At 40.3% G+C, this 58,175-nt stretch overlaps 4 protein-coding genes across 10 annotated transcripts; 2 read left to right on the top strand and 2 right to left on the bottom strand.

The window, feature by feature from the left end:
* Positions 1 to 5,992: 5,992 nt before the first annotated feature.
* Positions 5,993 to 12,841, bottom strand: twnk (twinkle mtDNA helicase). 2 transcript variants are annotated; one of them, XM_088323519.1, is made up of 6 exons: positions 12,769 to 12,841; positions 11,800 to 12,381; positions 9,010 to 9,709; positions 8,334 to 8,682; positions 8,129 to 8,270; positions 5,993 to 6,411 (listed from the first exon to the last, which is right to left on the bottom strand). In XM_088323519.1, the coding sequence occupies exons 2-6, from the start codon at positions 12,364 to 12,366 to the stop codon at positions 6,082 to 6,084; spliced, it is 2,088 nt and encodes a 695-aa protein (XP_088179645.1). In that variant the 5' UTR covers positions 12,367 to 12,381; positions 12,769 to 12,841; the 3' UTR covers positions 5,993 to 6,081. The 2 variants fall into 2 exon arrangements, with proteins under 2 accessions (XP_088179645.1, XP_088179646.1); XM_088323520.1 differs by having other exon boundaries at positions 12,640 to 12,780.
* Positions 12,842 to 13,256: 415 nt separating this feature from the next.
* On the top strand, positions 13,257 to 15,851 carry mrpl43 (mitochondrial ribosomal protein L43). Its single transcript, XM_088323164.1, has 3 exons — positions 13,257 to 13,539; positions 13,606 to 13,712; positions 15,613 to 15,851. Exons 1-3 carry the CDS (start codon positions 13,409 to 13,411, stop codon positions 15,810 to 15,812), a joined length of 438 nt encoding a protein of 145 aa, XP_088179290.1. The 5' UTR covers positions 13,257 to 13,408; the 3' UTR covers positions 15,813 to 15,851.
* Positions 15,852 to 19,190: 3,339 nt separating this feature from the next.
* On the bottom strand, positions 19,191 to 46,757 carry sema4gb (sema domain, immunoglobulin domain (Ig), transmembrane domain (TM) and short cytoplasmic domain, (semaphorin) 4Gb). Of its 3 annotated transcripts, XM_088323159.1 has the most exons (16): positions 46,292 to 46,757; positions 45,086 to 45,228; positions 30,219 to 30,367; positions 29,865 to 29,927; positions 29,691 to 29,789; positions 29,528 to 29,621; positions 28,028 to 28,141; positions 27,808 to 27,962; positions 25,267 to 25,442; positions 24,266 to 24,404; positions 23,969 to 24,191; positions 23,762 to 23,877; positions 22,856 to 23,010; positions 20,859 to 20,920; positions 20,260 to 20,504; positions 19,899 to 20,174 (listed from the first exon to the last, which is right to left on the bottom strand). In XM_088323159.1, the coding sequence occupies exons 2-16, from the start codon at positions 45,201 to 45,203 to the stop codon at positions 20,040 to 20,042; spliced, it is 2,043 nt and encodes a 680-aa protein (XP_088179285.1). In that variant the 5' UTR covers positions 45,204 to 45,228; positions 46,292 to 46,757; the 3' UTR covers positions 19,899 to 20,039. The 3 variants fall into 3 exon arrangements, with proteins under 3 accessions (XP_088179284.1, XP_088179283.1, XP_088179285.1); XM_088323158.1 differs by having other exon boundaries at positions 19,191 to 20,504; positions 45,086 to 45,225; XM_088323157.1 differs by having other exon boundaries at positions 19,191 to 20,504.
* Positions 35,095 to 57,756, top strand: slc68a1a (solute carrier family 68 member 1a). 4 transcript variants are annotated; one of them, XM_088323162.1, is made up of 10 exons: positions 35,095 to 35,257; positions 46,756 to 46,809; positions 50,236 to 50,468; positions 50,527 to 50,606; positions 51,789 to 52,238; positions 52,308 to 52,428; positions 52,507 to 52,603; positions 54,263 to 54,434; positions 54,507 to 54,700; positions 57,142 to 57,756. In XM_088323162.1, the coding sequence occupies exons 1-10, from the start codon at positions 35,215 to 35,217 to the stop codon at positions 57,384 to 57,386; spliced, it is 1,689 nt and encodes a 562-aa protein (XP_088179288.1). In that variant the 5' UTR covers positions 35,095 to 35,214; the 3' UTR covers positions 57,387 to 57,756. The 4 variants fall into 4 exon arrangements, with proteins under 4 accessions (XP_088179288.1, XP_088179286.1, XP_088179287.1 ...); XM_088323160.1 differs by having other exon boundaries at positions 51,789 to 52,428; XM_088323161.1 differs by lacking the exons at positions 35,095 to 35,257; positions 46,756 to 46,809 and adding exons at positions 47,636 to 47,832; positions 49,650 to 49,731 and having other exon boundaries at positions 51,789 to 52,428.
* The last annotated feature ends 419 nt before the right edge of the window (positions 57,757 to 58,175 follow it).

Here is a 58,175-nt window from a genome sequence, read left to right on the forward strand (position 1 = left end):
TACTTTTTACATTATTTATAAATTACATATGTTTAATTTCAAAAAGCTTTAAATAATTTTGTTTGATGATGACACAAACATGTAATGTTGTGTGTTAATCTGACTCCATTAACCAAACACAATCTACATTAAATGACTCAATTTTGTGCAGGCTTGGGGAGTAACGGAACACATGGAACGGCAAAAATGATGTTGGCAAGCTGTTTGGATTTATTTTCATTTTGTTTCTGTCGCATTTTATGTTAGTTAGAGATCAAAGCCAGGAGAGAAAGCTTACCACGTGTTGTGAGTCATAATTTTATTCATATTTAGTTTCTTTTGTCTTTTATTAGCATATTTGGTATTGGAGTCATCCAAAAGTAATTGAAAGTAATCAAGTTAAAGTAACCCTACCCAACCCTATTAATAACACGCAACCAATAACAAATATTGACTCAAACAGTTATGCTAATTACTTATAACACATACAAAAAGTTATACTGACTTTACTGACACAAGATTCCATTATATGAATCCAGACCAGGTCAAAAGCCTGTTACTGGCTATGTTATGATACTGAGTGTACTTTATCACGGTTAATCCAGACCAAACATACACGAAATGTGATTGTTGAACGCAGAAAATGGCAGCATCTTTATCAAGGTTAAACTCAGACCAATGGCAACGTCTTATCACTCTAATGTTACATCTTCGCTGAGCACAACACAGAGAGCAGAAAATTGACCATGAGGCTTTCAAAGATTCCTTGATATCTCACTGCTCCCACGACAAGACTACCAAAATGGAAGTTCTAAATTGGGCTCTCAGCTGAAGTCCGAAAGACACATTTTCTAGCAACTATGTTCAAGACTTTTGGTCAAAGTTCAGACCAGTGTGTCTAATGGTACTGGAAAACGTAGAAGGCTTTTATCTGCTGCCCTTTTGTCTCATTGAAGGAATTTGTTATGGGATTTTTATGTGGAGTTTGTGGATACAGCAGAGGAAAATGCCTGATCAACTGATCAGGGATCAGACTGGCGCAACTGAGGTTCTACTTTAATGCCGTAGAGCCATCTTGGCCAACAGACCACTCTCAAAAACGGCCTGCGCAAGCTGAAAGCTGACCTCTACAACAAGTTCAACGACAAGTTCCAGGTCCTCAACGTCAAAATAGGAAAATCCTAAGTGTCTGACTCGTTATTTTTTTTTCATTTCACTTAAAGTGACAGACTCTCACCGTAATACACCAGAGCCTCCACAGACTCCGCCGCTATGCCGCAAGTGACCCCAGCTGTGTAAAAGAGGAGCGAGGGGGCGAGAGAGTTGATAGGAATCAAATGGACTGCACTATTTCAAGGCAGCGTAGTATTCAACTTGTCACGTGTTTTTTTTTAATCAAGCGTCTTTCATCATATTTAAGTGTATCCTGGCCTTTCTTAAGAAATAGAGTTTTAAAAATGTGTTAACTTTTGAAGGTGCTTGGGTTGAATTTGGGGGTGCACCCCCAAAAACAGGCTGATTATGCCCATGATTTGTATTAAACATTCTATTATTATATATCAGTGGTGGGCAATCAGGGTTTACAAGGTCTTCTCTGCTGGCCTAAAAAATATGTGAATTATCTATCCATCCATTATCTGCACAGCTTATCATCAGTAGGGTCGCGGGGCGGCTGGAGCCCATCCCAGGTCTCCTTGGGCAGTGAGGAAGGGACACTCTGAACTGGTTGCAAGCCAGTTGCAGGGCACACAGAGACAGACAACTCACTCGCTCATTCACACCTAAGGCCAATTTAACCAACCAATTAAGCTGACATGCATGATTTTGAAATGTGGGAGGAAACGGGAGGACACCAACGCAGAAACGAGGAAAACATGCAAACTCCACACGGGGAGGCCTCGGTAGCTGGAATTGAACCCTGAACCTCCACAGCTGCCATGCCGCCCCATAAAATTACAATAGCTTTTTTTCGCTCTCCAGTGAGATTTTAACTTATTTAAACTTCAAACTTTTTGAGATTAAGCAAGTCGGAATCGTTTAAAAACACAAAACAAAATGTTAATCAAAATTATTGACTTTGCAGTGCAACAACAAATAAACTATGAAATACAATGATAACCTAAACATTTGTCATGTACAACCTATTATCCTTGAAAAACCCATAAAACATAAATCAAAATGTTTAGAGATGTAAAAAAGTAACAATGAAACACAAAACAATATGAACCTTTTTTTTATATTCAACAAATCTAAAGTCAACTACATAGAATGCCTGAAAGAAAATGCATATTGACCAATCACAAGAGAAAAAAAGCGTCTTAAAGGGAACCGACTCTTGAATAGTGGGGAGCCATCTATTGTCGTTCATTTACGAGAGCCAGCGCATACAGCCGGTTCGATTGCGAACGGGACATCACTCAAGGCTGTCACTGAAAGCCTTGGTGTGAAATGCACAGCCTACCACTTTTATATATTGTACACCTGTCAGAACGGGCAGCACGGCGGCGCAGTGGTTAGCGCGTGTGCGGCACAGTTCTTAGGTCTTGGGAACCTCCTGTGTGGGCTTAAATCCAGCTACCGGACTTACTGTGCGGAGTTTGTATGTTCTCCCCGTGCGGGCACTCCGGTTACCTCCCACATTCCAAAGACATGCATTTCAGGTGGATTGGCCGGTCCAAATTGTCCCTAGGTGTGAATGAGCGAGCGAGTTGTCTGTCCCTGTGTGCCCTGCGATTGTCTGGCAACCAGTTCAGGGTGCCCCCTGCCCACTGCCCAATGATTACTGGGATGGGCTCCAGCACCCCCGCAACCCTATTGAGGATAAGCGGTGCAGCTAATGAGATGAGATGAGACATGTCAGAACCCAAACAGACGGTGGACCCAAACGCGTACCGGATACTGGATACATGAGCAGGATACCAGACATACGGGATCGGTACCGGATGCAAGATATACAGGCAGGATACCAGACAGGACGGGACAGACGGGATCAATACCGGGTACTGGATACACGAACAGGATACCAGACAGGACGGGACTGACTGGATCGATACCGGATACAGGATGCACGAGCAAGATACCGGACAGGACGGGACAGACGGGATCGATACCAGATACTGGATACAAGAGCAGGATACCGGACAGGACGGGACGGGACGGACGGGATCAATACCGGATATACAAGCAAGATACTGGACGGAGTCAAAATGCTTGTCTTGCAAGTGCAGAGGTTGGCTGACAAGGAGTGAATGAGAGTTTAAAAAGAAGGGGAGCCAATCAGGCAACGAGCAGCAGCTGGCGCCAAACAAGCGGGCACAGGTGAGGGCAATGGGCAATCGTGGCACCATGATATATTCATTACATAGTTATTTTGAGTCCGCACGAGGGGGCGGAGCCCCATAACACATCAGCCATTTTGGATGGCATAAAACAAGTGAAATCGATTTATTCCATGCTCTTTAAACACCAAATTATTATTTGAAAAATCTTAGTCGAGTTTCAATTACATTCATTTAAAAAGTAACACTACTGTTCAACAGTTACCGGTAAATATTGTATAGAATTTTCGTTATTGTCATTGATTACAGAATATAGGACGTATTTTGCAACCAGATGTAGTTGTGGAATTCCTAGATAAACATGTAATAAAGACTTAAAAGATAAAAATTATATTTAAAAAGAATGTTAGGGTAGGTAATATAATATTAGAGCTAATATCACAATTTAAAAAAATATATTTTATTCCCAATGTTAATGTCATCTGGATCTCTTGTTTTGAATGCCTATTGCGTACATTTCTCATGAGAAGAGCTTCGGACTTTTTCCGGCACAAACCCGTTTGGGTTTTTTTTCCATCCACTTTCTAATTATGCTGAAAGGAGGTCACGCCTCATGGACCTCCTCCACACGGACAACAAAGAGAATGTTGTTATTCTCACTCTAACCTTAAATTCCATATAAAAAAAACAATGTTCCTTGCAACCTATTTTTTCCCATACCTGACTTGACCTTCATCTTGGTGCTCCATCTGACAGAAAGATTATTTCCCAGGCCTTGCTGGATAATCTAAGAGCGTGTTTGCCTAATTTTTGACCAAAACGACCTTATCTAATCAACTTGCATGGAGATCTTATCTTTTCCTGTGGAGGAAGTGCGAATGGGAAACACTTTCTCAAATCGGTCCAGCCCAGTTTTTTTTTTGAAGCATCGGCTGATAGGGGCAAAAATCCACCAATATTATTATCCTTTGCAGACTTGCAAGGACGAAAAAATAATTTAGAGAAGGAATGACGAATCCAGGGGTGCCAAATATACAGCCCTCGGGCCCATTGTGGCCTGTTGGATGATAGTTTGAGGTTCCCGTCTAAAAATGCTCTTTTATCAGTCAAGTCATGTTTATTTGTATATTCCTTAATCACAAGAGGCCGCAAAGGGGTGCCCAAACCTCAGACTAAAGACTATAATTACACCATTCCCTGTCCTAAAACCAATTTCACCTAAAGAAAAAAAGAGAAAACTTTAGATGGGTATGCAATTTCCTGATCTTTGTTTGAAAAAAATCCCCAAATGAGAAAAACTATTATTGTTTAACTGAAAAAAATAAGTACAAATATTTTAATAGGTAGAAAATAAAAAGAAAACAATAAGCAAAATAATGAAACAAGGACAAAATATAAAAGGTTAAATCCTATTTTACAATATTTTGAATATATAGAAAAATAGATTAAAGTAAAATAATAAAAAGACATTTAACAATAAAAAAATATACAAATGGAAAGGATAAATTATTAACATCAATAAGACATTAAAAATATAAATTAAAAAAGGAAGTACAGTATACTGTACAAACACCAAAAATAACAATTTAAAATATTTTAATGTATTTGTCCTGTAAAATAACGATAAACATTTTACGATTTTATTTTCCAGTAAAATAAGTAAACTGTTTTACTTTACAATATATTTCAACTTTTTCTTTCAATAAATTAAGAAATATCGTTTTACGATATTTAACTTTATTCTCCAGTACAATAAAAAAGTATTGTAAATTATTTTCGAGTCAAAAAAAACTCTAAAAAGATGAAACTACATTTTATAATATGTTTAATGTATTTCTCCAGCAAAGTGATAATTTAAAAATACATATATATTTTATCAAAGTAATATTTTTGAATTTTAAATTCAGTTTTGTACCCAAAATACAAAAACTATTTCAAGAGTCTGGGTGTCATCCTCGATAGCACACTCTCCTTTAACTATCATATTAATAACATCACCCAGTCAGCCTACTTCCGCCTGCGCTCCATCAACTGTCTCCGCCCCTCCATCACCCCAAACACAACAGCCATTCTCGTCCATAGCCTTGTCACCTCACGCCTCCATTATTGCAACTCCCTCCTCTACGGCTTACCTCAAAAGTCCCTCCATAAACTTCAGCTGGTCCATAACTCTGCTGCACGCATCATCACCAAAACCCCCTCTCGCCATCACATCACCCCTGTCCTTCAGCAAATCTACTGGCTCCCAATCTACCAAAGAATCATCGAAAAAAATCCTGCTCTACACCTACATGGCCATTCATAACCTTGCCCCTTCCTACCTCTTTTAATTGCCACGCCATCCCGCTCCCTCCGATCAGCTTCCTCCATCTCACTATACCCCCTTCCTGCCTCAGCTCCATGGGGAGCAGAGCTTTCAGCCGCTCTACCCCCCAGGTCTAGAACTCATTGCCGCCTGACCTCCGAAATTCTGCGACCCTGTCCACCTTCAAATCCGGACTTAAAACTCACCTCTTCAGACTTGCCTATTATTGCCTGACACACCGCCCCTTTTAACTATAATGTGTTTTATTGGCTATTCATTACTTCCTTGTTTTAGTCTTCGTTTATTGTTGTGTCCTACTCATATGTACAGCGACCTTGGGTGTCCTGAAAGGCACTTCAAAATACAATGTATTATTATTATAATTATCATAAATTGTTGTGCAATAAAAAACATGCATGAACCATAATTTAACACATTTTATTCAAAATATGCACAAGTGTTTCAGTGTATAAATTGTAATATTATTAGTAGTCTCAAGATTATGAGGGATCTAAAAAGTCATCCACTTCCGGTCGCTGGATTTTTAGCGTCCCGTTTTGCTTTTGACGTCTTGCTCTGCTGTTTTTCCGCCTTCTCTTGTTTGACGGTTTCGCTCTTGGGGGGCGCTTTGTCGCCCTCGTCCTTCTCGTGTTTGGCAGCCACCTTCCTCAGTTTGTGTTTGCCCTTCAGCGGAGTGGAGAAGGTCAGCGAGGCCTTGATGAAATCCAGCGGGAAGACGCCCACGTCGCCGTCGAAGCGGTTCTTGGTCACCTGTAGCGAGCGGCGGCCCGGGCAAGTTACAAGCTTCTTCTCCTGCAGGATCAGCACGTTGTCTGCTTCCTGGCTGGCCTGGGGGGTTGCACAAAAGGGGAGAAAATGCTTTAAACCAAAGCAGTGGTGTCAGAATCAGTTTGGCTCAAGAGACAGATGCAGCCTTTCTGTTCTCAGGTGAGCCAGATCAGTTAAAGAACAAAAACAGCAAATATTTAGCGCTGTTCAGCCTACATTTGTAGAATATCCTACAAATTAAAATCACAGATGAAAAGGGATCATTTCTCAAAACAACACATTTATTCACAAACAATGGAAAAGTGATTCTAAAATTTGGCATTAAATGCGTTAACAAACTGTTGATATTAACGGTTCAATAAATGCAGCTTTAAATCTTAACCAACTCACCACAAACATCACATACATAAACAAATTCAAGTGGGAGCTATGAAAAGAAATGCCTCCCTCAATTATCATAATGCTTTGAAATAACAAGAAATACAAAATAAGAGTTTTAACAGTGAAAGAGCAATAACATAAGATCAATTTACTAGACTGAGTCAAGTGAAGCTGAGAAAATACTGCACAATATTGTCTTTAACATGGAACGGACTGGACATCAGTTCTTGTACACCTGTAGTGGCAGCATTTTTTAAAATTTATTTATAACTTTTGATATAAATGTCCCCTGTGGCAAAACAAGCAAGTCATTTAAATATTCATAATTTTTATTTATCTTCCTTTAAAATTCATGATATCTTAGCATTGTAAAAAAATCTTGCTTCATTGACAGATAATTTTGCGCATTTTACTCATCTTAGGAAAAATGAAGTATCAGTTTTCTTATCATAGTAAACAATAAATCTAAACTACGTTTTATCCATCCAAAAACAATCTAAAATACTTTATATATATCCCGATTTGTGTGCGAGTGTTTGTATGCGACTTATAAGCCCCGAAACGGCTGACCTGATTTTTTAGAAAACGTATAAAGTTGTACTTTAGGCCTCAGCAAGTGTCTCTTAGCTTAGTTTAATGTCAATGCACCCCCAATAAACACAAACAAAATCAATAAACACCTGCTTTCTTGTGGGATGCTTTCATGGGATCTCTAACAACCTTTGGCACCACCGGCGATTTTGCTTGCATATGTAAAATTTTAACTAAAGCCCCTTTTCCACTACAGGGTTCTGGCCTTCTTCGCCTCTTCTCCAGGTATCTTTGCTGTGTCTTGACGTCATTTCAGCGTCATATTTGGCGCGAATCTTCAGCTCAAATCAGAAGAACACTCAGACAGGCGACAACGAATGAATGGGCAGCAGAGCTTTTAATGTACTTGGTAGTGTGTGTGGCTATTTTTTTGTAAGGCGACATGAGAGGCGTATTAATCTGGAAATGCACCAATCAGTGGTCAGCAGAGCACCAACATAGCACACCAATTAGCGGTCGTCAGTAAACCACATGACGTTTTAAGTCCTGGTCTGGGGTATAGAACCTCAACAGAGAGGGTACCTAAGGCCTGGCTCCCGGGGACTAAGAACCAGTTACTTTTTAATAAATGGAAAACCAAAAAAATGCCTGGCGAGAAAGGCCAGAACCATGTAGTGGAAAAAGGGGTATAATATCTCCACTAAAATAAGAGAACAAGATAAAGAGTAAAACGTACAATGTTTTTTCACTTATTTCGCAAATTAAATTAAAAAAAACATCCTAATATCAGAAAAGAAATTCCGCCAAGAGATCAATATTTGTTTTCTTGTTTTGTTGCCTGACGGCAATATTCCATTTTTTTCACCTTTGCCGAGCCAAATATGGAGGCTGTCTGCAGCTCGCGGTCATCGTCCTCCTTCCTGGGGTGAATGATGAGCGTCACGTGGCAGCTAGAGATGGTGGCGAATTTCCTGAAGGCGCCGATGATGTGGTCCTGGACGGCAAACCTGGTGAAAAGAGAAGCTCAGTCTCAAAGCCACACGCTGCGTCACCCCATCCCTTGGACTTACTTATCTAGCGATAGGTTCTCCTGCCCCATCATGAACTGCAGGTTGTCAATGACCACGTGGTTGATGTCGTAGAGGTAGACGGCGTGCTGCATGGTGTCCAGCACAGACTTGATGTTCTGCTGGCCGTGGAAAGTCATGAAGTAGAGCGGCAGCTCTTCGAACTTGTCGGCCCAGAAGTCGTACTGTTCCAGGTTGTCCTCCAGCCTCTGCATGGCGAACTGCGTCAACATGATCTTGGCCAGACGCACGTTGTTGATCTCGAAGCTGCCCCACAGCGTGTTGACACCCTGCGTGCACAGGTCCAGGGCCAGCTCGCTAATGAAGGTGGTCTTCCCGCTTCCGGTGGGGCCTGCGCCAGGCAAGTTGAGAAGAAAATCTTTGATAACTGAATCTAGCTATACATTAATTGAAAAACAATGTCCCCCTCCGAAATACAATGATTGATCTTAAAGGCTGATTTTTGTTATTATTTTTAATTTATTGTACTTGCACTAAAGGGAGAATTTCCCGCCCCCATTTCGTTATAATGACAATTAATGCCATTCATTCATTCAACACAGTAACAAAGTAGTCATAACATGACAAAATGTTATTTTAGAAGTATATCAAACTGGTAGCTCTTGCGCTAATCAGTAACAGCATCAAAAAGTTGGTGACCCGTTTAAGACCAATTAACCTGTAAAAACGGTGAGCTCTCCCATGCGGTGTCCCTTCAGGATTCTGTTGAGCTCAGGAAAGCGTGTCCACTTGACGCCAGCCACCTGATCGGTGTTGGCTATCTCTCCGTACACGTCCTCGCGGAGCTGCTTGAAGGACACAATTGACTTGTGAGCAGCGGGGATGGCGGTGGCCACGATGCGGCTCAAGTTCTTCCCCTGGGCCAAGGCCTCCCCAGGGAAGAGCCGGAACTCCCCAGGCCGCACCAGCCAGCAGCGGCGCAGGCCCAATTTGCGTGAGAAGATCTTGGAGGCCTCCCAGGAACGCACGTCGCCACCCAACCACAGCGTCACACGCTTGAACTGCTCCAGGTATGGCAACAGGGCCGGTGGCAGGCATCCCACGCCCCTGGGGAGGGCCACGCTTGCGAGACCCGTGGCCTGGCTAACGGCCAGTGTGTCCAGCTCGCTTCCAGTCAGAACCACCTCGGTGTCCTTGCGGGTGAGGAGGGGGAGGCCGAACAAGTTATTGTAGTAGACGCATTTGGGGATGGTGGCCTCGTTGTAATGGACGCCATCGGCCGTGCTTTGCGCCGAGAGGAGCTTCAGCCCTTTTAGGGAGGAACCGGGACTGGAAAACCAGGGAAAAACCAGACTCTTGGTGGGTTTGAACAGCCGGACCCCAAATTTCTTCAGCGTTGCGTTGGAAATCTTTGTTATCTAAAACAAAAATATTATTATTTGGGGTTGCCTTAACATTACTAACATCTCCATATAATACAGTAATCCCTTGCTGTTTCGAGGTGTTCGCGAATTTGCTAGGCCGCGGATTTTCATTAAATTCGCCCAGCCTCTTTACTGCTTGTTTTTGCATGTGTGTCAATGACGTTGCGATCCGAGTTGTACACATACCAGTACCTAAAGACGCTTGACAAACCGACATTATGTATGCGCAAATCTTTTTCAACTTCAAGTTTCCCTAAAAGCCACCATTTCAACAAAACGCTCTGGACCAACGAAAGAACTAAAAGGCAGAGGAAGATTTTTTTTTTTGTCACCAGTAAATGTGGACCTCTTGACCCGCTAAACTTGCTCTGGAGCCACATGAGGCATACTGGCTTTCTAGTGTTATTTCAAAAATGTTTGATAATGGAAGAAATATATGGTTTCTGGAAAAGGACTAACAGGACACATTCTTTATGTTTTTTTAATGAGTATAGATACTGTATGTGTTTCCTCCCTTAAAAGGCTCATATAAGGCTTTTTACATTTTTTTGCGGCTCCTGATATAATTTTATTGTTTTTATTTGGGTCCAAAATGGCTCTTTACACTTTTGGGTTACAAACCGGAAAGAAAACGCAGTTTTCCATAATGTCCACATGATGGCTACAAAGTGTCATGAGGAAAAAAATGGATTGTGTCCTTTATACAGTTGTGCAAAAAGTGGCAAGAATATTATTGATATTGTAAATTGACAGTACAGATGTTATTTGTAAAAAACTAAATAAAGTTTATAAAAAACTGTATTTTATTCGTTCAACAAATACTAGAGCCTGTAAATTGGGGTTTTTCTCTGGATTTAAAATAAAGTAAGTGTATTTAATAAATAATTGAAGGTTTCTACTTTCTCACAGGACTTTTTGGGAATGCAACCCCCACAAAAAACAAGGGTTTACTGTAGTCGGATATTGATGGAATGGCTGTAACCAAAGAAACAAAACATTTTTTAAAAATGTTTACTGAACTAAATGATATATAACATATTGTCACTGGCATGTGAAAAAGGCATACGCATTATTTTTCTCATCTCATTAGCTTCACCGCTTATCCTCAGTAGGGTCGCAGGGGTGCTGGAGCCCATCCCACCCAATCATCGGGCAGTGGGCAGAGGACACCCTGAACTGGTCGCCAGCCAATCGCAGGGCACACGGGGACAGACAACTCACTCGCTCAGTCACACCTAGGGACAATTTGGACCGGCCAATTCACCTGAAATGCATGTTTTTGGAATGTGGGAGGAAACCGGAGTGCCCGGAGGAAACCCACGCAAGCACGGGGAGAACATACAAACTCCGCACAGGAAGTCTGGAGCCGGATTTGAACCCACGCAGGAGGTTCCCAAGACATGAACTGTGCCGCACATGCGCTAACCATTGTTGTTATTGAACTGTAAAATTAGACCCAACAAAGCCACGTTTCTGAACATTTTAAGAGTGTCAAATAATGTAAATAATTCGTGAAACACGTTTTATTCTTATTTTGAACATTTACCTTTTTAGATTTTTTTTCCCCAAAAATAAAAATTGTAAAATAGAAAATAAAGATGTAAATTTAACAAATGTAATGAATAATTTTGCCAAAATATTTTTAAATACATACTTTAAAAAGTAACTAATTTAAAACAATTATTTTCTCAAAAATTAAAATGACAAATTGATGAAACATAATATATATATTAGGATAAGAAAAATAATACTACAAAATAATCTAATGAGGCTGATGGAACCGAACTTTTCTCATTTTAGGTATTCCGGTTTTTCTTTTGACAGTTAAAAATATAAAATAGTTTTGTTAAAAAAACATAATGACCAAAATTATACAAAATGAAAAAATGACAAAAAAGTGGTTTTACATTTTAGATCTATTTTTTTAATGCATTTATTAGGGTGTTATGTTTGAGTGTATTTTTTGGAGTTTTAAATTTGAGTAGTTCAGTATTTGTATGTTTGGATGCAATGTTATACAAAAAAAGGAGAAAAAAAGACTCCAGTGTTGGTTTTAATTGTCTGGTCGTGCTAAGCACCCCTACCTGGAACATGGTCTTAATAAGCGTGGCCTCATCCTCATCCAGATCCGAGAAGGCCACCGAAGCTGACCATATGCTCCTGAACTCCCTGGCGTCCCTCTCGCTCTGCTCCTGCTCTTCAGCGCTCTCCGGATATCCAAGCAGAACTTGTGGGCTGAGAAAATCCCGCTCCTCTGTCTGCAACACCTCCAAACAATCCTGCAGGTCCTCCCAGCTGCCCTCCACCTGCGTGTCCATGCACATAAACTGCCCAGTGGTTTTATCCACAAACAGGGACAGGCGCTCAGCTCTGGAGGTGGCGCCCACGAAGATGCTTGGTGCTTGGAGACAGCTGTGGCCATCTTGGAAGTGAACGTCCTTAGAGCGGAGGTACTGTTTGATATCGGCCAGTGTGACGCTGCTAGTCGGGAAGTCGATTGTTATTTTGGCATCTTTTCTATATGCACTGGATAGCGTCAAAGTCCCGGGACTTATACTATGAGACAGCAGATGAGAGGTTAAGTGTCCTGGGATGAGAATTTTTGGGGTCCCTACTGTGGAGAGACCCCTCAACAGCACTCTCCTCCACATTGGACAAGGCGAATTCTGCAAATAATAGAAAGAATGTTACAACCCATCCAATGCAATTAAATGTCATGCTCAATATATTAATTGCATTTTTTTCCTCAATTAGCATTATATGCAATTGATAAGTCCCGTTTTATTTGTTTTTGAATGCACTACTGTATTGATATGGAAAGTATGGAATATGAATATGACACTTGTGAAGATAATTCCCCGAGACGGTTTTAAATGTGTGAAAATGTGATGTTGTCAAATGTAGTCTAAAAACAGATTGTTTACGTTTATTTATAAAGGCATGCTTGTCAATTCAAAAGGGAAGAACAATACGACTGCAAAAAAAATATTCAATTTCCACGCAGTCGAAAAGTGGCAATACAACAATAAACAATTAAAGCAAAATCAGTTTACGCGTTTAAGTCCTCATCTTGTCCTCCATGTGTATGGTGCATGCCCTAAACCCGGGCTTTTCGGTGCCGGTCTAAACACATCCGTGCGGAACATGAACAAAATAAGAATTTCCCAACCACATCTCCTGTTCGCTTAATACTGTATTATTTGAATAAAATATTGAAAAATAATTTTAAATAGCAAAAATTGCGTGGAAAAATGTATAATGTGTTTTTTCAAATGCATCTAGAACAGAGGGAATGGTGTTTACCCTATAAGAAATGTTTTTTTCCGGAATGATAATATTGAAGAACTGTGCACTCACCGAAACAAGTCACTAAAACATACACCATTATGGAACCTGTGACATTTTAAAGTGTTTTATTTTATTTGATTTATTTCAATACCCAATAGGTTGATGTGAATGCATAGAAACAGGAATAATATTTAAAATAGGTTGTAGTATGACTGTTCACTTGCGTGCTGTTAAATTATGATAACATTTACCTCCCACACTCTAGTCACCCGGAGATATATGATTGATGCACAGTCTATGGCGACCTCTGTCAACGTTGATGCAAGTCCCCGTAAATAATTCCTCTGATCAAAACGCTGTGCATTGTGTTTTGCAAGGTTTTTAAGTTGGAATATAAACCTAAAAATGACATCAAGGGGAACTCCGAGTCGCTTTTTGAAAAGTGTCCTTCAAAACGGCGTGGGTCGTTACGTTTGCCAGCTGAAGCGTGTATCGATCGTTTTCTCTAAAATGGATCCCGGTTCCTTGGGTGTCAGGTGAGAGATACAACTACACACGAAATATTTGATCCAAACAACAGCATTGTGGTAATTTTTAAACAGGGATTTTATCGAAGACGGAGTGGTGGATTACGCCAAAAACAACCCTGGAGTCGTCGTGTACGTGGACCCGCAAGTGTGTCGGAAACCCAAACTAGTTGCCGAATACTGTGAGTTTATTTTATTTAACATTGATTTATATTTACAATTATATTGATATTAGATTTCTAGATAATACAGTAGCGCCCTGGGATACGATTTTGAGATGGAGGTTGCAATGTGAAATAGTCGTATAGCGGCCGATAGAAACCTGACGTCATTAGCTAATGTGTTCAAAAAACCCGGTACGCCAGATAAAACGGTAAATATCCAAATCGTATGTAGTAACTACTACTTATATTTAATATTTGTGCAACTTTATATGTAAACATTCATGTAAAGAAAAATATATTTTATTTACCTGTTGTAACGTGGCTTGAGCTGGCAGGGTGGAGTTGAGGGTGGATGCAGAAAGCGGATGGAATTTGAAACGGAATTTAAAACTTACATTTGGAAGATTTTTGTGCCATTCTAAGATTTCATTGCATGAAACGCCTCCATATTTTATAGTAATGGTCACAATCGTCAATTGGTTAAGGCCATGTAACTTGGCGAGAATTTCATTTGTGTACCTTTTTGTGTTTCCTGATTGTCACAAGCTTTATTCCCACGATTGTAATGTGTTTGCTTCTCCCTTTAGAATTACTGCAGGTCATTGGACCCATAGCTAATAGATAAAGTACAAACACAGTATTGTAACGACGACACTTAATGTCTTTACGGTGCGCATGGTATTTCGAACCGATTTAAGATAAATGCATTGTGGGAAGTAGTTTGGCTAATAGCATATTCACATTTGCATGATGCAGATACAAAAACAAACAGTAGACGAGTATTTCATATGTCGACCAATAACCGACACGCATCTTACAGATATAACCCGTCACACACCATCACTGCAAAGTTTTATTTAAGGTTTTGGGCCCCTGAAATAATGTGTTGCTGAGTTTATGTAGTGGGGAAAAGTAGTAAAGAAGGGACAAAGACACTTATAACACATTGTAAAGTAAAAACGTTGTAAAGAGGGGTCCCCTGGGTGTACTGCAGGGGTCTCCAACGTGGTGCGGGCGAATACCATTGTGTCCCCCTAAATACGGCCGAGGTGTCCGCGGACCTGTCCTGAAAATAGCACATCGATGCTGGATCATTGTAATTTTCTAGGAAAATTATTTTTCTGTGGTTTACTAAGTCTGTTTTACCCTACTGGCAATAACGTAGTAACAACATAGAAATGCCTAGTTATTTTAGAATCAGAACTGGGTGCCAATTATTAACTATAAGTAGCTCTCAGCCTGAAAATGATTGGAGACCCCTGGTGTGTACTGTATCTAGTCAGAAATGTGTAAAGGGTCTTGTTGTTAATCTATCCTCAAGGGGGCGCCAGTGCACCTTTCAGCAATTATTCATTAAAAAAAAACATTGATAGTTTTTTCAATGGGAAAAAAATAAATATCAAAACAGTTACATTTAATTAAAATTCGATGCAATAAAATAAATGCAACGTTTATATACAGTAAATAAGCGGATACCTGGGATGCACAACTTGTCATATCCGGAAAGACTACAAAGACTGAACTTGGACTTTTTGGAGCTCCGTAGAATTCGATTTGGTTTAATTTTTGTGTTCACGTGGTCACAGATATAAGTTACGGGTGCCTAGACCTACCAGCAACTTGCATGGAATCTTTATTTCTTTCAGGATACCAAAAATTTGGAATTTTTTGCCTGACCGGGTTGTTAGTGCAAAATATGGTGCAAACCTTTAAGCAAAGGTTGGCAGAAACAGATCTGTCAAATTTCCTTAGGGGAGGGGGCGTAAGGTGACCATATTTGGCCATGCTCACTCTCAGCATTATTTTTTTTCTTTGTGTCATGTTTTGATTAATGTATCCAACAATACCTTCAATAAAACATTTCATTTCATAATGACCTTTAGTCTTCTTGAACCAATTATTAATTCCATCCCTGCAGTAAACGGCAACGTGAAGGAAGAGATGGTGGCGTGCAAAACATCCTCGCAGGTGTCGGCGGCTCTCAGCCTGCTAACCAACCAGTCGGGTCTGGACGTGATCCGGCTCCGGAAACCCTTCCACACGGACAATCCCAGCATCCAGGGACAGTGGCATCCTTTCACAAACCGCCCCTTAACCCCTCGGAATGACACATCTTGACAGAATAGCTTATTTAAAATAAAGTTTTTGTGTACAGTATTCCCTTCCTGTGCTCTTCTGTGTCACATATTTGTTTGTGGTGAAAATATTTGTTGTGCAAACACTGGCAAGTATTTGAACAGCTTGTCCAAACCTTTGAAAATATCTTCAGGGCCCCAGCAGTTTTTATTTATTTTGTGCTCGACTTTCCAATTCTTCCTCCATTTCTCAATTCACATAACGTGATCTGGCCTTTATTGCACAGCTTGAGCCACGCCGGTGGACATATGGCGTGCCTCAAAATAAAGATACTGTTGCTATGTTACGCTGTCACTCACGCTCGGCAGGGCCTCGTGGGGCCCGTATTCCGCTGTTGAATTGTTTTTTTCCCCCAAGCTCTTTTTAAAAAGCCACGTTGAGTGGATAAACAGTTGAGTTTGGAGCATTGAGCTACCTGAAGTTTTTATAGGACGTGGTAAAAATAATGTTTTTCTGGTTTTCAGTATTTGATTTGTGATTCATACAACATAGATAAACATAAGTAAAAGTATCGGGATGCAACAACTAATCGATTAAAATAGATAATTAAAAGAATCGGCAACTAAATAGATCATTGATTCGTTGTATCAAGTGATTTCTGAGCCACCAAGTACGTTAAATCAATGCAAACAAAAGTGCTTACCATTCTGTGGTGACGCTGGAATTTGTAGTACCGCTTTAACCCGGGAGAAAACGCCAAGACCGTTATTATAAAAAAAGTTACATTTTTAAAAATCCTATATATTGAACATTGCATCATTTAAAAACAAAATTGACATAAAAGTTTCAACTTTGTAGTGTTTGACTGTTTCATGGCGAAACAAAGGTATCAGTTTTTAAGGGAACACACAGTGCTGCAGAGAAAAAAAACAATCAGAAAACAAGTACATAAAAGAAAGTAAAAAGAATAATAATGACATATTTAACTCTACCCATGGGACAAATTCTTGAGCATATATCATATTCATATTGGGATTGTTTATTTAAAAATGGAACCCCCAAAAAGAATTTTTTTGACCACATTTTGAAAAGTAGGTTTGTTAACATTTTTGTGGCTAAAAAATGCCCAATCTATCTGCCCAAAAATTCAACATTTGAATTAAGAGGAAGAAATTAGAAATGACTTCAAGAAATCCGATTCATCGGTAAAATAATCGCCTGATTCATCGATTATGAAATTAATCCTTAGTTTCAGCCCTATGTTTATGATAACTTAAATACATAATGATCACGAATGAAAGAAAATCCATACATTTAGTAATTCTGTACACAGGTTCAGTCTTTGTATTTAAAAAAAATTAAAAATAAGAGAACAAATTTAAAAAAACAAAGTTAATAAGTTTAAGCTTTAACAGTTAAACCTATAAACCTGCTTCAAAGCCTGGCTTTTCAAACCAGTTAAACACAGGGGTTATGGGTCATAGAAGCGTTCACTTTTGAGTTGACTAAACTTTGTAAAAAAAGAACAAAAAAAGAAATAAAACTGTCAGGACTGGAACGGAAACAGGACTCAATCGCGTTTCGTTTCTCACAAGTGTTATTCAAGGAAAGAGGAAGGGCTGCGCCCACGATCCGGTGTTCGCTGGAAGCGGGAAGCCAGTCGCTCTCGCAATCGGATTGTGATCCGAATACGGAAGAGAAACTTTCGTAGCGAGCGCTGGCGGTGCCAGGGACGGAAAAACAGGTCGATAGCTGGGACAGGAGAGCAAAAACGTGGTCGGGGTCAGAAATGGGTCGTAAGCTGGGACGGGAGAGCAGACGTGGTCGGGATCAAAAACGGTTCGTAAGCCGGGACGGGAGAGCAGACGTGGTCGGGATCAAAACGGGTCATAGCCGGAGACAAACGGGAGCAAAAACGGGACAGGTGGGAGTCAAAAAAGGTCTTGCCTAGTATACACTGAGGTTCGCAGATGGACTGACAACAGGGGACTGTCAGGACAGGGTTCAAATAGTGACAGGGAGCCGATCAGAATCCGCAGCGGTTGGCGCCAAATGGGCGGGCACAGGTGATTCCAATCGGTAATCATGACAAAAAAAACCTCTAAAAAATACCCTAATATGTTAACGCTTTAACTCACCGGTAAAACATTTAAATCTGCTTCAAAGCTTGAACTGCCATTTTAAACCCGCTTTACCGCATTTATGGATGGTTTACTTTAAAACCTGCCTCAAACCTGCTTCAACCCATTTCAAAGGCTTTAAAGATATTCACATTTGAGTTAAAGCTTTTAAATCTTAAGTTAAGGGTAAAGATGTAAAGAGGCACTCACTTTTTACTTAACAGTTCAAGCATTAATGCTGATTTAACTATGGAGTTATAATAAAATCAGAGTCATGATTTGAATTATTTTTTCCCCTCCAGGAAGGGGATGACCTCATGTGCAGTCCCTTCTCAAGGGCCTCATGTTGAGGTTTTTGAGTTTTTCCTTGCCCTCATGTAGGTTTTAGATCAGAAATGAAATGAAATGATCTGCATTTATATAGCGCTTTTCAAGTCAATGACTTCCCAAAGCGCTTTACATTGTGCTTCACATTTCCCAATAGCGGCCATGATCTGTGCAGCCATGTAAGGCGCTAACCTGCTTATTGGGGGTACTGGGGATTCAGTGTCTTACCCAAGGACACTTCGGCATGTAACACGGACAAGCCGGGATTCGAACTGGGATCCCTTAATCCTAAAACGATCGCTCTACCTCCTGAGCTACTGCCGCCCCAAATCATAATAGTCCGGAGTTTACAATAATCTGTGGTCTGTGCAGCCCTTTGAGACTGTCCCTTCTCAAGGTTTCTTCATTTTCCTCATGTTGAGCTTTTTGAGTTTTTCCTTGCCCTTGTGTAAGTTTTAGATCAGGCGATGGTGTTATAATAGTCTGTGGTTTGCAATAATCTGTAGTCTGTGCAGCCCTTTGAGACTCTTTGTGATTAAGAGCCAAACAAATAAACATGACTTGACATGTTATATTTCACCCAATTTGGATTATTTTCCACATCTCCAGTAGATAGATAGATAGATAGGTAGATAGATGGATGCATAGATAGATACATAGATAGATACATAGATATATAGATACCTTATTCATCCCATAGGGAAATTCACATTCACATTTTTGTGCTCTGTACAGCCCTTTCAGACTTTTTGTGATAAAGGGCTATACAAATAAATATGACTTGACTTAACCCTCAATTAAACTACCGTATTACCTTACAGTATTAGATAAAAAGTGTGAGAAAACCAGATTGAGAAAAAAAAAACAATTAAGACAGAAAAATTAAGTTAAAACACAAAAGTTGCATTGTAAAAAGTTCGATACTTACTTCAAGGTTTTGGGTTTCTTAATCAAAGATATTGGGGAAAACAAATTTTGCTCTTGTTAAAACATTTATTAAAACACCAAATTGAATAGATAAACATCAACTCATCACAACAGAATAAAATGAGCTGTGAAACTGCCCAGCTAATGTCTGAGACGAATAATTCATTCCTTGAGTTTTCAGTTTGTAAGAGCAAAAATGTTCACTTTTGCAAAAGTATAGCGAGTCTTTGGCAACGAGATGCTGTCGTTTGTAAACTTTCTTCACTTAAACTCAGTTTTTGGTGCCTGTATGGAAAAGAAAATCTGGAAAAATATAATTTGACCTCTAAACTGTCGCTGGCAGCTACACACATCAAAGATCCTTTAACCGTTCCATGCCATTGATGTCTGCACACGTCAATGGAGTGAAATATCAGCATCTACCAGATAGTTCTTAGTTTAAATCTGGATGTCCTCTGAGTTCAGATGGAGCTTTCATGCGGCTGGAGGTCCAACTGGTTGTGTTTCCTCTGTTCCAAGATGCGGTTGAGCTCCTCTGTGAAGGAATGGTAAAGCGGTGAGGCGCTGCCCTGGTCCACCTGCCGCAGCAGGACGTAGCTATTCCCGTTCATCTTGCGCAGAACGCTCGGCAGGGTGGCCGACATGTAGTCGGCGTCAGGGAGCGGTGGTGGGAGCGGGGGGGCTGCTGGCGGGGTCCCGGCAGGCGAAGAAGATCCCTCACCAATCTGAAGGAAGTCAGCGAACGTAGGCACAGAGATGGACCGGCGTGCCTGCTGTCCATTGGAGATGGTTTGGAGCTCCAGGTGGGAGCTGGTCTTCCTCTCTGAGGACCCCAGGACATGGAGGCCTCGCTCAGAGAACCTGCGGCTGCGGGAGGACCGCCGGGTGCAGAAGCTTACGTACAGCAAGACCACGGATAAAACGAGGCAAAGCCCACCCAGGACGGCCACCAGGCCAATGTACACGGCCTCCATGTGTCGATAGCGAAGGCGAGGCCCTGCGGGTGAGGCAGTAGGACCGACTGCGAACTCTTCAATCGCCGCCGTCGTCGTCGTCACGGGTATTTCTGTTATATCCGCTTCCGCTGGGAAATAGGAATCCGTATGCACTCTTACCGTGTATAAGTAAACCAGGATGGAGACGGCGTTCTCCACGGCAAAGCAGCGGTACGAGCCGCTCTGCCTGCCCCGAGCCCCGATGATAAGGAGGCCGTCAGTGCCCACACGGAATCCCCGGTCCACGCCGTAACCTCGCAGCTCCTTCCCATTCACCGTCCAATGGGGTGTGGCCAGGTTGGAGCGCAGCTCGCACTGGAGGAGGACGTCGTCGCCCGCCATTACGGAGCGTCGCCGGTGGACGACTGCAGGGACGGTCAAATAGTCCAGGGGTCACCAACCTTTTGTACTGATTAGTGTGAAGGACAACCAGTTTGATGCATTTCTAAAATGACTTATGTTCTTACAGTGTTACCACTACTTCATTACCAGGTTTCAATTACTTAAAGTAAGTTAGAATAGGCTCAATCAACCACTCAAACATGCCAGATAGAAATAAATTCCCTAGAAAATTACACAGGTTATCTATTTGGAGAAGCGGTCCGCAAGCTACTCATGTATTCTTAGGGAGCTACCTTGTGCACGCCGGCCCCACGTTGGTGATCCCAGATAGAGTCTTTCTCTCTATTTGAACAGTTAACAGAAACTCCAGTACGTACCGTTACCAGAATTCTCCTTACATCCCCTGGTACCTCTCTGGATGTCCTGGGTCAGGTTTGATCTGAAATGAGATGATAACATTTCAATTAAGGATGTTTGTAGCCACTCATAGCCAAGTAAAATTACCAATTAAGGGGATTTCCGGCAGGTTTAATATGTGGTATGCTGGGTGCATGGCAGCAGACAGGATAACCTTACGGAGAGTTATCAACACTGCCCAGAAAATCATGGAGGACGTTGCCAGCTTGCAGGACTTTTGTCATGATTACCGATGTGAATCACCTGTGCCTGCTCGTTTGTCTCCGGCTACGACCTGTTTTGATCCCGACCACGTCTGCTCCCCCGTCCCGGCTTACGACCCATTTTTGATCCCGACTACGTCTACTCTCCCGTCCTGGTTTACGACTCGTGTCCAACCTCGACCACGTCTTTGCTCTCCCTGTCCCGGCTACCGACCTGTTTTTCCGTCCCTGACACTGCCATCGCTCGCTACGAAAGTTTCTCTTCCGTATTCGGATCACAATCCGAGTGCGAGAGCGACTTGCTTCCCACGTCCACCGAACACCGGACTATGGGCGCAACCCTTCCTCTTTCTTTCAATAAAACTGGTGGTAAACGTTACGCAATTGGGTCTTGATTCCGTCCTGGTCGTGACAACTTTTTAGTACTTTTTCCATACTTTTCACTATTTCTCAGTATTTTTGGGGGTAATTTTCACAGTTTTGACTGCTTTTTACTACTTTTAACTAATTTCCACTGAAGTTTTTTACTGTTTTTTACTCTTTTGAATACTCATCCCTACATTTCACTATCTCTCAGTACTTTTTAATGCCTTTCTATACCTTACTATTTTTCATTACATTTCCGTATTTTTTCCATTCGTTCCTTATTTACACTACTTTTTAGTACTTTTCCATACTTCTCTGTATTTATCACTACATCAAAGTACTTTACCATAATTTTCAGTTGTCATTGATACATTGTCAAGACCAGAACGGAATCGGGAACCGAATGCGTAGCGTTAACCACAAGTTTATTGAATAGGAAGAGGAAGGGCAGCGCCCGCGATCCGGTGATCGCTGGACGCAGGAAGCAACTCGATCCGAATACGGAAGTGGATCTTCCTTAGCGGAAGATGGCGTTGTCAGGGATGGAAAAAACAGGTCGATAGCCAGGACAGGAGAGCAAAAACGTGGTCGGGATCAGAAACGGGTCGTAAGCTGGGACGGGAGAGCAGACATGGTCGGGATCGAAAACGGGTCGTAAGCCAGGGGGATAGCAGACATGGTCGGGATCGGAAACAGGTCGTAGCTGGAGACAAACGGGGAGATCTGGAATGGACAGGTGGAAAAATGGGTGCAAAAACGGGATAGGCGGGAGTCAGGGTCAAAATGCTTGCCTTGTAACAACAGAGGTTCGCTGACGGACTGGCAACAGGCGAGTGAAAGGACTGGGTTTAAAAAGGGACAGGGAAGCAATCAGATAGCCCGCAGTGATTTGCGCCAAATGAGTGGGCACAGGTGATCCAAATCCGTAATCATGACATACATTTCACAATTTTTCACTTCTTTTCAGTACTTTTCCATACGCTTTACTATCTTTCACTTCTTTTTAGTTCTCTTCTTCAGTACTTCTTACATACTTCTCAAAATGTTTCATTACTATTGAGTACCTAAGTGTACATTTCAGCAATATTTTATACTTTTCCGTACTTTATCCTATTCATTCACCCGTTTCCAATACTTTAACCAAATGTTTCCAGCCTTTTCGCCCTTCAAACGCAATGTGCCCCAAAAACACAACAAGATAACTTATTGTCTTATTGTGGTTTTTTTGACATGTCTTGTAACATGTTTATGATACATCTTATCTCGTTATGAAAAATGTACATTATGTTGTAACTGGTAACAATTAAAACTGTTGCATTCTGTTTTTTTTCTTCTCAAATGTAAAAGTTCAAAACAGGAGATAAGCATCATAGATAATCTGAGCTCACCTGTTCACTCGCGACCACACTTCTACACACTCTCGGCCGTCCCAGCCACAGAAAGGGTCCCTGGCGAAGACGCAATCATAACAGGAAGTGTATCTTTGACAGACTGACAAGGGGATTTGCACAACCCCTGAGTGGGAGCCTGCGTAGACGCTTTGCTAGGATTACAAAAATGCAGTATTTAATTTGACACATTAGCATTTCTAAAAGAATAACAAAAAAAATATATATGTATAAATATATACACATACACTATATACCTTATTATCGCACTATAAGGCACATGAAATTGAAATGAAGGGCTGGGGTTGCTAATAAAATAAATGGGAACAACATTTGTGCATTATTGAACAGTCTCAAAATATTGTTGATCACAACTGCAAAACTTTGGACCCAATGGGAGTCAGAAAAACGCTGGATACTATCCTTTAAATCTCTGGGGATACAGATGACACATGAAAAGGCACTGAGTTTTATGTCATAATCACACTATTTTTAGTCACGGTGCTACTTGCTGATAGTATCATCGGGCCGGGCTGTGAGAATATTATCAGACACTAAATCAGTCCGTGGAACAGAAAGGTTTGTGGACCACTGAAAAATAGTATTCTATCATTGACTTTAGAATGTCCACGAGATTCGTAAATGAATGTCCCTAGTGGGCTGGTGGTTAGGATTTGGTGCTCTTTCCGCCATTATCCGAGTTCGATCCTTATTGCCACCATTGTTATACAACTGTGGTCATTGATAGTTATCAACTGATTGCCATTTCAATTCCATTTTTTCCGTGCATGAAGTGCACTGGAATATATGGCGCACATTTAAATATCTGGCCAATTTGGGGTTTTTGGGTCTGCCTTATAGTTCAGATAATATAGTGTATACTGTACAGTATATTGCATAGCTAACCAGGGCTGCAGATAGGACCAGGCTTTCTATAGGCTGGGCTCTATCGAAGAGTTGTAATTCCTCTATGATGTGCATCTTCCCCCTGATGTCCACTGCTCTGTGCAACCAGCCATCGTCTAGGAAAAGACAATACTAGGTTTTGATAGATTTATACATGGATAGATATGTTGTCGCTAATATGCCGCTTGCAAACAAACATCACCTCACCTGTTCCCAGAAAGAGGACAGTATAGACGTCCCCGTCCAAGGCCTGCTGTCTGTGTGCAATCACACGGACGTAGTTGACGCTCCTCTTAAACATGAGCGGCCGCGCTCCGATTGGACGGACTTGGACGGCCATAAGCGGGTGGCGGCGGGCAAACGTCAGCACATTGTCTGGGAGGTCCCGCGACGAGTTGATGCCGCGGGATCGGTGCTCGTCGGTGATGCACTGAAGACACGGCAGGGGGAAAACAACTGAGGTGGACTATGTGTGTGATGGAGCTGATTTGGGCGGTAACTTACAGACCCGGGTCTCGGTTCGGGGACTTTGCCAGTGTACTCTCGCCACTTGGAGTCTTGCATCTCCATGTAGGGCCCCTCGAAAGCCTTTTGGATGTCTGAGAAAGCGAATTGGCAGATGGCGGAGGCTTTGATGTTCTTCCTGATGGGCAACAAAGAATTATACAGCAGAAAACGGGTGTAAGATTTATGTTCAATCATATTATTCCCTGCCTTCCCCTAAATTTCCCCCCTTACTCTAGCAAAGCACTTTCACAAGCAGGCAAAATATTTTCCATTTTCCCACAGTTTAGAGGGAAGTGGATGTCTAATAGACACAAACCCATTTTCACAAAGCTAGGGGCAGATGAGGCTTTCAATTTTCTCTCAGCTTCACTTGTACTTAAGGTGTAATTTCACTGGCAGCCACAAAATGGCAACAGAGTACAATGACACCTCAGTACTCAAAAGAATTGGTGGTCGAACACCAATCCTAGAGTACCGTGGTATTACTGCATTTTATTTAACTAGGTTAAATATTTATTTCCACTGGCAGCCACAAAATGACAGCAGAGTAAAATGATAACTTGGTACTCTGTAAATCTGTGGTCGAATACCACTTCCGAAGGGATTACGGTCGAGTAGCGAGATATCACTGTACAGTATTCTACTTAACCAGTTCTACGATTTAGCCCAAATTGCATTACTCTCCCTTAACCTCTATTTTGCACTTTCTCGGGTAGAATAATACCCAATTTTTTACAAAGCATAGAGGAAGTAAAAGAGTCCTTTTATTTTTCTCTGCTTCACCTTTATTTTAGGTGTATTTTCACTGGAAGCCACAAGATGGCAGCAGAGTTTTGTCATCACAGAAAACAAGAAGTTTTTGTCCCTCTGCTTATTTTTTTTAATAAATGTAAAATTCTCTTTAGTCCTCTTTTTGGTACCTATAAAACTGCAGAACCTGGATAATGATTGCGAACATTTGAATCGTGTTTGTCAGACATCCCGTTTTGGTGTCATACCATTCAAGGCCGAAGATGCCGTACAAGAGACTGCTCTGAGCGTCTCGGCCGTGCATGACGAAGACTCCGCGCAGGACGTTCAGATGCAATTCATACTCGGGAACCTGACACACCAGCCGGGCCTTGAGGAAAGAGGTCCACTTTCTCTGCAGGGTCCTTTGACCTCCCCAATCAGTCTGCAGACAGGGCAAATGGAGGTGATTTGCACCACCTAAAGGATTGGAGTGAAATAGTTTGCATGTGTATTTTCAAAGCAATCAATTGTTTTTCCTGGTGCAGTGATGTGAGCTACTTCTCAGAAAGGAGGTCGCATGTCTTAAGGGAAATCTGAGTGGGTCACCACAGATACGTTGAGGAACAGGCAACCTTCTTCGTAATTGTGTCACCGTGCGAACTGAATGTTGTTCTATATTCTGATTAAAGTAGACTCTTGCCAAGGCATATTAAGAAAAAAATTGGAATACTAGGGGGAAAATTCATCACCGAGATAATTTTTACACAATATCTGCTAATATTAATGCACTATTCATTAATAAGGATTCTGTTTTCATAAAATTAAATGAAAATTACAATACATTTGATCATGTCGGAATATAAGTAATCTTTAAAATATCAGGTAATCATAAATTACAATTAGAATATATTAAATATGTAGATCAGCATGGCAGCGCAGTGGTTAGCGCATGTGCGGCACAGTTCTGAGGTCATGAGATCGAACTTTCCTCTGTGGAGTTTGCATGTTCTCTCCGTGCTTGGGTTTCCTCCGGGCACTCCGGTTTCCTCCCTCATTCCAAATACATGCATGTCAGATTAATTGGCCGGTCCAAATTGTCCCTAGGTGTGAATGACTGAATGTGTTGTCTGTCTCTGTGTGCTCTGCGACTGGCTGGCAACCACTTCAGGGTGTCCCCTGTCCCCTGCCTGAAGATAGCTGAGATGGGCTCCAGCATTCCCGCGACCCTACTGAGGATAAGTAGTGCAGAAAATGGATGGATAGAAATATGTAGATAACTAAAATGAAAACAAAAAAACATTACAAAATAAAATAAAGTGCTTAGAAACACTAAAAAAGCAAAACAATTTTTTTATTGATTTCAATTAATTTAAAATAACTAGGTAATTACATGGACTAGAACATGGTAAAAAGTATTATTTATCCAAATAACTAATTTAAAAATATATTTTTAAATGAAACAAAGTTTCTCAAAAAGCCTAAAAAAACTAAATAAAACTATATTTTACTTTGATAAGTAACTAAGACCCTAATTGCAGTCCAAATCTGTTAACATGAGGGGTGTCCAAAGCGGGCTGGATTTGGTAAGCTGAAAATGTGTGAGGGCCGACTATTCAGCCTAGCATTCTTTGAACAGTCTTTAACAAATTCACCCTCTGTGAAAGGTCTGCAGTGCTTAAGGATCAGTGTCACAACCTCGTAGCTCGCCTTTGTAGCAGTTACATTTGACTTGCAGGGTCTCATTAAAAAGCGCTGCTGATTCGTTAAAGTAGATTCCAGTTGCTATACCTTTTCACAGCGTTTGTTTCTAGCTTGCTTTTTGGAGTCAGCATGTTTTGTCTGGCGGTGCTTTTTTGTATTATATTATTTGAAAATAGCCACAGTCTCTTGGCAAATTATGCCATGTGAAAAAAACACTCCAATTTCCACTTGTCCTGAAAGTGGCGCCATAGTCAAATTCCCTTTTTTTGATTTAAACTCGCCATGTTGGAATTGGTGTGGGCTAAAGTTCTCAAAGAAAGCCAAGGGCAAGGATGCCAGAGGGCTACTGCCATCGTCTGGTGAAATTGTGATTTTTAAAAATGATTTTGGGTAACAATTTATTCTATAGCCTTGCGGCTGGTTGGAAGACAGCCGGGATGGGCTCCAGCACCCTGACGACCCTACTGAGGATAAGCGGCGCAGATAATGGATGGAATTTATTTTATACTGCAGTCAACATTACTGGCGGGCCACATATTATTAATTTTATGACAGAAGCCACAGGCCAGTAAAAAATGTAAACGGGCCATAACTAGCATAACTAGCCCCTGTGCCGGACTTTGGACATTCATGGTTTACATCTTTTAAAAAAGTATTTAGGATATTTTCATTTTCAAACAACAGATTTTCATCCATTTATACAAGCAATATTGTACTGGAACTATGATTTTTTTTAAAAGATTGCGGCCTTATTTTTGGGATTTCTTTTCAAAGTGGATTTAGTATTTTTATTTTTAAATTGTTTTGTTTTATTGTTATTTCTTAAAATTCTTTCATTTATTTATTTTAATTTTAAAATGTTTTTTTTAGCCGTGACTACTTATACAATATTATTAACGTGGGGATGTTAAAATTTTAAAAAAGAAAATTAAAAAAAATATATTCCAACTCAATAATAATAAATGTGTAATATTTTTTGACATGTATGCAAGGTGTCAAACTAAACAGGAAGTTGACCTTAAAGTCAAGATCAACTATCTAGAATTTAAGTACAACGTGGTAAAGAGGTTGCACGACTTAGAGAAAATGACTTTGGCCCATCTGACCTTGCAAACCCGCGCAACCCTGGACACCTTGGTCTGACTGGGATACGCCATCTGTTCTTGGCTCCTCTCGGTAAAGAAGAAGTAGATCTTGTCGTCGTCTCCCACAGAGCTGTTGACGCTCTCCCGCAGCAGAGCCGAGCCTACAAAGTCCGCCTCTAGATGCGGTGCCGGAAGTCAGGAACAAAAAGGACATGGAGATTCTGGAGTGTGACGAGCTTACCCAGGAGCCAACGGGTGGGGGCTTCCTCCGTCCTCAGCGTGGGGAAGGGAAAGTTGCGGCGCACGTCTGGAGAACTGCGGAATTCGTACTGGGTAGCAGTGAACATCTCGCCGTCTGGTTGATGAAAACGTTTTTCATTTTCACTCTCATTCTCTTGGAATCCATCTCATGGGAAATCTCTTATAAGAGAGGCTACTTTGCGAATTTTCACATATCGCAGGGGATTCTAGTCCCCATTAACTAGGATAATGGAAGGATTAGATAGATAGATAGATAGATAGATAGATAGATACTTTGTTCATCCCCGAAGGGAAATTCACATTTCCAGCAGCATCCCTGAGCTGAGATTACTATACATCTGCAATATGATTTGCTTGATTCTTCCTGGTTTGACCCATGTTCGTGCGTTAACATCACAGACTTTAAGTTTCAACAAATTATCTGATTTAATAAATCAATTTGATTTGAGGAGATAACCACCGCTGTTGAATTGAAGCTTAAAGGACAATGGCTGCTCCTTGCACATAACTTTCTTTGAGCCAAGTCGTGTTAAATGAGCTGATTCCTTTCATCTTTTTATTGCAATGTAATCCCGAAATATTTTTATTAAAAATAAAAGGTGGAACAAAGGGGCTGCCAGGGCCAGAAGGAGACTGTCACCTCTGTAAAACTAAAGCTGATAGGACAGTGGATGCACCTTGCATGTAACTTTCAGTGATTGAATAAGCCGATTCACGTCATCTTTTTTTTTTTGCAATTTAATTAATTATTTAAATTTACTGCATAATGACAGGTTGCTGAAAGGAGATCGTCACAACTGTTGAACTAAAGCTTAAAGGACAGTGGATGTACCTTGCATGTAACTTTCTGCCTATGTTTTTTCATGACTTACTTATTAAGTTTGATTAATTCTGGAATAGTTTTTTATTTTAGATCTAATTTGAGAAGAAAAAAAGATATTTGAGAACAGCGGAATACTTTTTTCCTAGCTTTAATTTTGGAAAAACGCAATACGGCCCAACCTCATTCAGACCCTAGCTGCGGCGGCCAACCAGTATTTTAATTTGGGGACCCCTGTCTTGTGATTCATAGAATTAAAGAAAAGAATACATTATCATGTCCTGCATGGTCGCCATGACAACCAGCTGGTCCCGCCCCTTGACACTGGCTGACACAGATTGTCCTAATTACGTTTGGGATTCTTAAGGGCTGGTTTGGGGACTGCCGGTTGCTGGTTCATTGCATTGTTCTGCATTGCTCTGTTTGCTCTGTTCTGTTTTGTTTGACTCGAGGAAGACCTGTCATGCCCGTTTGTCTGAGTTAGTAACTTTAAGTCTGTTTGTGAGTATTTGCTAGTCTAAGTTTCTGATTGCCTGTAAGCCTGTTTTTTGTTTTGTTTTTGTCCCTGCGTGTTGGACAACTTTTATTTTCTAAATAAAAGTAACTGATCGTTGAGTTCACCCTTCCTGCCTCCTCGGTCCGGTTCCTTGACACACATACCTACAAGGAGGCCTGTGTATCCTTTAGCCGGGTCATACGGACACCTGTCCCTGCCGTCGTCAAAGCTGGACGGCAAACTAAATCGTTCAGAATCCTCAGAAGACACAAAACACGTCTCGTTTACATCCCAATGCTTGTGTCCATTTATGGGGGCCCAACTTACCACATAGGCGCATAGGGGCCTGAAGGCGTTGGTGCCGCACATGTACAGGTGAGATTCGTTGAAATGCTGCAGGAAGCGGATGTGATTGAAGCACTCGGTCTGTTTGGAATCATACACACACAAAACATATTACCAATGGAGACATTTTTCGATGCCTTTTCCAAATGGATTCACCTTGTTGTCCCTGCCTTTGTTCACACACTGCTTGTTCTGCTCAGGGGAAGAGTCCCAGGCCAGCTGGCATAGGTCACAAAATAGAATAAAAATGCCACTCTGTTATAAGCATCAGAAAAATAACAATTCATATATATCCATATATATATATTATAAAAACTATACTCATGGGCAAACAAAAAAACATCACTCTCTCCACTCAACTATGTCGCACTTAATCCTGTAGCCGTAAAATCAAAAAGGACACAATTGGATTTGCTCAATCTTCTCGAAGCTAAAATTAGTCTGTCCTCCTTTAGGATGCAAACTTGAAATGTGGGTGGGGGGGAGAGTGTGATTCTGTTTGCTACTCACTCGGGGGCCAGCGGGTGTGGCAATATCGGAGGCGTTGAGCGCGTACAGAGCTCCTCTCCCGCCCACGTATAAAATCTGAGCCTCCTCCTTCAGCAGTAGGGTGCTGCAATTCTGTGCTGGGCCACTGAAACGACTGCTGCCCAGCAGGCCTGAAAACATCCAGAACAGGGGGGGTCTTTTTGTTGTCCTGGTATAATTGGATTATAGTCTAGTGATCTCATGAATGTAGACACTAAATAAGATTTTAGAAAATGATCTATTTACAGAGAAGAAATCAGTGTTGGATAGCATACGGAAAAAGAACAACAAAGTTTAATAGGATCTTCACAATTAAAATAAACCAAAGTTACTCTAACACAGGGTTGACTACGCAACCCTGCTCCATAATAATGAAACAATACTAGATCTAGATGAAAAAACACGAAGGACAGAAACCAAAAGATATGCTAAAATAAACACTGGTTCTAACTAAAAAAAGAAAGAAAAAGAATACGAAGCAGGGAACATGCTGACGCCTGGATAAAAAACGTCATATTGTTCCAACACCAACCAGCTCTAAATAAACAAACAAACCTTAAAGTAAAACAACACAAGACATGTCTAATGAACAAAAATATGAGTGTAACACAAAGCAGTATATAAAACACTAACCAGATATAAATGAAAAAACATGAAATGTAGAAGATGAAAGATATGTTGGAACACAAACTGACTCTAACTGAACAAACTAACTGAACAAAATATGAATACGAGAGGACATAAGGAACAGACCCACGTGTGGATAAATCAATGACATAATGTTCCAACACCAGGTAGCTCTAACAGAACCAAAACATGAAGACAAAGCAGAATATGCCGGTACACTAACTAGCTCACACTTAGCAACGTGACGGAAAGACAATGCAGGACATGTTGAAACACTAACTCTTACTGAACAAAAACATTTGGGGAATGTAACGAAAAATATGTTAGCACACTAACTTCATCTAAATGAACAAAACAGGAAGGTAAGAAGACACAGATTATGTTGCAATACAAACTAGCTCTACATGAACTAAATATGAAAAAGAAAAGACGCAGAAAATCATACTCACGCTTAAATAGAAATACATAATTTGCCAACACCAAGCACTAACGGAACAGAACATGAATGTTTGACGGCAACAGAATCATTCCCATACATGGCCAGAACAAAAACAATAGGGCCATGACAACGAGATAATGAAAATTAGTGCAAAAACACTGGCTTCATCTAACTAAACAAAACTTGAAAGTGGACAATACGCAATTTACTGGAAACCCAGGTTTGAAACCCTCATGTTTTTTCTCTCCCTGTGGTCTCGTCATACCACGTTGAATCGAGATTGCACGACCTACAAAATCTTATAACGCACCCCCACACTGACAACTGAGATGATGAAGCCTGACGCTGATGCCACTTGGCAGTATTAGGCCAGCCACGTGCCCTCAAATCTTGCCTTAGCCCTTTCGCCTGTATTCTAAAAAAAATACAACAACAAAAGCTACGAGCATACAAAAAGAAAAAGGAAGAAAGACATATTCAGATTGAGGGAAATAGGTCACATGACCATGTTCTTTTCCAAATAATATATATATATATATATATATATATATATATATATACTGTATTTTCTTTTCCTTTAGCAGAAAATATTCAGTGTTCGTATGTGAGCTTTGACTTTGGGGAAATGAAAAAAACATTGCCTTGAATTTGAACTCAGTTAAGTGGAGGAAAAAATTTCATGGAAAAAAGCAAAGACATGTGCCAAGGCTTAGAGAGTATTTTGACAAAACAGCTTTAACGTTCATATTCTGATGTTTAATATACATATTTCTAATCTTGTCATGATTACTTATGTGACTCAGCTGTGCCCGCTCATTTGGCGACAACCGCCACGGGTTCTGATTGGCTCCCTGTCACTATTTGAAACCAGTCCTGTCTGTCCCCTGTTGTCAGTCCGTCTGCAAACCTCAGTGTATACGAGGCAAGCCTTTTTCGAGCCTGACTCCCACCTGTCCCGTTTTTGCTCCTGTCTGTCTCCGGCTACGACTCGTTTTTGACCCTGACCACTCTTGGCTCTCCCAGTCCCGGCTACCGACCAGTTTTTCCGTCCCTGAGACCGCCATCGCTCACTATGAAAGATCCACTTCCGTGTTCAGATCACAATCCGAGTACGAGAGCGACTTGCTTCCCGCGTCCAGTGAGCATCGGATCGCGGGCGCTGCTCTTCCTTTTTCTTTCAATAAAATTGTGAGAAAATGTTACACGATTGGGTCTACCCTGTGCGCAGGGTAAACATTAGGCCGGCCATTTTGTGCCACTGGCTGAAAATGACACGCACTTGGTCAGGCGACAACCAATCACAGCTCGGCTTTAGAAAATATAATTGAAGCACAGTTGGGTGTTGAGCCAATAGGAGACCAAATTGCCAACAATACGGATAAGTTAAAGCTACACTTTGCTACCTAAAGGAACATTGTTTATTATTTAGCTCCCCCTAGTGATTAAAAAAAGATTCATTGGAAAAAAACCATTGATTCTAATAATAAGCAAAACTACATTAACTATCATATAAGCGTGCATTATTTTTAAAAACGAGTAGAAATTAGTGGAAACTTCTCATCTAGAGGAAGCTGAAATAATTGTTGGCCATCTTCCTGTTACGGGTACCCAAAGAAAACAAAGTTTCTGAAAAGCTTGGCAAAAAATAGAAGAAATATTGGTGATTTGGTCATTTTGAATTCAGCCGTAGTTTGTATTCTTCCGTGTCCTTTTTACCACTTGTTTTCGGTTGGACGACACAATACCGTGACATCTAGTGGTCAATAAAATACACACAGTCCCTTTAAATGGAATTTCAAAAATAGAACATTAATCTGAATGTTGTGTTCAGTTAACTACAGTATTTGGTTTTAGTAAAATCAATTGAATTCAATTTTATTGGTTGATCAATTGATTACATTTTAACAAATTAATTTAAAAAGATAGAAGTACGGCGGCACGGCAGCTGAGAGGTTAGCAGGTCCTCGGCACAGTTCGGAGGTCATGGGTTCAAATCTAGCTACCAGCCTTCCTGTGCGGAGTTTGAATGTTCTCTCCGTGCTTTTCCTCGTGGCACTCCGGTTTCCTCCCACAATCCAAAAACATGCATTCCAGGTTAATTGTCCGATTGTAGTTGTCCCTAGGCGTGAATGAGCGAGTGATTTATCTGTCTCTGTATGCCCTGCAACTGGCTGGCGACCAATTCAGAGTGTCCCCTGCCCATTGCCCGAAGATAGCTGGGATGGGCTCCAGCACCCCCCATGACCCTCGAGAAGATAATCGGGACAGATGATGGATGAATTAATTCATTTGAATTTAAATTAATGTAATTAATTAGTTAAAATTTAGCGAAAGGGATTCTCGAATTTTAAAACATACAAAATTTGAGAAGATAGTATATGTTGTTTGCATATCATCTATATACAGTGAAAAAAATAAGCATTTGAATACCCTGCTATTTTGCTATTTTGCCCACTTATAAATCGTGGAGTGGTCTGAAATTTTTATTGTAAGAGAGGTAAACTAAAAAATAAAAAAAAACTAGAAATCACAATGCATGATTTTTAACAAATTATTTGAGTGATAAAGTTGCAAATAAGTATTTGAACACCTGGGAGAATTAATGTTAATATTTGGTACAGAACCCTTTGTTTGTTACTACAGAGGTCAAACATTTCCTGTAGTTTTTCACCAGGTTTGCACACAAGAGGGATCTTGGCCCACTCCTCCACACAGATCTTCTCTAGATCAGTTCAGGTTTCTGAGCTGTCGCTGAGAAACACGGAGTGTCCAAAGATTTTCGATTGGGTTTAGGTCTGAAGACTGGCTGGGCCATGCTAGAACCTTGTTATGGTTCTTACGGATCCACTCCTTGGTTTTCCTGGCTGTGTGCTTCGATTCGTTTTCATTTTGCAAGACCTATCCACAACCCATCTTCAATAATATGACTGAGGAGAAAAAGGTTATTCCCCCAAATCTCACAATACTGTGCACTCGTCCTGTCCCGTATGCAGAAAAATGGCCCCAAAGCATGATGCTACCACCCCAATGCTTCAGAGAAGGGATGGTGTTATTTGGATTGTACTCTTCATTATTCTTCCTCCAAATACGCTAAGTGGCATTATGACCAAAAAGTTCTATTTTGGTCTCATTTGACCACGAAACTTACTCCCATGACTCCGCTGTATCATCCAAATGGTCGTATGCAAACATAAGACGGGCCTTGACATGTGCTGGTTTTAGCAGGAGAATCTTTCGTGCCATGCATTATTTCAAACCATGACGTCTTAGTGTATTACCTACAGTAACCTTGGAAACGGTGGTAAATGCTCTTTTCAGGTCATTGACCAACACCTGTCGTGTAGTTCCGGGCTGATTCCTCACCTTTCTTGGACTCAGTGAGACCCCACGAGGTGATATCTTGCATGGGGCTCCACTCCGATTGAGATTGACTGTCAGGTTTAGCTTCTTCCATTTTCTAATGATCCCTCCAACAGTGGACCTTTTTTTCATCAACCTGGTTGGCAATTGCTCCGTAGCCCTATCTAGCCTTGTGGAGGTGTACAATTTTGTCTCTGGTATCTTTGGAAAGCTTTTGGTCTTCGCCATGTTACAAGTTAAGGTCTTTCTAATTATATAGGGTGGACAGGTGTCTTTATGCAGCAAACGACCTCAAACAGGTGCATCTGATTCAGGATGATACATAGAGGGCAGGTGGACCTCTAATGGGCGCACTAACAGGTCTTTTAGGATCAGAATTCTAGAATCTAGATCAGGGGTGGCCAACCCGGTCCTCAAGAGCCGCATGTCCTGCATGTTTTTGGAGTTTCTCTGTTCAAATACAGGTGATCCCAATCACCTGGGTCATTATCAAGCTCCCGCACAGCTTGCAAACAATCTTAAAATTTGCATCACCTGAGAAACCTCCAAAACATGCAGGACATGCGGCTCTTGAGGACCGGGTTGGCCACCCCTGATCTAGATGATACACAGGTGTTCAAATACTTATTTGCAGCTGTATCACACAAATAAATTGTTACAAAAATCATGCATGGTGATTTCTGGATTTTTCTTTTTAGTTTATCTCTTTCACAGTGGACATACACCTACGATGAAAATTTCAGACCCCTCCATGATTTTTTAAGTGGGAGAAATAGCAAAATAGCACGGTGTTCAAATACTTATTTGCTTCACTGTATATGTCGTTTTCTGGGACGATGCATTATGAAGACAGTCTGTCTCGTCTTTGACTTCCTGAGCTCTCATGTGAAGCACACCAGAATACTAGCAAGCCACTCTATTGGTTTACATGTTAACTAGACGGAAAGATTATGAGTATTTTAAACCAAGTTTTGGGAAATTTTGTTGAAAATGCCTCGGCGTTGTGTTCGTAGATAGGTGCAGCAATGGTACAAGGAAGGCGAGCAACTAAGATGGGGTGAACTGGCAAACATAACACGGTTGTCGGCAGCTAAAAAGGGCTGACCGGGACAGGTCGGCAGAAAAACAGGTGGGTGGCCGACCAAAATTCTTGCAGTAAGCAGCTAGGATAACGGTGAGCAGACGACAAAAAAACCTACCAGCAACAAACACAAACCCAGCCCGGAAAAAAAAAATAAACAAGGCAGGCAAGCCAGCGAACCAACTGCTAACAGGGTTAACCAAACAAAACTGAAATTGGAAAAAAGGGTCTTTTGAACCCCTCTAATCAATGAACTTATTATTTGAATTTAATGTATTTCTAAAGCAGAATAAACTAAACTAATAGATTCAATGATCGACTGATTAATACAATTGTATTAATTAAGCGAATTATATATTTATATTCTAGGAATTCATCAAGTTAAATAATCAGATCAATTAATCACATTTAAACGAAAATATCAAAATAATTACTTCATTTAAATCAATATAATAATTTCACGCTTTCTAATCAGGAATCCACTCGACCATTTGTTTCCAAACAAAAAGACGAAACAGCTGCGTCTTTTTGAAGGTATCATGGCAAACGCCGCCGGCTGGAAGTAAGATTGGGCACGCGAGCTAAGCTACGTCACTTTCCCGGCGGCTCTGTTGACACAAACTGTTATGCAAACACGACAGCAGCGGCCAAGGGCAGCCCGCGTGAGTCATCCTAACAGAAAATAAAGAGAAATCTACAGAAAATAGAGGCCGCGTGATGTAACAAGGCTGATGTATACGATGAGAGAAATGGGTCCCCGATACGAGAAAGTAACCTTGGTTGTGTTTGTGTGGAATTCTCAGTCAAAATAAGAAAGGTATTATGAGATGCTGCAAACGGCCACAACGTTATAAAATTTGCCTGGTAATAATTTCACCTAAAAAATACAACTGAAAAGGCCTGTCCAATGGAGTGTCGAACACAATAAAGACTCAACAGAGGCTGTAGGCCCTACAGTGTAGGGTCTTTTGTGTATTTTGTTAGGTGACCACTTATTTGTTACTTTGTTTCTGATTTTGTTATTAAACACCAAACTTTTTTGAGCACCATCGCCTCTGTTCCTACTTCACTTGGGTCCACCCGTAAAACAAAAACCACTTGGATAGAACTTTCCAGGCAACTTAAGTGATTTATAAAAACATTCAGTGTACAATTAGAAAATAAAATCGCCTCCTTTTTCCCAACCCAACAACCATACATTATCTGCACCGCTTATCCTCGGTAGTGCGGCGGGGGTGCTGCAGCCCATCCCAGCTATCTTTGGGCAGGGGGCAGGAGACACCCTAACAGGTTGCCAGCCAGTCGCAGCGCACACAGAGACAGACAACACACTCGCTAAGTCACACCTAGGGACGATTTGGCCCGGTCAATTAACCTGAAATGCCGCTTTTTGGAATATGGGAGGAAACCGGAGTGCTGGGGAGAACATGCAAACTCTGCACAGGAAGGCTGGTAGCTTGGTTCAAACCCATGACCTCAGAACTGTGCCGTGGACGTGCTAACGACGCTGCAGTGCCGCACACCTAACAACCAAGAACTCCAAATACAAAGACACACACTGGTTAAAATAAAATAAAAACAAAATGAATAATGATAAAAAAAGAATTAAACCCACAAAAAAATAAAAAAAATATTGACTATATGTAACCTTAATTTCATGTTCTTGTATCATTTATTTAGGCTTTATTTTGTATTTGATCTAAACAATAATCAAAATAAAACATATTAAAATATTTTATAAAATATGAGTTTACCGTATACATAATTTAAGAAATTGTGATGAATGTTCATTGCTCATTTCAAACTTATCTTTTAAAAATTCAGAATTTGTTTTTTGTCACCAAAATTGAAAATTGGAAAAGATATCGACCAGGATTAAACACAGAAAAAGTGTTAATAAGAAATGTCCTAAAGAGCTAAGGAAGACCTCCATTTTTATTTTAAACTGATGTCTCTGGAGACAGCACGGCGGCGCAGTGGTTAGTGCGTGTGCGCCACAGTTCTAAGGTCTTGGGAACCTTCTGTGTGGGTTCAAATCCAGCTACCGGACTTACTGTGCGGAGTTTGTATGTTCTCCCTGTGCTTGCGTGGGTTTCCAAAAGACATGCATTTCAGGTGGTTTGGCCGGTCCAAATTGTCCCTAGGTGTGAATGAGCGAGTGAGTTGTCTGCGATTGGCTGGCAACCAGTTCAGGGTGTCCCCTGCCCACTGCCCGATGATTGCTGGGATGGGCTCCAGCACCCCCCACTGATAAGCGGTGGAGCTGATGGGATGGGATGGGATGTTTCTGGATATGTTTGGACATTTCTAAGATTAAAAAAAAAAGTTTTAAAAAGATACAGCCCACAAAAAGCAAGATTAAACGCAACACACATGTCAATCATGATTAGACCCACAAAAATGTCTCCAGAAGCCTAAAAACGACAGGACGCCCTACAGTTTGATTTTTCTAGATCAGTTTGGACATTTCCAAGGATCTTTTGATCCCCGCCATATTGGAGTCTATATATTTTTGTGGGGGAAGGGGGTCTCTAAAGGACACTAAGGACAGGTGCGGCACCAAAACGACAACAATCTTAATTTACGTACTTTTTTTTCTACTATGTGTTAAGTGAGCCAGGACAAAAAGCCGGTTTGTGGCCCGCAGGCTGTAGCTTGCTCACCCTGATCTAGATAATCCTAAGACTTATGTGTGTTGCCTTGACTTGGACGCACGTAAAACGACGCCAGGGACAAACAGCGCAAGCGAGACTGACTGGTTCTCCTTGGGGAAGACAGCCACACATTTTCATCCAAAGAGTATATAAGGACAGGAGAAGACTTTTACGTAAGACTTAAGTCCATGCAAATGTGCTGTGATGTATCGGCTTGGAATTTAGCACCAATACATCTTTCAGAAATGCATTTTTTAAGGCGAGGAGGACCTTGGAGGCTGCTTCCAAAAATACATTCCCTAGTGAGAAACATGGATTTTGGCAGGCTTGTCTCATTGGTTTATTTTAGGGGTGGTGAGGATCGTTTTAAGGGTCGTTTGGATCTTTTAAATAATCCGACCTAGAAGCTGGTTTGGTGGATCAACACCAAATTTGATTCATGATTGGACCCAAAGGAAAGTGTGGAAAAAAAAGGCTTTGGCCATTTTTACTGGAAAAAGATGAGCTTTTGCCCTGTGGATTTATCTTTTATTATGTTTGTAATCTATTAATTTGTTTATTTTTATGATTCACATTATGAGCAATAAACAATAAACATCAGAGACCATAATTCCCAATAAGAGCTAAAACAAAAGAGAAAACAATATAGTGTATCCTATGTGTAGATTAAAGGTATATTTGTATTTTTTTTCTCGACTCTTGCATGTATATTGTAGACCTATAGTACATGAAGTGTATCAGCTTTTATGGTATACTGTATGGATATTTTCAATGCAAACTACAAGTTCAAACTAATGTGAGGAACTTCAAGCGAAAGAACAAAGTTCAGCCTGGTGTCAAGAAATCGCGAGACCAATGCCTCAAAAAAAAACCGAACAAACTTAGAGAATTGGCTGATAACACTTAAATGTGCGATCAGGTGGCAAGCAGAAAACTGAAGTTGTGGTTTCCTGTTGATCTGTACAACGCCTAAAAAAAGGTTTAAAACTCTTGCTTCAAAATGTCATTGAGGGACTACTGCTAAAATTGTCCAAATGAAGACTTGTATTGTGGTGGTCTCCAGAATATAATCTCCCAATAAAAAATTCTCGAGAAGCAGTTCATCACCAGCCTCTTAATTTACCAACATTCTCCTCACCCCAAGTTAAACACACACGCGAAGCACAAGATCAGAATTCACGATCCTTCTTCATTATGTACCAGAGCCGTTTCCCCTAGTGGGAGGTGGCTAGAGTCAAGAACACACTTACATTCTTGACTCTTTCTGGGAGATTGAATACATAAAAGGGGATTCCCAGGCCCCTCGCTCAACCCAACCGATGTGCCACAACATCTATCGTTCGGAGTCATTAGGTGAGCAAACCCTCCAATTCCAACCCTCAATGACGAGTGCCAAGCAGGGAGGCAATGGGTACCAATGTTGCAAGTATGACCAGGCTCAAAACAGCGACCGCTCTTATTTTGGTAGAAGGCTGCTGCTAATGTTTATACACTATTTTTCATTGTACTGTTCTCCTTTGCACTTACAAATTAGACCAATCCACCAGCACTAACTTGTTAATTTTGGCTACCCTAATATTCTCATTATCTTATTTTTCTCTTGAAAGTCTTTTATGACATGTCTGTCCTGGAGTGGCTAATCTCACTGTTAACAATGCAGTGTTGAGTAATGACAATGAAAACAATTTAAACTTGTCACGACCAGCACACACGGTAGACCCAATTGGGTAACGTTTTCTCACAATTTTATTGAAAGAAAGAGGAATGGCTGCGCCCATGATCCGGTGTTCGCTGGACGCGGGAAGCAAGTCGCGGGAAGCAAGTCGCGGGAAGCAAGTCGCTCTTGCACTCGGACTGTGATCCGAACGCGGAAGTGGATCTTCCATAGCGAGCGATGGCGGTGTCAGGGACGGGAAAACTGGTCGGTAGCCAGGACTGGGAGAGCAAAGTGGGGTCGGGGTCGAAAACGAGTCGTAAGCCAAGATGGGAGAGTAGACATAGTCGGGATCAAAAATGGGTCGTAAGCCGGGAAAGGAGAGCAGACGTGGTCGGGATGAAAACAGGTCGTAGCCGGAGATAAATAGGAGCAAAAATGGGACAGGCGGGAGTCAGGGTCGAAAAAGGCTTGCCTTGAATAAACAGAGGTTCGCAGACGGACTGACAACAGGGGATTGACAGGACTGGGTTTAAATAGGGAGCCAATCAGAACCTGCAGCGGTTGGCGCCAAATGAGCGGGCACAGGTATTTCACATCGGTAATCGTGACAAAACTGCGATTGTAATTCTATGAATTAAACTAATCAAACATTTAGCCATCTTCTCATTTATTCTAACTTCATAACATACAAACACCAATTATACTTTGTAATTTTTCAGAGAGGATAAAAAATAAATATCTTGTGGAAGCATTTTTAAACTTATTATCGTCTTTTGATGTTAAATTACCCAATGCTAAAACTACGATGAACTAAAAAAAGGCGCTAAAATCCAAAGTATTTAGTTCATGACTGGAAGTAGCATTTTTCAGTGCTTATTACGAATCAAAATAGAGTTATGTTCTGTAAAAAAATAGGTTATTTAAAGATTTAATATTGTGCGTATTTTGTGTAAGAATTTAAGTCACGATTTTCGCTCTTTTTTCCACAACCTGCACTTACAGTTCCTCGAAATCATGTCTGGTGAGTTTCATTAATATTTCAAACGTGCATTACTTCCGGTCTGCTACTGGAGGCAAAGCAGGTCAGATTTGTTGTTCATGGAGTAAGGCAGGAGAGCGCGGGTTGACCATTGGTACAAAGTAGGGATATTTATATTCTATTTCAATACGCCTTTGTACAAACAACAGCAAGAAAATTTATTTGAATTAAATGAAACTAATTGGCAAATATTTTTGTGGAAAAATCCCACTGTCATATTAGTATCTCCAGCAATACATTTTAGATACCGATAAATCAAAAATTGATATCATTACTGTCTGCTTCATAAAAAATTCACGGACTTTTCAATATTTACTTGGACATTGTGATCTTATATCAAACCAACATATCCTGCTTTGTTTTGACTTAACATTTTTCACATAGATATTCTAACCACATGCGACTGACTACATTCCTAACGTCTTTGTTCTTTTATGTTTAGTTCTGTTAGTTTCCGTTTTAACAATACGTAGTTCAATCCACATGTGACTACAGTCCCTTCGTCCTCGTGCATTCATGTTTTGGTCAATAAGAGGTAGTTACCCTTCCAACTTATCCTGTGTTGTCTTTCTTCCATGTTTTTGTTCTGTTCGAGTTATTGTTCCAGTATATCCCACGTTGTCGTTCTTCATTTTTCCTTAATGTTCATTTAGTTAGTAGTTGTTTCAACATGACCAGAATCGTCTTTTTTGCTCGTTATGTTCAATAAGAGCTAGTTAGTGTCCCAACGTATCCTTTGTTGTTATTTCATGTTTTTGTCCAGTAAGAATCCAAACATATCCAGTAGATTTTTCTTCCATGTTTTTGTGTGTTAGAGCTGGTTGGTGTTGGAACATTATGTATTTTCCTTCCACGAGTGAGTGTGTTGCTTGCATCCTCTTTTCTTCAGTGTATTGTTAGAACCAGTTGGTATTTCACCATACCCAGTGTCTTCCTTTCATGTTTTCTTCATTTAGATTTAGCAGTATTTCAACATTATGTAGCAAGAATGCATAGTCAAGCTGGTTCCAGCAGCTTTGATGTCGTTGAATTACGAAAATCCATGTAAAATTTGTTGTTCGGTTTCTCTTACATTATTTGATTCCTTTTCTGAAAAATGAATCCAGTTTTAATTCTTCTTCTTCTTCTATTCTATAATCATCTTATTTCGTGTCTACATTTATCTGATATTTTTTTTTATAAACAAGACATGAGTATTGCTTATGTTCCTTACATTATTTCATGTAGAATGTGTGCCTTGGGACTGGCTGGCAACCAGTTCAAGGTGTCCCCTGCCCAATGCCTGAAGACAGCTGGGATGTTGAATATGTAATTCTTTAGCGCTCATAATTATCACTCAGGCCAGCTTTTAAACCCGGACATCTATTTCTGGCACAGTTGTATTAAATGATGGAAGATGTGGACCTTTGTCAAAAGTCATTAACCACCGAAGCTCCTTTAGCAGCAGTCTTTTTTTTATTTTATACGATTTGTCTCTGGCCGTGACAAACGCGGCGGCCCGTACTTGCTCTCCCACTCCAGTGGGCCATCTGTCAAGAAAAATCAGGCAGCGTAGCACGTCCGCCCACGATGACGATAGCAAAGATGAAAAGGCGTTTCTTAAACGTGAAGCGACACATGTGACCGCTGGCCAGGCAAGGGGGCAGAGCTTGTAGTACATCGGGCGCTTCCCCCGCAGCATCAATAAAAGTGCTCTCGCTCAGAAAGTGGGTCAAGGACGACCTCTCAAAGAGTTGAGAGCGCCCACATTTGTGAAAATCGGACAAAAGGTTTTTGGACTTAAGTGGCGCGGTCTGACGAGACATTATGCAAGACTTTGATAAAACATTCATATTTCTGTCAGTCCAAACATATGTATCTTTAATTGTGAATGCGTAATTGATATTCATATTTTAAAAAAAAGAGTAATAATGAATTGTATTCGTTCACCACCAGATAACCTAGTTTTTTATACTGTCCCTTTGAGAAACACAGATTCAATTTTATTTCATTTCTTATTAATGTCATACATGTTCTTTGACTTGGAATGCATAATAAGTGTTTACATAAAATAAGTAAAATTAATTAGTTTCACAATAGATGGCCAACATTTTGATACTTTCGCTTTAGGGTCACTGATTACTTTTTTTCCCAAGTATTTTTTCATTATTTGGGACATACAGGTTCTTTGATTGGGAAGGTATATTTAAGATTTACATTAAAAAATAATAATACATCATTATTTGGTTTGCACAAGTTGGCTTGGATTGTTTATACTGTCCCTTTAAGAAACACTGACTTTTTTTTAATCATTTAAAAAAATATATTTAGTACATAAAGGTTCTTTCATTGGGGAAAATAAAGAACCACAATAAAAAAAAATTTAAAATTATCATGATTACTCATTGCACTCACCTGTGCCCGTTCCTTTGGCGCCAGCTGCTGCTAGTTGCCTGATTGATTGATTTATACCCAGCACTCCACTCACTCCTTGTCAATCCGTCAGCGAACATCAGCATACGCAAGGCAAACACTTTGACTCTGGCTCCCGTCGGTCCCGTTTTCATCCGTATACCACTCGTCTGTTCCAGATTCCCTGTTTATCTCCGGCTATTGATCGTTCTTTCCTTTTGACCACGGTCTGATCTCCCGCTCCGACTAACGACCCGTTTTTGACCACCGACCACGCTCTGATCTCCCGCTCCGGCTACTGACCCGTTTTTGACCACCGACCACGCTCTGATCCCTCGCTACGGCTATCGACCCGCTTTGCCCATTTGACCACGCTCCGATCTCCCGCCCCGGGAAATCCACTTCTGCATTCCGATTACGCTCCGATCCCGTGAGCGGCTTGCTTCCCTCGTCCAGCGAGCACCGGATCACAGGTGTTTGTTTCCTCAATATCCCAATAAACGTTTGAGTAAATGTTACGCGCTTGGGTCAACCATTTGTTCTGGCCCTGACATTGGTATGCCACTAAATATAATTATTATTCCCTGACTTTCAGGAACAATGATTTACTCCATTTATTTTAATAAATACAAATTGTATTTTATCATACATAGAAAATAGATACATCCATCCTTCCATTATCTGCACCGCTTATCCTCAGTAGGGCCGCGGGAGTGCTGGAGCCAATCCCAGCCATCCTTGGGCAGTGGGCAGGGGACACCCTGAACTGGTTGCCAGCCAGTTGCCAGCCAGTCACACCTAGGGACGATTTGAACCAGCCAATTAACCTGACATGTTTTTAAAATGTGGGTGGAAACTGGAGTGCCCGGTGGAAATCCACGCAAGCACGGGGAGAACATGCAAACTCCACACGGGAAGGTTCGATCTCATGACCTCAGAACTGTGCCGCGGACGCACTAACCACTCATCCGCCGTGCTGCCAAGAAATCCATTAAAAATACAAATACAGTATGGGAGCGTCGTCACCTTCTATAATGAAAATGAGAAACGCTGCCCTAAGACTAAATCTTCAATTCCTTTCCTATCAACAAAACCCAAGAATATCTAACGAGTTTTTCACTCTTTTTGTGGTCATGGTGCCTCTTGAGTATTATAATACGCCAACTTTGCAAGTAATCCCAGGGGAACTTGACTTTGAAATCGGGGATACTGAAAGTGACTACTACGCATCTGTGTCCCGTTCTCATGTTAGTGAACGTGCCGCGACGTCGCTGCCCTGTTTCTTGCTGCCCTTCTCTAATAATACTCATCCCAAGGGGATGACACCGGGGAGGATGATAGGAGATCAGGGAAGGGGTGGAGTTTCCCTTCTTCGCTGCAGCTCTGCCGCAGTGATGGAGGGAAAAGGTGAGCCGGGGCAACGGGAGATCGTGATGGGGGGGTGGGGGGATAGAATAGACTTATTCAGCAGTATGCGCAGACACAATCGCTCAATGTTTTTTCGAGCGTCGTGATGTAGGACAGGACTTGGGAGACTATAAACTGTACTTGGTCGTTCAGCCACTAAGTGTGTGTGTTTTTTTTCTCTTTTTTAAACTCACCCTTAAGGAACACTGTCGTCCTCGGGGTGACGTCCACCTCCGGAGAAGCGCTAAAGGGGAAGGCCCTCAATAGGGACGGCAGGACGAGTAGGAAGAAGAAACACATCCAAGTTTGCATCTTGAAGGACTGTCTCCCACGTCTGCTACACGTGATCACAAAAAAGTTTTTGTTTCTCAGTGAGGACTTGTTTTGATTAAATGCGGGACATGTTACAAATATCTACTGGTAAATATAATAAGAGGAGGGCACAGTGCTGATCAGCCTCAATTTACAGTATGCCTGATAGTGCAAAGTCATTGTACTACCGAAATAGAAATAAGATAAATAATGAATCACTGATAATTTTACACAATTCTAAAGCAAAACATTTGGAAATTGAAAAATATCTATCTCTCGGGGTGGAATATCAAGTCCTTGTCATGTTGGTATCTGATATCAGTATTGATGGCCATATACATCATATATATATATATATATATATATAATCTTATATACAAGAGCAGCTTGCAGCTCAAGAGCCGCTTGTACACAAAAGCAGATGTTTATTGATATTCTTGGTGTTTATTGGGAGTTTTTTCGACAAGAGACCCAGCTAAAGACACTTGCAGAGGCCTAAACTACAACTGTGTAAATTGTCATCAAGATCAGCTCCGCCTTTTGGGAGCCTATAAGTCACATACAAACACACACAAATCAGGACGTATAACGTAGTTTAGATTAGATTAAATATTTTTTTGTTAGACTAGATGGTTTGAGTTAGATTATACTATATTCAGATTTAGATGAGATTAGCTCCACTTTCTAACAAGAGGTTGAATATGGACTGGCAGTCTGGAAAACTGGAAGTTCCTAAATTCGCCAGGCCACCTCCAACTGGCGTGCAGGCACTCCAGTACAATGACTTGAAATATATATATATATATATATATATATATATATATATAAAACACGTCCTCCTTTGTCTCTGAGGCCTTACAAAGCGAAAATTGTACAGCTGTCTCATTTGCACCCCTTTGTAACTGTGAGGTCATAACAAATTAACACCAAAAACATGTGGGCGCTTGTTAACAAACAATCCCCTGGACCACTTTGTCCTACCAAGTGAGAATACATTATAAAAACAACTTTAGTTGACGCATGGTATCTACTACATCTACATGCATTCGGGTATTTGCACATAAAATATGAAAAAGAGCAACACTCACCTGCCGTATGCACCTGCACGCAGACACGGAGGAGCGAGCTCCCGTTGTAAGTCTGCTCGATGTTCTTTGCTCGGTTGAGTTGCTCTCCTCACTGTGACTCCTCCCTCTCATGCACGAACATCCCTTGGCCAGCACCGACACACAGAATTGTCCATGTTGGGCGATGCATGTTATCGTTTTTTAACAAATACAGTACTGTACATAAAATTAAGCAACGGCTGTATGCAAAGGCAATCGTTTAAATACAGCATTTCTAAAACAAGACTGACACAAACAATCCCTACTGTTTACTTTTCGGTTGACATGTTTTCCAAAATAAATATTTTTCATCAAACGCGGAAAAGTTGACATTATAGAAGAGTTTAATTGCTTTTCACTTCGCAACGAATTAAAACTACACTATCCAGAATGCCTAGTGGGGTCTTAAATTGAATAGCCCTGTGGTTTTCGTCGTGGTCTTGAAACCCTATTTGATATGTGCCTTTCTTTTGATGGCAAAGAAAAAATGCTATTATGGTGTACGTGAGTTTAAAAAGACACGTTTTAAGATAAGAATTTATGGCAAATCTGTTTTAATGTTGAGGAACGGTGAATTTGAAAGCTGAGAAGTAAAGTGCGTGTCCTGTTGGAGAAACAGAGAAACAACAACGACTACTTTTTCTTTTTAAAGGGACAGTTAATTAGCCCCTGCTGGTGGTGAAAACATTCAAAAAACTAAAACAACATTCATTTAAACGATAACCAAAAATATAATAATTATCATATAAACATGCGTTTTTTAAATACGTGGTGATCAAGAAGTTAGCATTTATTTGACATAAGATGATCCTCACCTAGAGGGAGCTGACGAGTTCGGCTGACATCTTGCTATTCTCAAGACTACGATCAAAATTTGTGCTTTTTTTCTTTTTTTCTTTTGCTCATAGATCTACTTTTCTTTCTTTTCGTTCCTTCTGTATTTCCTTTTTCCTTTTTTCCTTTTAGTTTTTTCATATATCTTGTCTCCCTTTTCCCCTTTTACCCCTTTTCTTTTTTTCTTTCTTGGCTAATAACTAGTCGAAAAAATGGAAGAAATGTGTTTTGGTTACTTTGAATCTCTGCAGTTTATAGTCTTTTTGTGCTTTTTAGCATCCTTTTTGGTTGTACGATACGTGTAGTGGTAAAATGTTACACACTACCTTTACAAAATCGTTTGGTTTGCGTAATTGGGGATAAAATAAAATGTTCCTGATAATATTTTTGTCCTTAACATATATATTTTTAGCAAGGTTAACTGAATGAATACCGCAACACTGACACTATCTTTCCGCTTGAGGCCGCTGTTGTCTAGTTCAGCAAATCTCCATCCCCCATCGCAAATCCCGAGCAGTAGTCCTGGCGACGAGACGCCCTGTTGCGGTTGACATGAACTGGACACCCGCCCTCCCTGCCGGTTCTCAAGAACTCGGCTTCAGGCCTTTTCAAGACGATAAATCAAAAAAATACTTTCGAATATAATCCTTCTTGAAGCTCTGTTAGATGAGCACTGTCACGTCTTTGTCGTAAGTATATTGAGTTTTATTGGATTATTTTATCCACTTCCGGTTTAGCTGCTAGTGTGCTATCATGGCTAACTATCACCAACCTAACATTAACCGTTCCTCTTTTTTCACTTTATCTTATAATTGAATAAATCTTGATTTACTTTTTACTGAATAGACAAGTTCTAAGTAATGATAGTCTGTTTAGTTAGCTACGTTTAAAGATTTGTAGAACTAGCCTAGCATTGACGTCACATATGCTAACCTGGAAAACGCCAACAGGTGAAAAATGTCAATAATATGGACACTACACATCACATGCACAGTTCTTTTCGTGAATCTGTCAATGGAATGTGTCTGAATCAAGCGCTTCCAACCCTTCTCAATCTGAAAGCTACATTTTGTTACTAATTAGCGCAAAGGGCTCCCAGTTGGATATGCACTTCTAAAATAACCTCTCGTGTTGTTACAATGTTGTAACTATGTTATTACCAGGTTACATTTTGAAAGTATGGTTAAATATACTTATTAAACTACTGAAAACTAATTTTACTAGTAGATTTCATTTAATTTCAATGACCCAACACTCTTGAGCTGTTAGTAGAACAGGTCCGCGGGCACTCCAATTGTCCTTATAAGGCAGTGTTTTTCAACCAGTGCGCCGGGGCACACTAGTGTGCCTTGAGACCTTGTCTAGGAAATTGCCCAATTTTATTATTTTATTCTTGTTTTATTAGTATTTAAATATAACATAGCTTTTTGCCATTAATCATCCAACTGTAACATTCGTCCTCACCGGTAGGTGGCAGCATGAACATGAAACAGAACAGGTACAAATATATTAATCAACAGAAAATAATGAAATAAATGTAATAAAGTAAAAATCATAATTTAAATATCTTGATAATCTCCCCCAAAAGAATGAAAACAATGTTAGAATGTATTAAATCATGTTTTGTATTATTCGAAAATCATTTTAACTAATTTTTTGTTTGTTTTCTAAAGAGAGTCAAGTCATGTTTATTTGTGACGCCCTTAATCGCATAGAGTCTCAAAGGGCTGCACAGACCACAGATTATTGCAAACCACAGACTATTATGACACCATCCCCTGATCTAAAACCTACATGAGGGCAAGGAAAAACTCAAAAACCTCAACATGAGGAAACCAGCTTAAAATATTGCTAAACTTGAAAACAGATGGAACTTGTAATAAAATCCCAAATCACAGAAAGTTATTAACCAGAATGAATAAATTGGTTTACCTCCTGACCCACGGTGACCACAAATGATGATAAACATGTTAATGTTAACTGTACAATACTTTGTTTACACAGCCCTTTACAACAGTCAGTGTACCAAAGTGCTTATACCTATACTGTCATTTTGGCAACATGATAATTTAAGTACAAAATCAACAACATGAAACTGGTACTGTCAATTCATCTTTAAACATTTTCTAAGTACGGTGTGCCTCAATTTTTTTTCATGAAAATAAGTGTGCCTTGTGTCAAAAAAGGTTAAAAAACACTGTTATAAGGCACGGCCCACGGTCTTAATTAATTGTGATTGTGTAATACAGTATTGTTCTTTTCCTGGACAGGCTTTCAGATCAGTGGGTGGCTCTAACAAAGTTGAGGCTGATAAATAACTGATTCTCCAGCGATATTGCATAAACGATTTCCTTTGTGTGTACTGTACACCATATTTTTCTTAGCAGCTTGATGCACCTTGGTGATGGGTCTGACTGGCATTGTGGTCACTCTGTTACTCATTTCCCTCCTGACAGTTTATTTGATGAGTGGTTGACAAGTTTGCTTCCTTTTGTGATCTTGTTAGTGCATGTCTACCAAACCTGCTCATCGAGGCCCCATTAGAGAGCTCTCCGACTCCCAGCATGTCATTGCCGTTTCTGGTTCTAGTAAGTTATGTTGATACGGTCCACGGTGATTAATCAGGGACCATCGTCAGTTGTCCTTGGTGGATTTCCTGTCAGCTCTGGATCCAGGTCACCTAAGGTTTTAACTTGAATTATTTGTAGGCGTGAACACAATGAAGGTCAATCAAGTTGCCAGATAGTTGAATACAAATGTATCATAATAGGAGGCATATCACTGGGTGATTAAGTTGGTACTTGTTGCAAAGAGGTAAATACTTTGCTGAAGTTACTTTGCCTCCCCTGGAAAGCTTTGAGGAAAATGGTCAACTGAGGTATTTATTACAGTAGATAAAGGTTTGGAGGTTAATTGCAGAACATTTTTTGAAGTACATGTATTATTTCCTTCACTATTAGGCCACTTATATTGAAAATTGACCGCTAAAGTTTTAATGAACATCAATAATTTATCATTAATTCTGCGTATTTCAATCAGGGAAACTCAGCAAAGAACGTTAATTGACTGAACAAACATCTTTTTCTATGCAGGCTATGAAAAAGCGGCGACCGGCCAGGGTTTGAGGAAAGGAGGGGGCAAAGGGAAAATGGGCCGGAGCCCGTCAGACTGTTGGCACGGCGGTATTGTTATCATTCCCACTGCGGTGCTCTACGGCTCTTTGGCCCTCTTCACATCCGTCCTTCACAATGTCTTCCTGCTGTACTACGTGGAAACCTTTGTGTCCGTCTACAAGATCGACAAAGTCTCATTTTGGCTGGGAGAAGTGAGTGAGGATTTGATGAAAGCTTTGTTCTGTTTTCTGAGGAAATGTCTCATTCCAGACAGTGTTCCTGCTGTGGAACAGTCTCAACGATCCCCTCTTTGGTTGGCTGAGTGATCGCAGCTTCCTTAGCTCTCCTCAGTGAGTACAGTAGCATCCCAAGATACAACATTTATCCTCTCTGATGTGGGGAATGCAAAGTGAAATTGCTGTATGGCATGGGGATTGAAACCCCCAGTACCTTAGGTTCAAACGATAAAATAAGAAATTAACATATAGTAATTACTACTTATATATAATGTGGATGAATAAAGTATCTATCTATCTATCTATCTATCTATCTATCTATCTATCTATCTATCTATCTATCTATCTATCTATCTATCTATCTATCTATCTATCTATCTATCTATCTATCTATCTATCTATCTATCTATCTATCTAATATATGTGCATATGTTTGAATAAATATACATGTAACGGAAAAATGAAATTATATATATATATATATATATATATATATATAATTCACACGGAAGGTATATATATATATATATATATATATATATATATATATATACCTTCCGTGTGAATTAACTTAACCTGTTAATGTGAGTTAGTTGACACCAAAAGCGGATTATCAATTGAACTGTTATTAAACTTTTATTTTGCGAGGGTTTTCATGGCCTTAAAAGATATATATGTTTTTGCTTTAATTGCCTCCTTATTTCTAGTAATAGTCCCAATTGGCAAATAGTTACACCCATGCAGCTTAGCAAGGCTAGCAATCCTGGTGCCTTCTTCGTATTTTTTGAATATAGCAAGATCTGTTTCCAGTGTTATTGTGTTTTCGCTTCTCTCCTTTAGCATCACTGTAAGGCTCGCGACATAAAGCGAACAAATACAGTTAAAAAAAATACACAATCCATTGTTGTATAGCAGACAAGCAAAAAACTTTATGAAGCACACTGAACAGATAAAGGAGAAAGGCATTGTAGAGAGGTAGTCCAGCCAATAGCATGGTTCTATTTTCATAATCCTGTGACGCAAACCAACAGCAGACTAGCATTTTATATGATGACGACCAATAGCAGACAGTCATCTCAAAGACTTAACTCTTTATAAACACGCAAAGTTTGTATTTTAAGTTTTTGGCTCGCAAAATAATTTGTCCTCGATGTTATGTAGTGAGGAAAAGGCCGTAAAGAAGGGGCGAAATACATGTTTTTCCACACTGTAAAATAATAATTTCATAAGGTGGGATTGTTGCATCCTGGGGTCTACTGTATCACATGCAACAATGACAATGTGATTTTTTTGCAGGAATGGCGATCAGGTGACCTCCCCGGAGGTGGTCCTTAAGCGTCTTCATGCGCTCTCATCCAGCGGGCCGCTCTTTGCCTTGTCCTTCCTGGCCTTCTGGGTGGCATGGGCCAGGCCGGGTCTGCAGTTCCTGGTGTGCCTGTGCCTCTATGACAGCTTCCTGACCATGGTGGACCTCCACCACAGCGCCCTCATGGCCGACCTCGCCGTGTCAGCTGCCGATCGCACGCGCCTGAATTTCCACTGCTCGCTTTTCAGCGCCTTTGGCTCCTTCTCAGTCTTTTTGTCATACTCTTTCTGGGATAAGGAAGACTTCTACGCCTTTCGCGTATTCTGCGTGACCCTCGCTGCCTTCTCTATTATGGGATTCTTCATCGTCTCGCGGTTTCTAAAGCGGCGCTTCCAAAAAGAAGTGCGCCCTAGATTGGATGAAGCCCACGCACTGAAAGAGTATGTTTTTATAAGAAAAAATGTGTCCCACATTTCTCTTAGATTAATTTTATCTTGCTGTATTTCAAGGCTCAGTATTGGCCACGTCCCTTTCACCTCACCAGACCGACCTGTCACTGTCTGGCAATACCTCAGGCAGCTCTCCAGACACAGGAACTTTGTGTGGTTTGTCTCCATGAACCTTCTACAGGTGATCCTCAGCACCCATTTTAAATTATATTAAGGTATTAAAGGAAGTAAGAATTTTGTGTTTGTGTGTTGAGTGCAGGTGTTTCACTGCCACTTCAACAACAACTTTTTCCCTCTCTTCTTGGAGCACCTATTATCGGACAACATCTCCGCCTCCACGGGCTCCATCCTTCTCGGTAAAAACTTGTTTGAAAAAAAAAAAATCTCTGAATAACGTGGCTGATTGCATTGCTAACACTAGTAATTAGGGTTGATGACGTGGTGGCTAGCAATAGCATCTAATGTCAAAAATTTTAATAGTTAATGACAGATTTGCTTGTTTGGGGTCTTTTTTCTTGTTATAACCCTGATTTGTTTTCCTTTTTAAACTATATTTTTATGTTTTTTGTTTTTTAAGGAATTTTTCAATGTCAATATTTAAAACTTTATCATTCTAAGCATTATTTTTTTCAGACAATTTTAAGCATATTTCTCTAGTAAAAATACATTTTTTATAGAACAAGGGTGGTTAAACTATGGCCCGCCATATGAAAATGGTCAAAATGTAATGAAAATATCTACAATTCTAAATAAAGTACTACCAATTATAAATTCTACTACAGAAGTTCTACAAAATGACTTGAAAACTAATTTTAAAATTTAGCGCTTAATAACTGGGACCTAATATATTATTCTGCTTTAATTCTGAAAAGAAAAAATACTATAAAAATACCAGTACAGTATTCCTATGATACAAAAATACTACTTTAGAAATATTGCAACAGAAATACTACAAGAATACCACTACACTAAAACTATAATCCAAAAATACTACTAATAAAAAATAACAATAGAAATACTACAAAAATATTACCCAGAAATATTACTACAGAAATACTACAAAAATGCAACTACAGTAATACTACAAAAATATATCAGTTAAACTACAAAGATTCTACTATTGAAGGACTACAGAAATACTACAAAAATACAACTAAAGTAATACTACAAAACTAAGTATCAAATTTAGCGCTTAAAATAGGGACCTAATACATTATTTTGCTTTAATTGTGAGTGTTTCAAAATCTTTTTCATGAAACTAATCCTTTGAAAGGGACAATGTGTAATAATTAGTGTCTCGTGGTACAAAAAAACATTGATTTGAATAGTGGACAAAAATACAACTATTCCAGTGTAATTTTTCGTAAATATTCATAGGACGAGAAATTTGTATCTCTTTTACATAGCTGAATCCATAGCTAGTAGTCACCGCCATGTTTGCCTGGCATCTTCCTGCTACTCTGAGCTTGGCTCTGGTTTTCGTTCGCATTGGATAAAGAGGTGCCATCTAGTGGTCAAATATTACACAATGTATTTTTAAAAACAAATATAAAGAAATATAACATGTATATGTCTGTATGTATATTTATTCATCAATGAAAAAAAAATGGAATGGTCTCTAGGATAAGTCCCATGGCCACATTTCTTTTAATACAATGCTTCTCCAAATAGTTGTCCACCCATGTTACAGACAATTGTATTTTTCTTCTTTACCAAAGATTTAAAAAAATAATACAACTAAACCAGGGGTGGCCAACCCGGTCCTCAAGAGCCGCATGTCCTGCATGTTTTGGAGGTTTCTCAGGTGATGCAAATTTTAAGATTGTTTGCAAGCTGTGCGGGAGCTTGATAATGACCCAGGTGATTGGGATCACCTGTATTTGAACAGAGAAACTCCAAAAACATGCAGGACATGCCACCCCTGAACTAGACCATTTTGCTTATGTTTAGCATTATTTGTCTGATTTTACTAGAAAGTTAAAAAATGTGTTGACAATTTGTTGATGTTTTCTCAGGCATCTCTTACGTGGCGCCACATCTCAACAACTTGTATTTCCTGACATTGTGCCAGCGCCACGGGGTCTACCAGGTCATCCGCTGGCTCTTCATTCTCAAGCTGGCACTGAGTATTGCCATGCTGTTGGCCGGCGCTGACCGCATCTATTTGCTGTGCATCTTCATTGCCAGGTGCGTTCTGTGTATTTACTGACTCATTCTTGTATGATTTTGGTAAAAAAAAATCTGGTCTCGCTCCACCAGCAACCGAGTGTTTACGGAGGGAACCTGCAAGCTGCTGAAGCTGGTCATTTCTGACCTGGTGGACGAAGACTTTGTGGTCAACCAGCGAAAGCAGCCGGCATCGGCACTGCTCTTTGGCATGGTGGCCCTGGTCACAAAGCCCGGGCAGACGTTGGCACCCCTCATCGGCACCTGGTTGCTGTGCGCCTACACAGGTAAAGCGCACCATCAATGGGTGGGGTCATTTAGTGGTTGGCAATTAAATCATTAAGTCGGCAACATTTTGAAGGTGAGAGCCACTTTTTTGTTACTGATTAGCGCAAAGGGTTAACATTTTGATGTGCATTTCTAAAATAACACACAATCATGCCATCACTATGTTATTACTATGCTATGTATTGTCAGGATATAATTTTCTGTAGAATTAAAATGGGCTAAAATATCTGCCTTATATTAAAACACTGAGTGATTCACAGATATAAATTAGAAGCATATTTTTTAAAGTGTTCTGGAAAATCGATTTTTCATTTGCCCCACCAAACAAAAATGGTCAAAATATAATGAAAATATACTGTATATACTAGTAAATAAAGCACTGCGAGTAAAAAAAAGATTTTGGTTCCAGCTTTGTCCCTATTGTCCCTTTCTTGTGTCTACAACAAAAAGTCTACTATAAAATTACTAAAAAAAAAAATTACCCAAAAAAATTAATATTAAATTAGGTGCTTAAAACAGGGTCGAACATGCATTATTTTCCTTTCATTATAAATAGAAAAAAGTACTATAGAAATACTACTGCAGTTATACGATAATATAAAACTACTACAGAAATATTACAACTGAAATACAACTACAGTAATATTCCCCCCAAAAAAACAAAAATACTAGAAAAATAGTACGATGGTAACACTAGAAAATATACACCAAAAAAAACCTACAATACCATCATTGCCGAAGTCCGGTGAATCTCTAAAGAGCTGGATGACGCTGTACACTAAAAAACAACAGAGACCAGATGATGAAGGTGTCAGATCACGAGCCCTTTGAGACTCTTTGTGATTAAGGGCTATACAAATAAACATGACTTGACTTGACTTACCCCTTCGTTTACCGACACTCAAAATTTTGTGGTGTGTCACTCGATTGTAACTATCTAGTTACAAATTTTTGTAAATACTCACATTAAAACTGCTTAAAAACAGCCATGTAATAAAATAAATAGAAGAAAACGTGAGTACCAACTGGTAAAGCAGTGAACCTTTCATTTTTCTTCAGATCTTGCAAGCTCTTAAGATCTTGCAAACTAAGCTGAGACAGTCCATATCCATGTTTCCTTTAAACCACTCGAAGACTTCCTTTTTTTTCCTAAACCTTCAATTTTGCCTTATTGAATGTTGGCTGCGTCCTCCTCCCCACTATCTTGCCGGAACAGCTCCTCCTCTTCGTCTCTGAACTCTGATGGTGACACAAAGAGAATGCTTGGAGCCCGCATGCGCACTGGGTTCCCCAGTAGTTTTTAAGCTAAAACTAGTTTGTTTACGTTCGGGAAACTCTGGGAGCCGAGCTTGCTGCATTTTTGACTTAGTATCCTGAAACGCCTTTGTAACAAGAGGCAATATTTTTCCGTTTAGGTACTTCCTAACCTGAAACTTTCGTATGTAGAGACATTCGTTGGTAGAGGTATCACTGTACAGCAAAAATAATTTTACAAATAAAAAAAAACTAAATTTAACATTCCTTTGCTGTAAATTCTGTGTTAACGTTTGCACCACAAATTTTGTTGTTCCGGTATAAGCCACGCCCCCTCCCAACACCCTACCTACCATTTGCTACTGGTGACACACAACCAAATATGCTCATACAAACTAACCCCCTTATTTCAATTTTATTTCATAGTTGTAAATACCGTTTTGGATGCGAGTATACACTGTAGGGAGAATATCAGAATACCAGTAAGGATGAATTGCACGCCTATGTACTACGTGCTTGAATCAGTGCCACTGTAAATGTATTCAGTTGAATTTTGTGTGTACATATTAACACTACCATCCTTCTTAGGTTCTGTAAACGGGGTTGTGTTGCTGGCAGATTGAGGATTGTTTAATGCTTAGTGTAAGAACGAGTAATCCTCAAAAATGAAAGACATTGAAATTCAAGATTTGCTTATGAAAAGTTGGGGAGTAACGCAGCATATTATAACTACAGATGAGTTACAAAATAATATTATTGTAATTACGCGTTATGGTATTTGTCACAGAGAAAATTAACTGCGTTCTGGGAACGTGTTACTCCAACACTGCAGGTGCGCTTTTTTCACGAGCCACTGAGTTGTTTTTAGGGGGCTACCTGCTGCTGTAACCACTGACATAATGTGACTTCAAGTCAAGTCAAGTTTATTTGTATAGCCCTTAATCACAAGGAATCTCAAAGGGCTACATAGACCACAGATTTTTGCAAACCACAGACTATTATGAAACCATCCCCTGATCTAAAACTTACATGAGGGCAAGGACAAATTCAAAAACCTCAACATGAAGAAAATAAAGAAACCAAAGTGACCAAACTGGACCCTTTTTTCCTCATTTTAGATCAATTGGTGTACAAGTTTAAATTTGTCTCTGACCGATCAGCACAGTGACAATGTCGTATTCCGCAGGCTACGATATTTTCCAAAGGGAACCCGAGAAAGACCTGGCCTTGGACTCGCCATCGGGCGTGGGCTCACAGCCTCCGTTGCGTCTGGGCTGCTTCCACTTGCTGGTATTTGTGCCCATCACCTGCGCACTGCTGCAGCTGGCCGCCTGGTCTCGCTTCACACTGCACGGGCGCAAGCTCCAAGGCATCAAGAGCACCAGGCAGGGCACCCAGCTCGGCTACATGGTGGACGTCAAGGCCATATGACGCGGACGGACAGAACCCAGAAACTGTTTTCACGGGGCATATTTGAAATGAATGACTCCTGCCATATATTTTTTATCAACAGAGTATTACTATATTTATAACTATAGAATCAAGAGGACCAATCCACATTCAGTGCCAACCATTTAAAATGTTTCGAACATCAGGGGAAGAGTACAAATCTTTTTGTATTTACATTTTAATTGTATTTAATTTTGTTTGATCGCAGCGTGGAAATTATTGAAAGAGTTAAGTGTTTACATAAAGCGTTGGAAGTTGATATTTTTCTCTGCACCACTGCCATTTTTTGTCAAGTGACCAATTTGTAATTTTATGCGCTTTTACGAATAATAAAAAAATCATGGATCAACAACAGGGCAAGTCTTTACTCTCAAACACTATGCTACACGTCGTGTTTACTTTGATGTCTTTTTAATGGGATATTTCCAGCGCAATGTCTTGCTTCTCCATTTTCGTCTGGAATTTATTTCGAAGTGTGGCGGAATTGAAGATGAGCAGACCGACAACCACCAACAACGAGTCAGAGGATAAGTTATTTTTTCTATTTTAATTATTTCGGTTTGGTAGGCACCTTTCGGAAGAGCTGTTAAGTTGAGTGCTAAATGTAAACTAGCTACTCGTAAACTGTAGTATGGATTAAACGGTTTTTAATTTTGAATTTCGGAGTGTAACTTTCGCGTTTTGCCATGTTTTCTCTTTTTTACAATTAAATTAAATAATAATATACATTTGGGCTAACATCAAAATCACACAAAGTCGTTCGAGAACGCT

Source organism: Urocampus carinirostris, chromosome 19 (assembly GCF_059441175.1).
Source record: "Urocampus carinirostris isolate Australia breed hairy pipefish chromosome 19, RoL_Ucar_1.0, whole genome shotgun sequence".
Lineage (NCBI taxonomy): Eukaryota > Metazoa > Chordata > Actinopteri > Syngnathiformes > Syngnathidae > Urocampus > Urocampus carinirostris.

What these genes read in the sequence shown, in the direction of transcription:
- twnk (XM_088323519.1), bottom strand. Translation starts at nt 12,366, where the DNA reads ATGTGGAGGAGAGTGCTGTTGAGGGGTCTCTCCACAGTAGGGACCCCA. An exon ending in TTATTAAGACCATGTTCCAG is followed by an intron (nt 9,710 to 11,799) that starts GTAGGGGTGCTT and finishes TTTTTGTTTTAG; the next exon opens with ATAACAAAGATTTCCAACGC. An exon ending in GAGAACCTATCGCTAGATAA is followed by an intron (nt 8,271 to 8,333) that starts GTAAGTCCAAGG and finishes TCTTTTCACCAG; the next exon opens with GTTTGCCGTCCAGGACCACA.
- mrpl43 (XM_088323164.1), top strand. Translation starts at nt 13,409, where the DNA reads ATGACATCAAGGGGAACTCCGAGTCGCTTTTTGAAAAGTGTCCTTCAA. An exon ending in CCCGGTTCCTTGGGTGTCAG is followed by an intron (nt 13,540 to 13,605) that starts GTGAGAGATACA and finishes ATTTTTAAACAG; the next exon opens with GGATTTTATCGAAGACGGAG. An exon ending in CAAACTAGTTGCCGAATACT is followed by an intron (nt 13,713 to 15,612) that starts GTGAGTTTATTT and finishes CCATCCCTGCAG; the next exon opens with TAAACGGCAACGTGAAGGAA.
- slc68a1a (XM_088323160.1), top strand. Translation starts at nt 35,215, where the DNA reads ATGCAGGACATGCGGCTCTTGAGGACCGGGTTGGCCACCCCTG. An exon ending in GACCGGGTTGGCCACCCCTG is followed by an intron (nt 35,258 to 46,755) that starts ATCTAGATGATA and finishes GTGGTCTTGAAA; the next exon opens with CCCTATTTGATATGTGCCTT. An exon ending in CTGTGCATCTTCATTGCCAG is followed by an intron (nt 54,435 to 54,506) that starts GTGCGTTCTGTG and finishes TCGCTCCACCAG; the next exon opens with CAACCGAGTGTTTACGGAGG.
- sema4gb (XM_088323158.1), bottom strand. Translation starts at nt 45,203, where the DNA reads ATGCAAACTTGGATGTGTTTCTTCTTCCTACTCGTCCTGCCGTCCCTA. An exon ending in GACGACAGTGTTCCTTAAGG is followed by an intron (nt 30,368 to 45,085) that starts GTGAGTTTAAAA and finishes GGATGTTTTCAG; the next exon opens with GCCTGCTGGGCAGCAGTCGT. An exon ending in TGTCCTCTTTCTGGGAACAG is followed by an intron (nt 23,878 to 23,968) that starts GTGAGGTGATGT and finishes GTCTTTTCCTAG; the next exon opens with ACGATGGCTGGTTGCACAGA.